The following is a 72089-nucleotide window of genomic DNA, read 5'->3' as shown; positions in this document are numbered from 1 at the left end:
CAGATGGTTAAAGCTATGCAAGACTCCAGAAAACGATTATAGGAACTGAGAAATATGAGAGACCATAGAACTTATGCGTAATTTTTGTAAATTGGATATAGCATTATGGTTACTAAATTATAATAGTTACTAGAAATATAAAATTAAAGTGCGATTTATTTTAAGGAGAACAATATTAAAAAATACAGAAATAAAATACTTCCAACAAAATATTTTCTAGGTGTGGTTTTACGTTGTTTGAAAATCGTATTAAAAGTCAATTATGAGAGTTCAACAAAATGGAATACAATATAAACTAGTGAAATTTTACTTGAAAGTTTCTTCACATATTAATATTTCAAACGATATGTAACCACTAATATATTTTCTATAACTATTAATTGAAAATCTCTGTATTATACGTGATTAGTTTGATTACAAATGGGAAATCATATTAAAAGCAGAAATACAATTCCTTGTTATTAAAAGAAAAATGTTAAAGGGGTATAACACACCCTCGGAAGTCGAAAAAGTGATTATTTTTCTTTTTTGTTGAATGGACTTTCTTCAATAGTACTGCGAAAAAAGTAAATATCAGTAACACTTTTTGAATTATGACTTGAAACGCGAGACTATGCCAATTAATTTAACCATTTAAATATGGAAATAACTTCTCATATTCGTTAAGTTTGTCGTTCATTTTCCGTAACTTAAATTTTCCAAATTCGTTTCATATTAACGTTCATACATTTTAAGATAAATGTATGACATTTGCATGAGAGTGTATTTCACACTTGAAACAAACCTTGCATTTAGCACTCTTTTATCATTTTAAGTTATTTGTTATTTAATCACTTTTATGTAAAAAATTAAATGTTACTATTCATGGAAAACATTCACAATAAGTACAGCGGTATTTGTTAAACACTCATTTTGAATAAAACAGAGGAAAAGGCATTTCAAATATTAAAAATATGAGAGAAATCATTTTACTTATACAAATTACACCCTCTCCCATTTTAAAAATATAATTACCCTCAATAAGAAAAATATTTTTGTTCTAAAAATGGTTTATTAATCTAGATAGTCTCATGACAATACTAAATTCAAACAGAAAATTAATTCAGGATATGCAGGAATTAAATTTATAATATTACTAAATTTATTCCAGCCAAAAGTGTACATGCCTCCTAAAGAGATCGTGTTACTAGCCCTGCAACTTTATACGTTTGCAGCACATGGTTATCAAGAAGTCATGTTAATGGAAATTTGTTATGAACTATTATAAATATTTTACAAAATAGATATGTAAATTTTAATTAAAAATGATATATCTACTGTAAAGTAAAATGCAATTGTTCTGTAACAAAGCAGAGACTGATATCTTTACATTTTCAATGTTCTTTATTACAAAATATTGAACTGTTTATTACAGAACTCTATAGTCTTTAGCTCTTTAGTCTTTTTTGTGTCGTATACGGATTGAAAACACATTCAAATCAATGAGTTTGAAAATAAGCTTTAACCTGGTATGGATGTTAAACCGTATAACGGTTGTAAGGAAATATATAGCATAAGAAAATATTTAAAATTATTGCTCTTGAATTATTAATGCTTAGAAAACAAATTGATTTTTTTATATCTCCACTATAATCACTTTTTAAATTTTCACTAAATATCTCTTCAATGAAACACTATTTTTGTGAACTGATAATATATTTCGACTTAGATGTTTTTGGAAGAAATGCTATTAGTGGCGATACAAATTTTTCTACAACTATAAATGCAAAAGCGACGAATTCTTCATGGTCTCTTATATAAATAACATTTGCATTTTTACACAAATTCTTTGGATGGTTACGTATAATCGGTTAAAGTCTTAGTAATTACGTGAAAAAATATAAATACTACATGACTTCCTGAAAAATTACAATGGTGATATTATTGAAGAAGCTTTTACAGATTAAATGTTTACGATGTACTCATACATCGCGCGTATACAAAATTGTAATATAAAATGTTTAATTTTATTTGCGGAATAGATATTGGTATTTGATTAATATAACACAAGCTGTAACGTCAAAATAAATAATAAAGCTCTTTTTTAACTTCATGACTTAAAATTAGACATTTGTCTGTAATTATATTATTGCAATATAAATAAATTATTTGTGTACCACTTCTACAATGAGTCATGACTTGTATTAGAGGTATAATATCTTACTTCAGTAATTTAGAAGATCAATGAAAATGAATAATAGTAAAACGTTCCAAACCTTGCACATATTTTATGCATCTTTCGCATTAAGACTTTACCGAGAATAATATTTACTTATGTTTTAGAACTACGATAGGAAGGAAATGGATGCGTTTTAAGATGCGTGTGATTTCAGTTTTCTAGGACAGTTCTTAAAATTATTTTGAAAGCGAACATAAAACTAGATTATAAATGGAATTCTTAATTGAGTTAAAATAGGCAAGTAGTAGATAATTTAAATATTATGTTCATGCCTGAACTACAGCGTTCGTTTCGGCAAACATAAATGAAAGAAATCGTCAGACAATTTGAAGATCTTGCTAGACTTCCCTTTCTCTTTGTATTATATGTGGCCAGGTATAAATCAGGCATATGAATATAAATATCTAAAAGCTCTATGAAAACTGTCTACTATAGTAAATCTTCATATTTTTGTTAGTTTGTTTATTTAACCTTTCGCCGCTTTAGCAAGTACGCATATAACGTATTATTTTAGATTTAAGTGTGTTCATTACATATTTAAAATTACATTAGGTTCTTTTGTTAATTTTCAATTAACTATATTGACATTTTGTTTGGATTCATAAGCAGAAATCAGTAAAATATGAACTAGCGTTCCCTGCGGCAAGAGTAGGAAACAACATAGGGAGTGTTGTCAATGGTTTCCGAAACAAATGTTCTGGTTTTGTTAATATATATAGGTCTATGTGTTGAGTATAAAAACAGATTTTACGTTGTCATAACAACAAACTGTCAATAACGGACATTCGTAAAAAAAAGATACGAGTCAATTTTTGCTAAAATGTGATTCGTTTGTCGCTTGCAGAATAATTTTACTGCCCATTATGTTAACGCATCAATTATTGAATTTTGCAAAACAGTTAATATTAGGCTATCGAAAAATTGTTTGCATGCACGCACACTTCTATAGGTCATTCTACAACGTGCTGTAGCATTTTCACTGGTCATTCGGTTGTATTGATATCTACACATCAATTTTACACCATGAAAGTTGCTATCTGAACATCCCGCACCAATCCATTCTACTACACATTTTCTGATAATGGATATTTCATTAAAACGATCCATCAATCACTCACACACTCAGCTTTTATATAATCTTTCATTTGGCCCGTAGCGTCCGAAGTGGCAATAATGACATAGAACTCTTTTTCTATCCATTTATCACTTTGAAGAATATACTACACACTTTCTAAACGTTTATATTTCGTGGTGATTTTTTTTACATATGAAGGCAAAAATCAATATTTACATAGTAAAAATTTTACAGTCATACTTAATAGGAATTTGTCTTATAATTATTCATTTTGTTGAATTTCAGATATTCATATTCAACTTTAGTCCACTGCCTTAAAACTCGCCTCTGGGTCAATCACAATTTACAAAAATCCATTCAAATGCAGCCACTTGCTACGCAACTCAGTCATCGTAAACAACTTTGGTATGTTATCGTTCCCCTTTAAGAGATAGCGTGACATGTTATAACATTATACTCTCACAAATTTGTGGTTCTATGCAATCCATGACGTCATAGGGGAAGAAATGTAATCACACTATTACTCAGAGCAAAAACGTTTGAAGTGCAGGAACTTCAACTTATATTTAAAGCACAGTACCTTAAAAACAAACTGATAATGTAAATTCACTTTATAAATTCTAGTAAATACTTTAAAGCCGAAACTACAAGCTGAAATAAGAATGTTCTAAACGTAGATATGGTCACTGCCTTCCAGTGAAAAGAAAAATTATTCTTAGAACAATTAGCAGGAGCAGCGTAGAGAACGTTTGCAAATATTCTGTACATATTTCTTTCAGATATTTTATTTTTCGCTCAATAAAAGACATGCAGTTCAGGATTCAGAAATAGATATGTACCAAATCATCAAGGTTTATAATAATTGTTTACGCCCTAATTAGTAAATGATTGCAAGAAAAGATATAATAAGCTATTCATATACATATTTTCCCTGGTTTATAGTAGGTCTTATTTGAATTCAGAATCTCAATTGGATAAGTGTAAGGCACCACTGACCAGAAAGCAACGCCTAGTGCAGATTTTAACAGCTTATTTGGAATCACAAGATTAATTTTACTTAACAGTTCCTATCTCTTGTGACAAGATAATTACTCAAAAATGTATTATTATTATTATTATTATTATTATTATTATTATTATTATTATTAATATAGGTGCTTTGGTCTACTACATTACTAGGCAAATTTTAGTCTACAATTAGAAATAATATAATTTTGCTTTTTTAATCGTATGCACTCAGTCTTGTAAAATTTTAGGTATCTTGTGGCCTACATTTTAGACATCTCGTATATTAGATCTCTTGTGAATTTTTTAGTCCTCTTGTAATTTTTTGCTGTCTTGTAAGTTTTTCTGCTGTTTTTTTTCCTATAACGTAAATTAATTTGACCATCTTGTGTTTACTTTTGACTATCTTAAAATGCATGTCGCTATCTTGTGGAAATATAAAATTGTTTTTAAAATATTGTACGTTAATTATAAGTTGACGTTTCTACATTTTGTTTTGTATTTTCTGAGTCAGTTTTCTTGGATATCTTGTAAATTTTCAGCTATTTTATATATTTTTACATATGTTGCAAAGTATTGATTGTATTGCATATATATTATCTATCAGTAAAAATTTAGAAATAACGTGGCATTTCAGAAGAGTAAGTTGCAAATTTTCAGTGCCGTAAAAATAGGTCGTAAACAATCAATTATTTAGGATAATGCATGAATATTTGCAAATGCATATTTTACAAGTCTGTGGAGTGAATAATAATAATAATAATAATAATAATAATAATAATAATAATAACAATGATGCAACATTAACATAATTATCTCTAACGATAGTAATTACTGATTGTGAATATAATTTCAGGTGAAGTTAGTTTTTTTCCAAAAAATAATGCAGCTTATGACCACTTAAATGTATTCACGTAATAAATTAGCCTATAAGACTTCTATTTGAGTTGCATCCTACGAGAAAATTATAAGAAAAGCAAATGACTGTATTTGTTACATAATCACAGGAAGGTTGAAGTTACGAGTATATATATGAAATTCAACAAATGAATATCAACATTATAATGATTGCATATCACAATTATCAGGCTGTCACGCTTACATTGCATATCAATCTTGCACATTCCACTCACAGTTTCGGGAAGTATTTTGCAGTTTATCAGTCGGCGCGTAGCCATTCACACGGCGGGGAATGAGATTGCAGAAATGTGAGGAAGTAAGCGTAATGTTAGCAGATACTATAGTTTCAATGTATTATAGGCATCCAACAAGGAAAACCCTGTGCGCAGAAACCAGCGGGCGTTGACTGTCTCGCGCAGATGACGTATGCTCCCGTTTCCAGCATGCTCTCAAGCCTACTGCAGGAGAGTAAGAGGAGTATAGCATGCGCGCCGCGAAGAGTCTGAGCTGAGTTTTGCTTGTAGGATACCTATAGTAAAGAATATGTTTTGGGAAGTTCTACAATTCACACTTGACACAATAATTCAATGTGTGCTAAGGAATTCAAGGAAAGAATAAACAGCCCAATAAAAATAACAATTCTGAGCAAAGTTAAATAGCAACGTACAGAAAAAAATCCGTACAATTATTACTATCATCATCATCATTATTCACCATGTCAAGAATCAGAATCAATAGCCTGTTACAAGATGACAATAAAGTGTAAGGGGTGTGCAAGGGATTTCCCTCTCACTTTGAAAATAATTATATCTGGGTCTATGAAATACATATCTAACAAGCAAATATTGTGATGGGGCAGATAAAAAACTTATTTTTTCTTTCATTATGTTAATAATGTCAAAAGAAGTGCTACTAATCCACAATTTTGGATATCTGGTCGACATCTACGGCTGACCACTAGGATCCAGAATACAAAGCAGAGGTTAAATTAAAAATAAAATACAATATGATTTGCGGAGAGAATACAGAACAATGATACATTTAAAAATAAAGTACAATTTGATTTCGGAGAAACATGAGATGAAAGTACAATGAAGAATAATGAAATGAAGTAAAAAATAATATTACGTAGTATTATACAAGTAACTGTGTAAAATGGATAATGAATCTCTCAATACCATTACACAAATTTTGTTAATGTCCTCATTAGAAAATTTAAGAGAAAGGTTTTGGTTAACTTAAATGAAGTTCCCCTAGTGCCAAAAATAAGTCTTTTCACTTCCCATGTATTAATATTCGTTTTGTATCTCTCATTGAAATGAGGAATACATGGATTGTAAGTAGACTTCTTTTCATCGTTAACGTTACTGGCTTGTTGATCATCCTTCTCAAAACGGACAATGGCGTCAAATACAAATTTTTTCCATTCAACCGCAATTACGACGGCCATAAAATAATGAGTTCGCCAGGAGCCGTTAACAGAAAGAAAACACAATTTCATTGGAAGAATTTATTGCAACAGACACAGCAATTGTTGAGCTATTTTTCAACATATTCCCCACCGGAATTGAAGCATATTTACCATATCATGGGATCGACAGAGGGTTGCAGACGGATGTTAAACACTGGTTCCGATCCCAGTCGGCTGACTTCTATGACATAAGAATACAAAAACTGATCCCATGTTATGACAAATGTCTCAATTCCAGTGGGGATTATGTTAACAAATAGCGTAACAATTGCTGTGTCTGTTTCAATAAATCTTTCCATGCAATTGTGCTGTTTTTCCATGAACGGCCCCAGGGAAAATCCTTTCTGGGCGGACTCGTAATTAGGTCTAGTGGCCAAAATTTGACATTATTAACACGGTGGAAGAAAAAAAATTAACATTTTTATTTGACCCCATCAGAATGTTTGCTTGTTACCACATGACGTCATTGTTCAACACTTACTGACTGATAACGACAGGCGTGACAGAAATATGCCACTTTATATTGACCTGAAATACGCTAACTTAGTAGGAATACAACAATGCTATATTACACTATCTAGAGTAAAAGCCTACCATACTTCAGAGGATCAGAGCTTTACTTTTCAAGAGTTTCGTGACAAAACTCCACTCTAGTATGACCGGAAGGAGCACTTGGTGTCTGCGCACTTTGAAATGTTTTTTGCCAGGCTGTAAGGACACTTGCCTTCAAATTTCTTCCAAACATATTACTGACAGCTCAGTGTACTACGGTCCGTCCCGGGAATCTGTGGAGTAACTTCATGCATATGGGAGTGGAATAGGCTATAGTACTGTGTCGAAGTGTATTGCGGGCAGCATCAGCTCGAGGCCGCTAAGGGATAAAATGCTCGTGGTAGAAGGTAGGGTAGAGTTCAGATAGAAATTATCCAATCCCTGCAAGCGATTGCTCGCTTCGTTCAACCATTACCTCCCCCCCAGAGCGATCACTGGCACTAGCCCTACCACATACCACTTGCGCAAAGGTCTTGTTTCGTTTTTCTGCTCTACAGGTATCTGGGATGGACCATATAGCCTATGCTTTCCTTTGTGTAGGCTTATTAGTTTTTAATAATTATTACTTGTACAACTTACAGTAGTGTCAGCTATAAATTATAATGAACATTTTTAATCCTGACTTAGAGAAGGGATAGATCATTTTGATGAGACAATTATTGCAAGCTTTAAGACCTAGACTAGTGTGAACAGGTGATTCCATTATTCGCTTATATACAAGAGCGATTTTTCTGGCTGGAGTTCCTGCCATATGAGAGTCTGAATCTGTATAAAATGAGAGGGAAGATGTTGATAATTCTCACGTGATCTTAGTATATGAATGAATGAATGAAATAATGAATGAATAAAGTGCATTTATTTCCACACAATAAATAAAAATACATGTACACAAGGTCCTCGCACGAGCTTGTAACCCCATTCGTGCTATAACTATGCACAGTTCGAATCTTGAAAGAAAGAAAGAAAGAAAGAAAGAAAGAAAGAAAGAAAGAAAGAAAGAAAGAAAGAAAGAGAGAGAGAGAAAGAAAGAAAGAAAGAGAAAATACTAGTAATAAAACAATAATAATTATTGTTATTTTCATCTCAGTTTATGATGTAATATGTATCGGACCCAATCAGCACTGTTCCATTTTCGATCAGGGGCCCAACAAGTGCTGTTTTCTTTTCGGCTCGCGACCTAACTAACAAATAATTCTGACCGTGAGACCTGTGCTGGGATTGTAGTACTATAACCCTATCAACCATGGCTATAGGAAGAAGAATGAAGAAGGTAAACGTACGAATTCGAAATGAGGCAGTAGAGAAAGTGGACAGCTTTAGATGTATGGGGTGTACTGTAAGTTAACATGAGCTGTTGCCAGGAAGTCAAAATGAGAATAGCAATGGCCATAGAAGTTTTAATAGAAAAAGGAGCATCTTCTGCGGACTTCTGGAAAAATAACTAAGAAAGAGATTAGTGAAGTGTGACATTGTATGGAGCGTAAACATGAACATTACGACGAAGTGAAGAGAAGCGAATAGAAGCATTTGAAATGTGGATATAGTGAAGAATGGAACGTGTGCAGTGGACATACAGAATAAGAAATGAAGTTATTTTGGAAAGAGTGGGTGAGGAAAGAATAATGCTGAAACTGATCAGGAAGAGGAAAAGGAAATTGGTTGTGTCACTGGCTCAGAAGAAAGTGCCTACTGAAGGATGCACTGAAAGAAATGGTGAACGGGAGTAAAGTTCAGTGCAGAAGAAGATATCATATGATAGGCGACATTAAGATGGAGTATAATATACGGAGACAAAGAGGAAGGCGGAAAATAGGAAAGAGTGGAGAAAGCCGGGTATGCAGTGAAAGACCTGCCTTGGGCAGAACACTATGAATGAATCCCATCATGGTTGGATCCAATTAGTAAACATCAATAATACGCGATACGCACCCTCTAGGCATGATATTAAACTATGATATGAGAGGTTTGTGGAAACTGGTAGGGTAGGAAAGGCGACAAATCCAGTGCAAATTATACAGATAATAAAAATAGGGGACAATGAAAAAAGAAACGAATTTTGCAGTAGTATTGAAGAGAATAGTCCAAGAGAACAATTACTTGCAAGGAGTGCTGTTTTCTGATGAAGCGAAATTTCATTTGTCAGAGCACGTTAATGGTCAGAAAGTTCTATTAACGGATTTTATTCCGACTGATTTTTAATATAGAGTTTTGTAAAGGACAAGATCTATAGAACGCCATTAAGGAATCAGGTCCTAAGTGAAAGAATTAGAGATACCATGTCAACAATGACACAAAGGTGTGTTTAAAAGAATTTTTTAACGATTAGACATTATCAGAGCAACAAAAGGCGCACATGTGGAAATTGTATAACTAACTCCCAACAAACGTTAATTTTTTAAAGCAAACAGAACAAAAATAAATATATTAATTGGTTTCAAAGTTATTGCTATGTATTTCTGTTACATTTTTAATGTACAATTGGTGTATATCCTGAAACCAAAATTCAATTGCTACCATATTATAAGCCACGGAAAAGAATGACTACAATTGAGATGTAAAGAGTAGTTAGTATCAGTATTATAGAAAACTGTGGAAAGTTAATTCGTGTGATAAGAATTGGATTTTAACGCAGCTGTATCTTAGAAGTCACTCTGTAGATAGCCATAAAAATTAGTGTCACGATATGACACATAGAATAAGTATATAAAGGTTAGACGTTCTATGCTTTTTGCAACAGTTGATTTTCGAATAATGTTGGAAATAATATTAGTTTATTACCATTAATTAATTAATTACTTATTTCCACCGAGCCAGTACACTTTCGGATTCGCATTCGTGAGACTTGACTTGAAGTCCCGAGGCCAGCCAATCTGAGTGCAAGTTATTTTCGGGGATTTTCCTACTTGCAAAGGCGAATGACGGACTGCAAATTCGCTTTCCATGCAGCCCGAACGTTCAGTCTGCTGAATAATTTCAAGGGACAAATTGTGCCGGGGTCGGGTATCGATCCCGGGACCCTTCGCTTAGCGCATGAATGCTCTACCGACTGAGCTATCCAGGAACTACACCCGACACCGTCCCAATTTTTCTCTTTATAATCCACACACCTCAAGTGGGCTGACAAGGCGCCAGAAATCCAACTTTGAGTGCAAACCAACTCTGTGTGACTTGAATTGTGATTTTCTGTCAACGTACCTACAGTGACGTATATACTATGCAAATCTGGCTTTGAGGTAAAGCTCCCTGTGAAGCAGACGTGAATAATTTCAAGGGAAATTGTGTGCACTCAAAGTTGGGTTTCTGGCGCCTTGTCAGCCCACGTGAGGTGTGTGGATATGAAGGGAAAAATTGGGACGGTGTCGGGTTTAGTTCCTGGGTAGCTCAGTCGGTAGAGCATTCGTGCGCTAAGGGAAGGGTCCCGAGATCGATACCCGTCCCCGGAACAATATATCCCTTAAAATTATTCAAATCTGCTTCACAGAGAGCTATACCTGAAAGCCAGATTTGCAGTTCAGTCTGTTGTCTATACACGTGTTTTCGTGTTGTCTTCAGGAAGTGATTTCTGAGTAGAGTTGATCCCTCACCTGGGAAGTCCCTCCATTGTCCATATCTTATGTGTGATTCCAACTGGCACTGGCTTGTAAGACCAGAAAGGAGGTTAAACAGAGATAAAAAAAATACTAATTTGTTTTTATTTTTATCATTGAAGCACATTTTTCATTTTTTGTAAGTATAAATATCATTCCCGCAACAACCCAAACGCGACATTAGCTAAAAAGACAGTTTGCAACTCAGATTTTGAAAAAGACTACCAGGATACAGTAATTCGATAAAATGAACATATACAAAGTGAACTGTAAGTAATATCATTAATATCAGGGGGTCATTCTTTGGAATATTTGAAACAAAAAAGTATAATATAGTTTTGCTCTTTTTTGCTTCCTTTTCGAGCTAAAATTGTTTTATGTGAAATATTTTGTTGCGTGTTTTGCAAAAGCCATTACATTGATTCCGAATATGCTCAGTCACTTTAAGAAAGCAGTGTGTTATGACGATATGTGATTGAAAGAGTTTTAGTTTTGTCTTTTAAATATGCATAAATTTTATCCGAACAAATGTAACTTTATAAAATTATTTTCTCAGACCGAATAGTTTACTTTCGTTCGGATCATATTTCTGCACATTTAAAGGACTAGACTAAATTCTTTTCACTCATTTATTATCATAATTCTCTGCTCTCTCAAATTGATTGAGGATACTGGGTATTCAATCAATGACTTTCCCAAAACACTCTATGAAATGTTTAATGTAAAACAATTTTTATCTGGAAAAGGAAGCAAAAACGAGCAAAATTGTATTGAACTTTCTTTTTTTTTTTTTTGAAGTCGGCCTCGTTGGCGCAGTTGGTATAGCGCTGGCCTTCTATGGCCGAGGTTGCGGGTTCGATCCCGGGTCAGGTCGATGATATTTAAGTGTGGTTAAATGCGACAGGCTCATGTCAGTAGATTTATTGGCATGTAAAAGAACTCCTGCGGGACAAAATTCCGGCACACCGGCGACGCTGATATAACCTCGGCAGTTGCGAGAGTCGTTAAATAAAACATAACATTTAACATTCAAAGAAAAACCCCCTGAAATTAACGACATTACGATTCACCCTGTATATCAGCCATATTTGAAGATAAATTCAAAATTTATATGACATTTTACTCCTAAGAGCACGTTTTTCAAACTGTCTGGATACATACAGTATTCATCAAATGGAACGAATTAACAAATTTTTATTACAGACAAAAGTTTCCTAATAGCTTAAAGGATTTATTTCAAATATCACGCATGTAACATTAATAGCCTACTCGTATTTCCGCAGGTAGGCTATACACTTTTTGTACGAGAATAAAGCGAACAATTAAATGTACAGGAAATTGCAATCTAGTTTACTATCATTTAAAAATCAGAGCTTTAAAAATGACGTCACGGCGTCATATCCAGTAACTGCAGTGTTTAGGATCAAACTAGAGTTAGAATCTCTTTGTAAGTACCTTTTCGACCCGAAGTACGCCATAAAGTGTTCGCTGTTCACATTATGAACATATTGCGGAGTTTAATTTTAAAAGCGTTAAGAGCAACCCTGCATTTAATCATTATTCCTAGTAAAGCCGGTGCTTGGAGGGACGAAACAGTAACTTGAGAGGGTGAAATGATCGACTAAGTTAGAAACAGCGGAAATTCAAGTTGCCCCATTTGGCTTGTTGGTTATTTAACGGTGCTGTATCAACTACTAAGTTATTTATTGTCGATGGAATTGGTGGTAGGGAGATGAGTTAGAGTAGCGGTGAGCGAAACTCAAACTGCAGTGATTACATGCGACAGACAGCCTATGAAGTAAGGAGACGGAGGAAAGGTACTTGGCATGAAAACTACAACCAGTGATGGTTCCTGTACTAACATCTTGATGAATCCCGCGAATAAAAAACTTAAGTTTTTCTGTATTAGTAATGTCACTGCTGTCATCAAGAGCCAGTGTATAATATACGATTTTTCTTGCTTTTTTAACCTTCCTCTCGAATATAATCAGGAATTTTCTAAATTCTACTGTGTATATTTGGTCGAGAAATTCGTAGTTTTTCAAAATTAATAACTTCGTATGGACAAGTTATTTAAGCTATTTTAATCATTACACTTTTGAGAAATTGTGTTCTATTAAAAGGCTTTAGAGCACGAGATATTTCAAACCCCATTAGATAGGTGACTTCCTTACGTTTATTTATGTCATCTTTCTCTTCCTGGCTATGATTTAAGACATGACAATTCCTGGCGTTTAACAGTTCGTTGGCAATAATATTGAATCAGTTTTTCCATAAAAATTATTATTAAATGAATAACTAATAAATAGTTACCCTCATCTAAAGATTAAGAAGATTAAAATTGAGATAAAACCTAATAATTCTATCCTTCTAGGGAGAAGATCTAAAAGTATCAATATTCATGCACGTACAGAAGAATTATAGAAACACATACTTAGTGGTCAATAATAATAATAATAATAATAATAATAATAATAATAATAATAATAATAATAATAATAATAATAATAATAATAATAATACATTATTCAGCGTGGCAATTAATGTTTCTATAGCCCTAATTGAACCGTTGAGCAAAGTAAACATATTACATTTTGTCCGACAGAACTATAAAGAAGTTCTCCTTCTTATTCTTTACGAAACACTCTTACTGCTTGTAGAGACAGAGTTTGTAGAGTGACATGATACCGCCACTGCCTGCTTTCAGTACGTGAATGAAAAACACAGCACTGTACAGGAAACTCCTCGTATCCGTTTGAATATTTGCGATTACACAATGTAATCACGACACCCGCTTTGGTCACCGCTGAGTAAGAGATTACTTGAATTTTGACTTACAGTTGGAAAAAACCTGGGAAGAAACAAACTTGGTAATAGACTCAGGCAGGAATTGAACCTAATCACGAACGCAGCTCCAGATCGGCAAGGAAACGCATTACCGCTAGAGCTACACCGATGGGTAAATATTATTATTAATTCTCCAATGTGAATAACCCTATTTCACCACACTTGGTAATCTATGTTAGGGTTTTGGTTATTATACACAGAAACACTTTAATTGTAATTATAAAGTTTTAGATATTTTCGCTATGAAATTGTTGAACGACGAACTGCAACACTGTCTTTTGAATATCATCGCAATTGGTTTGGAGAAGTTGTCAACACAAGATTCTACATTACTAACAAACTTACATCTCTTCCTGCTAAGAAGAGGATAATCACATAAGAAGTGAAAAATTGTTTGTACACAGGTGGGTAATTAACTTCTATAGGCCTACTATTTGTACTTCTATTGATGTGATACATGACGCCCTCATAATAGCGTAGTTCATGGCATTAGTATCCCCATGTATACCATTATGTGTGCGTATTTATATTTATTTCATAATTATAGAGTTCATATTTCACGACAAATGGCAATTGAATAGAAGTTAAGCGTTAGCTAAAAATTTAGAAACTATTTTACCAAGAGAATAAAATTTAACTTTATTATTTTTTTTTTTGGGTTATTTTACGACGCTGTATCAACATCTAGGTTACATTTATTACTATTTTAGTGGTATATTATTGGGCATTATTTACGGACAGTAGTTCAAGGTCATGATGTAAATTCAGTCATAAAGGATGTTATGAATTTATTGTATATTTAAAGTTGGAAACGAAGTAGTTCTCAAACAGATGACAAGTAAATTTTCTTACTAAAATAAGACAATGAGAGTTATTCACTGCACACACTTCATCAAAATTAATTTAATTTTTTTTAATTTAATAAATTTTTTCAGTTGATTGTATTTTAATTTATTTTAGTTAAGTATAATTTATTTTAATTGAAATATAGGGTGATTCACGCGGATTTACCGTCCTTTACGGAGCTTATTTCCGAAGACATTCTGAGCAAAAAATGTCATGTAAACAAGAGTCCTATTCTCAATATTTACAGAGTTACGTTTCGTTATTGGAACGCATTGCTGTGAACGCGTGATCTTGGTCAGCGTGCAGTCAACAGCCAGCGCGAGCGCTACGGAAATCAAAGATAGCCGTATGCAGTTACGTAGCGCGACGAGTGCCGTTCACAAGCGTGCGGCCAAGTGTACTCAAGCGGACGGCGACATTTTTTTAAATCTATCGTAAACTCTCCAAGACTGTAAATTAGGATGCAAAATTGAACTGCAAATAATTAAGTCGTTGGAAGTGGTGTGATTTGTAATAATTGTTGTGATAAGTGCGTAAGAATAATATAATTTTCTAGTTAAAAATAGAAAAAGATGTCTGTACGAAGCAACTAAGGAGTTCACAGCACATTTATAGCTTCATAATACTTGCCAATTAAGGAAATGACACTTCTGAGCGGTTCATTCTCTATTTGTATAATTCTTTTACCTTCAAACTAAAAGAAAAACGTATTTTACAAACAACCTTAAATTAGTACAACTCTGAAAATATTGAGAATAGGAACTATGTTTATACGACATTTTGCTCAAAATGACTTCAGAAATAAGTTGCGTAAAGGACGGTAAATCCTCGTGAATCATCCTGTATGTGTAACATAGTACCTACATTAAAACTCAGGCAGAAAAAATAAGTAAAGAAATATGAGAAGAGGGTTCCTTTTTATAATGAAATAACGAATAAGACATAACTGTAAATAATAAAAACACGAAATAACACTGTACAATACTAAACATCTGCCTCCAAAACTCATAGTTCTACTTTAAAAGCAAGGCCATTCTATTTGTTATGAGCGAACATATCGATTACTTTCTAGATGAAACTAGAAATGTTAATGATAAAGTATTTTCGACTGGAATCATTACTAATTCCGAAAGCTTCTCTTCTATTTCTCATAAATATTTTTATCCTCTTCAATGTAGACCAAGCTTGTAAAAGTGGGCGCTAATTGTGGCGTACGTCATAAGTCCTTCCATCCCCGTGTCACTGACTTGGTAGGGAGAGGATTTGTATTCAGTGTCTGTGTTATGTGATTGCGTACGAGTCACAGAGACGTCATTCAACGCCGGTGGAATGTGGATGGGGAACCAACTCTTTCCCCCCCTCTCTCGCCAGTTCTGCATCCCTGATGTAGACAAACAACGCTCAATCGCAAATGTTGCATGCTGGGTACTACCACCATTCGCTATACACAGCTTAACGGCTGCGTTTGTGAAAAAAGCTGCGTTATATGCGCGCGCACGAGAAACGAATAAGAATTCCGAACGACAGCTGCATGGCAGGGCAATTGCCACACATAGCTGGACTGAATGGATAATGTTTTTTCGCTGTTAAACGAATCGCTGTCAAGAAAGAACTGACTGAATTTTTTTGGAAGAAATAAGAATTAAATCTTGATTCAGTTTAAAGAATATAATTGCGCAAACCTTCAACCAAGCCAAAAATCTTCACTGACTAATATTATAATTGAACACACTGTATAGCATCCCCACAAGAACTCTGAAATGACGCTGCTTGAAGCATAGATACTAATGGAACCCACAGTGCATATTTAATATAAGGATCAGCAGATATTAATTCTCTTTGCATTAAAATGTCCATATTGGAAGCAAATGTCGACCCTATTTGTTAAAAAAAAAGGAGAGAAAGAGACAGAGAGAGGGGGGTATTATGTTGTACATGATCCAATAAAGTTAAAAGCTCCAAACTGCAATCGGATTTGGGTCGTGCAAATCTGCTACTCCTACTGGCTTGCTTCCAATAAACCGAGAGAGGTGATTTTTCTAACCGAGCTTGTTGTAACCCTGCAATGTTTAGTGCTCACTTCAAATTGGCTTTTTCCACCACCCTCTCTTTCCTACGAACTACAACCTAGAGTTGGAGACAGCTGCGATTTTTCTAACAAGAGATTTCGTTCAATAAATCACCGATTGTGATAGTCATTACTAGACCACGGAACTTAATGCACAAAAAATCTGAAAATATACATGCAACTATGTAGTAAAATCTGTTGAAATATGAGCTAAAAATTGAAATACATTTTAGAGGTTTATTTGGTTTAGTAATATTGAATGAACGAACGTATAATTTATAGTAATAATTTCCATCAAGCCATCATCATATTTTTTACATCTATTGTTTCTATAAATGTATTATTTAATTCATTTTACACAATATTTGAATTCATACATTTTTAACTTTCTGACTTCCCACTTTTTTACTTTCTTTGACATTCTCGTGATTATTACAGCAATAACCAACCAACAATTTCTCCAACAAAAATTAGTTTCAATGTCCGGAACGATCTCTTGACGTCATACGATGTGTCTAGTGATGAGGAGAAAATCACTGACCTGTGATTTTATCACGGTGATCGAAAAATCACGATCACACCTGTGATAAACAGCTCTTTAAACAGTGATCACAGTTCGGGGCTAAACTGCTCACCAGCTGAGACAGTTCATGTTCTTTACTCACTGCTTGCGCTGCGCTGCTTATGCTATCTAGTGACTAAACTGGGAAAAACTACGCCCTCGAACTGTGAGCAGTGAGCTCTATAGGCTATTGAGCTCCAGCTCTTTAAACAGTTATCACAGTTCGAAGACTAAACTGCTCACCACCTGAGACAGTTCAGGTTCTTTGCTCACTGCGTGCGCTGCGCTGCTGTGTTTATGCTATCTAGTGACAAAAGTAGGAACAACTACGCCCGCGAAGTGTGAGCAGTGAGCTCTATACTGAGCTCACTGCCTGTGAGCGCCCGATTCAATGTAGCCATCTCAATAGATTTCAAATTCTTACAGCCAGAAAATAAACTATTGTCAGCCGACAGCTGAAAATATGGCAGGATTTTACATGGCTTAATTGACTCCATTGTTTTAAGCAGTGAAGTGTCTACACTATTCAACTATTAAAGCTACAGTAATAACAAAATTTTATCAAACACGACAATGATTTAAAAATAACTATGTTTCATTCATCTTCTGAGTGAAGTGTAAATTATATCAAAATTACTTATTTTCCATTTACCTATATAATATTTCACTCAGGTATACTGCACATGATCAATGGACAATCATATTCGGTACCCAGACGACAAATGTTCAGTTTGTCTATAACATTAAATTAAATGAATGAATGAATGAATGAATGAATGAATGAATGAATGAATGAATGAATGAATGAATGAATGAATGAATGCAGTGAATGAATACACAAATAAATAAATAAATAAATAAATAAATAAATAAATAAATAAATAAATAAATAAATAAATAAATACTGACTTTCAAACCTTCAATCTGTTTTTAAATGATGAAACGCCTATATTTACAACTCAGTATTGTGTTTACACTTGACTTCTATGAAGTACAAACAGATAACCTCAACATTTCTCGCCTTCTCCTACCATGTGCGAAATATCAAGAGCATTGAAACATCGCAGTGAGAAGCTCTGATGAGTGGGGAAGAACGGACTGTTCAGTGTTCACCTCAAACAAGTTCGCAGTTCAATCACTGTTTATTACTGTTTTACTGTCTAAGATCACCGTGATCATAAATGAGCAATCAGAGGTCGAACAGTTATCACAAAAGAGCAGTTTATCTCATCACTAGATGTGTCTGGTGCATACTTGTAAGCTTGGTTGCGCAGTAAAACTCTCTGAAATGAAAATTAACACACCACGTGACTTCATTGTCGCATGTGTTTAAAGACATTGTTTTGTTTCGATGAAATCAGAGCGCACTAGCAGCATTGTCGTCGCAGCAATTTCATGACCTCAACAGTAAGTGGTTTTATTGTCGCAGAAGCCTAAGCCTCATGTTGAAGTGGAAAACTACCTAACTTATACACCAAGCAGAAGTACCCATTGTCATCGCAGCAATTTCAGTAGTTAACTAATTATTGCTTTTATTTCTCACATATTTTATTAGATTATTTAACCACCGGCGTGCTCAGTCGGTTAAGGCGTTTGCCTGCCGGTCTGAAGTTGCGTTCGGGTTCGGGTTCGATCCCCGCTTGGGTTGATTACCTGGTTGGGTTTTTTCCGAGGTTTTCCCCAACCGTAAAGTGAATGCAAGGTAATCTATGGCGAATCCTCGGCCTCATCTCGCTATCACCAATCTCATCGACGCTAAATAACCTAGTAGTTGATACAGCGCCGTTAAATAAACAACTAAAATAAAAATTTCAATTATTAAAATTAATTATAATTTTTGTCACATAGAAATTCTGTAATTGGATAATAAATCGGAGAAAATAAGGAAAGATGATAAAATATGCATGCATGCTTCCATGCAATATATAAAGTTGTTTTAATTTGAACGTAAAAACCATAATCGGTAAAGATCCAGATCAATAAAAACATGTTCAGCTGTCTGGTCATCAATATGAACAACAGGCCTATTTGAAAATCATTACTATAGAGAAACTCGTGTAAGGTTATTTATCAAGTTTGCAGATCAAATCACTTGAAACAAAATAGGTTGAGTAGATTTATTTTTGGTCCAAACGGGGGAAACTATCCAGAAAACTGTATTAATCTTAAAAGTTTTGTCAACATAATTATCATTTACAAGTAAAATTTTAATTCAATAAAAATAAACTTCCGGGCACAGAAACATGGATATTTATTCTCCGGGAACAATAATAGAAAACGACGGACCGCCACCGGAAATAGGAGACATTAAATTGTTGTCTGCTCTGCATCCAAAACTGGCGAACAAAATAATGATCAAGATGAAAACTGTATAAAATGAATGTGTAACTTAAGAATATACACTACGATTTTGAAAAATACATACAATCTAAATTGTCGCAAGTCGGAAACTGTTTTTATACTCTCACCATAAACTTATTATATCATAAATTTAAACGAAACAATGAATATCTTGTTTGTATTTCTTAAAAAACTCCCCAAGTCCCTAATGCATTTTATACAGACATAAAATACTAAAATGTTAGTTTCTGAATAATCAAGTATTTGAGTTATGACACTTCAGAACAGCGGTGACAAAAACTCGAACTGCAGTGATTACATGCGACAAACAGCCCATGAAATAAGAAAACTGAAAAAAGTTACTTGGCATGAAAACTAAAACCAGTAGTGGTTCCTGTACTAACATCTTGATCAATCCCGCGGATAAAAATCTCAAGCTTTGCTGTATCAGTAATGTCACTGCTGTCTTCAAGAGCCAGTGAATAATATACGATTTTTCTTGCTTCTTTTTTAACTTCCTCTTGAATATAATTAGGAATATTCTAAATTCTTCTCTGGCTATTTGGTTGAGAAAGTCGTAGTTTTTCAAAATTAAGAACTTCTTATGGACAAGTTATATAAGCTATTTTAATCATTACTCTATTCGATGTGTACGCGCAATATTTTTCATCAGGTTCATTTTAGAGAAAAATTGTTCGCAGACATACGTGGATTCAAAGATTGCCAGCATCCTAACTGCGAAATTACGTAAGTTAGGAGACTTGTCATTAGGTAATGATTCATAAAATAATTTTTTGTTGCTTTACCTGACATTTGAAAAACGTTGTTGTACTCTATGATTCGCGTATGTGTTTGAAATGCGATGAATATTCATCGGACTGCATTTTCAACTAGTAGTAATATTGTGGGTTTTGGACTTTCTAATTAACAGATTATTCTTGTAGGTTCTTGAAAACTTTCCCACTATTTCAACCTCTACAGCAAATGACATTAAAATAACGCATTGTTTTATCCCATGTAACAACTATTTTACAAATGTGGATAAGGACTATAAGAATTATATCAAATGCAGCTTTTAATGAACACTGTAAACCATTATTTGTGAAAAAGAAAATCATGTCTGTAATAAATTTATATATTTTAGAGTTAGTTTTGTATGTTAAAGATAATCTTCCGAATTTAATATTAAGAAATGATATTCATTCTTATGACACAAGACAAGGAAATTATTTTAATATCATAATTAACATGTAGACTTGCTAAATTCGAAAAAGAATTTTGTCAAATGTCATTGAAAGTTGCAAATAAATTTCCATCTCATATTTTTTTATTTAAGCAAAGCTGCTCTCAAATTTTACACCTTTAGTTGCTTAATTTTAAATCCGTTTTATAATCTTGACGAATTTTTATTGTACAATCTCTTTGTAATTGTTACATTTTAACTGACCTTGTCTATACTTTTTGTTTTTAGACATGTCATTTAAACTATTACACTACATGCGTAATATAGGGGTGGTGATGATGATGATGATGATGATGATGATGATGATGATGATGATGATGATGCTGATGATGATGTCACACAGCCAAGAAAGAGATTTTATACCGCTCACCTTCTGACTGTTGAAGAGATTTCGTTAAGAAGCACAGAAACGCTAGTGAAACGTGATTCATTCCAAGGCTGCGTGAAGCAGTTCGTACGGATGCAGACTGAATGGAACTTCAACTCTTAACGTCTTTCTCTGTTGTATATGGATACGAAATGTCCGTGACAGCGCGCAGCAGCTTAAAGACAACAGCAGGAGACATGAAGTCAAATAGGTCAGCCTATGTCAGAGTATAGGCCTAAAGAGTAGCCCGGCATTTCTATTGAGTTTCTCAAAGTCTCAGTATGACAGTCTAAATACGAAGACAATATTCCCTTAGATTCAAACGTACAGGTTTCTCCCCAGCAATTAGTTTCTTTTACTAGAAATGAAAGAGACTGTAATATTCATTATTATTCTTTATTGTGATGTTATTTCGAGTAGAGTATGCTACTCAGAGAAGATGGCATAACCGTTAATATTTCAATTATTTTGCTCAATGTGCTATTTATTACTTTCATAGATGTGGGGCTTCAACATTTCTCTACTGTATATATTCATTACTCTCTCAATCTTTCTCTTTCTTTGCCTCTCTCACTTTCCAATCCCAACTTTCTCTTTGCTTAACTATCTATTATATAAAAAAAAAACTTCATTACAATTTCTTTTACAATAGTATTAATAACAACTGAATGTGCACTTTCGAAAACGGTGTATCTCTGAAAAGTAAAACTGTTCGGGAATAAAAAAAACTGATTTAATTTTAAACAGTTTTACCTAGAACAACAAAACTTTACAGTTCAAATTTTAGGATCAAAACACAATATAGCCTAATATGAAAGAAAAAAATATATTTAAGATATTATCATACGATTTTTTTTTTTTTTGGCTTTTTCGTTTTGGAGATGTATTCAGGATTGCCAGATTTTTAGATCTACCAAGGAGGGGCATCCTTTTTCCATCATATACAGTACTTTCGTTTTGTCTTAAAGAAAGAGAGATATGAATGTGGGCAGAGTTGACATTTCCATGACTGTAAAAAAAATCCATTTATATGTAGCTGAAACTAATAATATGAATTTCAAAATTGTAATTTTAATAAATAACATATTGTAGGTATATGTTTCCAAATACAAAACAAGCGTCTTTCTGAAGGAATTGTGGCAATAATATGTTATACGAAATTATTAACTTACTGACTTAGTAGTTCTGTCTTATAGATTTCCCCAATTTTTATTGTTAATTGCAAATCGTTCATTCCAAAAGATAGCATCACATTATGACAAAATATTTAAATTTCAATGTTTATTAATTGATTACAATGACATAAAATTTATTGATACCTAAATTCATGTTTATTTTGTGACAACATATTACCTCGCTAAACCCATCATTTAACATACAGAATACATTTTCAGAGTTTATATACTGTACATATTATATCACTGCACTTCAGCATTTTCAACAAGCTTTTTTCCATTCTCTGTGCCATGTATTTCTGATGAACGTTTCTTTTTAAATGTTAAGAAATATATTCACCGCTGAATTCACTGTCACAAACCTTCACTAGCCAAAATATTACTTTTTTTTCAATGTGCAAACCTACATTGTTAAGAAAATTAATTTAAATTTAATGTAATTATTTATGCCTAGAAGAAAATAGCTACTAGATAACGATAAAATTATACAACTGGTGTTAATTTTCTAATCACAGAACTTTTGCGTCCCGTCTCGAATCGAAGAGCGGGACTGGGGATTTTTATATGAAAATCGGGACATGTCCCGCCAGATCGGGACATCTGACAACCCTGGATGTGTTCTTTTCGATATTCATGGATAATGTTTTTATAAGTAAGCAAGAATTTAAAAACAAAAGTGGTTAAAACAATAACACTAGGTATTATATACAAAAACACATAACACAATTTGCAAATATTAAATGACAATGAAAATTTTAAAGAAAAATAACATGCAAAAATCAATCAGAAGTCATCTTTTGGCACGTCATCGGCCGTCGTAGATGGCCACTGCAATATTTCCTGGTAAAACTCTTTGAATTATGAAGGTACAGTAAAGTGGGGTGACTTTGAACGCTGAGGTGACTTTGAACAGTAATTTAGCGCCTTTCTAAATTAAATGCTGTACCCAATTGCGAAAAAACTGTTTAAGTGGTCAATTAGTTCAGTTTTTTTCGCAATTGGGTACAGCATTTAATTTAGAAAGGCGCTACATTACTGTTCAAAGTCACCTCGGCGTTCAAAGTCACCCCACTTTACGGTATATATTTTTCGACTTTTGCAATATCTGCTACGAGTATTTTTAGTTGGTTGATCGGTGCTATGCCAATGTAAGATGGATAGTCTGTGTTGTTAGGTAGTGGAGCGCAACAACCTTTTACTTTTGAAAGACTGAAAAGTTCTGCTGTAATATCATTATCTACGCCATATTTTGCGATCACTTCACCTGGTTTTTCTAGGGTAAATACAAATTCATAGAATTAGGATAACTAAAGGTTACATTCTCATCCTTTTGGTACTTGTTCTTCGTAGCTTCTCACAAAAAGTAGTTTTACTTTAAAGTTGAGGTGAGACCATTTTTTAAGTCGTTTGTCTCTTCTGTATTCACTTGTATTGTGTAAAATATACTTGTGGCACTTGAACTTTTGATGAGTTGGATATAGTCGGCCTATTGGGGAAACATACTAAGTCAGTTTTTTTCAGCAATTTCAGGTTTTGGATGTTCCTTATGTAACATTTCGTGATATTTCATCTAGTAAAGTCCATTATGTCGTATCTATAATACTTTATGAGATACTCAATAATTTCAGTTTCCACGAAATGAACGAAAATAAACAAGTGTAATACACTAAGTACCTTACATTTAATACTTGACTTAATATTTTTCAAATGACTATTATTGGTTACCCTGAAGAGATTTGGGCTGTGAAAGTGAAAATTCGAGCCAGATGTCTTTTTGTGGGTTATTTTACGACGCTGTATCAACATCTCAGGTTATTTAGCGTCTGAATGATATGGAGGTGATAACGCCTGTAAAATGAGTCCAGGGTTCAGCACCGATAGTTACCTAGCATTTGCTCATATTGGATTGAGGAAAAACTCCGGGAAAAACCTCAACCATTTAAGTTGCCCCGACCGGGATTCGAACCTGGGCCACCTGGTTTCGTGGTCAGACGCGCTAACCGTTACTCCACAGGTATGGACCAGATGTATTATAATTATGTCCATTGTCATTTGCGAGTTGCGTGTGAAAGTATATTATTTTACTGTTTATTGAATAATAACTTGATTATTACTCGACCAACGCCAGTGAAGTCCTGCAGCCCGGAGCCGTGGCGCTACTGCTCCTACGTTCGTAATACCGAATCGCAATAGTTCACATTACGCCCGCGGCTCCACTCGCCTTGGTCGAGTAATAGCAATGGTTCACATTACGACGTAAGGATTTTTACAAATAAGTACATAACTAATGAGTAATCATATTTAGATCTATGTTCATAATACATTTTTATTGCATTTATTCATAAAATGCGGATCATACACAATGAATAACCCAGCATAACCTCGCACTTTTCTCGCAGTATCTAGTACGTTAAGCACATTTAGATGTTTGTAACGATCCCAACCAGTAAAATATCCTCCTCACCCCATTTGTATTCATATGAAAACGAAAGGAGAACCATTCGTCGAAATGTCGCGTCGTAAATTTCTTTATTCATTACTAGCTATGTAAAAAGTCCAATTTCCAATTCTTCTACGTATATAAAACGTATGTTTTATTGCAACTGGGGAAATATCGCTACCTATTGTCTATAGACAGCAATTTCCAATTTATATTTATGAATTTTACCTACTTCAGCGTCCTATCGTACGAATATTTTATCGCACACTAGTACAATGTATTCTACTATAGCGAAATACACATATCTGCTATTCATTTAAAGTCTTTATAGCTATGAAATCTCTTGAATGCGTGTTACAGCGGGCAACTGCTGGTAGATTAGAACTGAAATTCTCTCTCGTTCTCTCTTAGTTTCTATCTCATTCGCTCTGTCGCTATCTGCCTGACTGACTGCATAAAAGACGGCCACGTACATTTGATCAGATGAGCTTGGTTCCGGAGGTTTATTACTTCCGGATGAATAAACTTTCCGGTTATTCATACCACGGCCATCAGCGACCTGGAATTGCCCATGGAGTGATTACAGCGTATGCGAGAAATATGGATTTTCTATTCAGTGGTGAAATAAAGTACCGTTTTACAGATGTAGAAGTCTTCCTGTATAAATAGTAGACCAGCTCACAGTATACTTTGACCTTCAGACACAGATCATCGTGAGTGTTGCACGAAAGTAATCAAATATTTGTGGTCAGTGTACATATTGACTATCAGTGTTTAAAAAAACATACTGTATTTAAATGTTTTATGAAATCGAAGCACCATTTATTCCCTTTAAGTCGAGGCGCTACAGAAATTTCTAAAATCCACAATTTTTTCTCTAGAGAGTTGAAATTTTTACAGAATATGTATATCAATATCATAATGACACATTGTAAATTTAAATATTTTCTCATAAACACTTTAAAAAAATTAAACTTATTTTTTTCTTGTTAGTGAAAATCCTATTTCTAAAACAATTATTATTTTTTAAATATTTTTCTCCTTAAAGGTAATAATGCATACTGTGTAATGGAGCATTAGTAACGGACTATTCTAATTTGTTCATTTGTAAAAAAATTCTTCAATGTTCAAACATTAATATAAATGATACTCCATTACTTATAATTTTCTAGCAATGAAACTATGCTGAATACAGCCCATCAAATGCTCCGTTTCACAACAGAAATATTAATGAATAAGTTTGCCACGTTTCATCACTCTAGCTTTAACCGCTGAGAAATAAAGTGAATACTTGTCATTGAAAACGTAGAAAATTTCTATTTTGAGATAATAAAATTTAAAGTTTTGATTACGCATAACTCGTACATTAACAACTTCTACCAATTATATAAACGTATACCACGTTTAATCACTCTTGTTTTAACTGCTGGGAAATAAAATATTGAAACCAGTTGTAAGTTTGTGTCTGGCCTGAAGCATCGTTGCCAAGGGTGCTGATACAAGCGCCTTCCTTGCCCATTCTTGATATTGTTGAATCAATTTTGGTAAATTTTCTGATTATAGTGTACTAGTACAACATAATATTGATGGTAAGGAGATAAGGATTGCAGATTCTGGCCTTTTAAATAATTTTACACAAGATATTTTAGCAATTACATCTGGATCCTCATACCCTGATTAACATCATGCCCTTTAAGCCATGTAAGTGATGGGAAATTCAGACTCAGATAGTGAAAACGAATTTTTACGTAGTCAAAGATAGGTAAGATCAATGTGTGTTTTCCAAAATAGTTAGTTAAAAAGATAATTTTACTCTTCAATTTCTTGAGGAAAGCGCTTATCTCAGTACTTTGCAGAAGTTTCCGTCAAATGTAAATGGAAATAGGACTGAAATAATGAAACGTTCAATATGTGCCTAAAATTCATCACTTGAAAGCCTTGGAATAGGTGCTTCCTCCTACTCAGAGCCAAAACATTCCATCCTTCAATAAATTAATGCAGAATGCTTCACTGCTTGTAAGCGCCGCAAGTTTAAAACTATCCACCTTCCAGTTACGTGAAGTCAACAGAAAAGCGTGTCTGATATCTCTTATTTGCATGAGATGAGAACTACCCTTCATGCAGGATTAACAAAGGAAGTAGGCATTTTAACCATCGACTTTCTAAATCAAATCACTTATCTTAATGACAATGTACAATGTCTAGGATTTGTGCAGACTATTCACTTACACCCTGTATATATTCGTAATCTATCTCATATTTTTATTAACTTATTACATTTAATAAATTATAAGAAATCATATTTATTTTATTTTATTTCACTGCGAAGTTTCAGACAAGAAAATTGGTAATATCACTTTCTGATTCGAATTTTCCGCTTCACCGAACCATAAAGTCACTTCGCATGTCACAGAGTTTCCATTTTGTATACAGTGATGTCATGTTTACTCTAGGCATGTTAATAATTTGCAAACTAACTCATAATAAGCATGAAATCATGGGAAGCCGGATTAGCACATTACGACCGTATAAATCGTGCACATTGCGTGATGTAGATAATCTACTCAGAACAGAGGCGGTTCAGTACAATGAATATTTCAAGGGACACGACGAGAATGCATTAAAATACAAATAGTGCATTAGTCAGTCTGACTTGGAGTTTAATTTTACAAGTTGGGGATAATTTATATGTGAAATACAGCATTAGGAAATTTTGTACCTGTAGTAGCCAATTTTCAAGAGATTACATTGATATGAAATGAAATAAATATTAAAATGCAAGAAGAAGTTGCGTTATTAGATGAAATGAGTATACAGTTGTTGGATAAGAATGACATGGTGGGTAGAATGCCAAGAACGGTAGAGAAAATAAATAGAGAGGTATAACGAAACAAATAGAAAGTAAAGTTGCACAAACATAAATATAAAGTGAATAGAAATTAGAAAGGAAAAATAAAAGAAAACGAAAATGATGAATAATGACGAAAAATTAAGGAAAATTGTGAAAAAAGAAACTAAAGGAGGGGGGGTTTTGACACATATAGCTCTCTGGAAGTATTTTTTTATTTAATTAGAGGATCCAATTTTTATTGACAAAGAAATATAGAAATAAAAAGAAAAAAATTAAAAAGTAGGAAATGAAAAAAGAGAGAAAGTGAAATGAAGAAAAAAGAGGCAAAAATATGGGAAGGAGAAAGAAAAACATAAAAGAACGAAAAAAGGAAAGGTAAGAAAAATGGAAAATTGTTGAATAAGTTACAGGAAGAAAAAAGAAGGAAAATTAAGAAAGAAGAAAGAAAGAATATAGAAGACAGAAAGGAGAGCAAGGAGAAACGAAAGATGCCAAAACGAAAGGAAGGAGAAAAATGAAACAAAGAATGCATAAATGGAGGGAAAAGTGAGAGAAACGGAGAAAAAATAAAAAATGCAATGAAATATAGTAAATAAAGCAATAATGAATAATTTAAAATGAATAAAATGAAAAGAAAGGAAAAGAAACGGAGGAAAAAACTAAACGAAATAAACAACTATAAACTGAGGGATACAAGCAAAAATTTAAGATATGAAAAGAATGAATAATGAAAGAAAGAAGTAGAGAAGCAGAAAGGAACAGAAGAAGATTCCGAAGCATAACTCTGCTATGTTGCAAACTTGCAAAAGTAGAAATAGCCTATTATGTGCTACTAAGAGTAGTGAAATAGATTGTATTCTCCAATTAATTACTCTATTTAGGCTATAACAACAAACCAAAACAATAATTGCTAAAATCTGAAGCACAGAAATATGACTTTATATCAAACCCTCTTATATTTAGAATAGCTCTGTATCCACCAGACACTATTTCCACTCTCGCACGCGGCCTTCAACCGGACCCTGTAATCTCATTTTCGTTCAGCTTTAGACATTTGTACAATGGTCTTTCCTGAATCTTTGTATCCTCGACAAACCCTCTTAGTGAATTTCGCTGATCACGAATATAAGAGGTGCTACCCAAAAGTTCCCGAAATATAGTACCATAAAATACAGTCACACCATAACTGTATCCTATTAATCATAGTCGTCCACACCTGTGGAGTAACGATCAGCGCGTCTGGCCGCGAAACTAGGTGGCACAGGTTCGAATTCCGGTCGGGGAAAGTTACCTGGTTGAGGTTTTTTCCGGGGTTTTCCATCATCCCAATACGAGCAAATGCTGGGTAACTTTCGGTGCTGGACCCCGGACTCATTTCACCGACATTATCACCCTCATTTCATTCAGACGCTAAATAACCTAGATGTTGATACAGCGTCGTAAAATAACCCAATAAAATAAAAATAAAAATAACCATAGTCACATTTAAAGTAATCTCCTTGGGACTGCAGACACCTGTTCCAGAGATTCAGCCACAAACGGAATTTATCCTGGAAGTCTTTTTTGGTGAATGTGTTTAGCACTGCCTGCGATTCGATTTGAATCTCCTCTATGATATCAAATCTTGGCCCCTTCAACTTGATTTACATCTTTGGAAAGAGAAAAAAGTGCCAAGTTGGGTGAGTAGGGCGGATGGAGAAGAGCTGTAATTTTTTTGCAAAAAAAAAAAACTCCTGCTCGATGGAAGCTCATGTTGTTGTGGTGGACGACGCAGTTTTTCATGCGTTGCTTCCATGGACGTTCTCTCCTTGTATCATCCCTTAGCTGCCTCAGAACATCACTATAGAATGGTGCATTAATCGTCTGACCAGGAAGTACGAACTCCTTGTGGATAATCCCATCAATATTGATGAAACAGATCAATAAAGATTTTATGTTGCTCTTGACGACTTGGTGTTTTTTTTTTTTTTTGGCAGGTGAACATGGGCTCATACCCATAACCCAACTTTCGTCACCTGTGATGACCTTCGAAGTGAAATCTGGATCAGTTTGAAGCACTTGTTTCAGTTCCTTGCAGACTTCGATGAGATGCTCTTTCTGTTCAACAGACAACAGTCGAGACACGGATTTTGCGAGAATCCTTCTCAGGCTCAGTTCTTCTGACAAAATCCGCTCACATGTGCCATATGATAATTCAAAGATAGTAGCCTATAGATGTCTTGTATGATTTGGATACGATCTTACACTATCGTATTCTGAACAGCAGTGACTTTCCTGAAGTAATGCCAGTTGGTGGTCGTCCTGAACGTTCATCATCATCATCATCATCATCATCATCATCATCATCATCATCATCATCATCATCATCATCATCATCATCATCATCAACCGATATTCGGCCATTTTTTAAATGTTTAAACCAATCTGCCTGAAGCATCGTTGCCAAATACTTGTGCATTTCTGGAGCAGTTTTCCCAAGTTTAAACCAGAACTTGACACAGACAAACTTTTCTCTCTCATTGGTTACTGTTAAATCGCAATCTCAAACACACACAAAAATGGAAAAATGCTCGCCAACGGCAAATGAAGGGTACAGAGAAAAAAACGAACAAAGTCACAATTCTCATAAAGGTAATGACATCATCTAAATCAGTATATTACTGCAAAATTTATGTTTTTTGTTATAAAAACTGGTAAAGGAGAATTATCACCACGGATACAGTCAACCTTTCCCACTTTTGCATTAAAAACTGCAATAAATTACGCAGTAATATACTGAATTAAATGATGACATAACCCTTAAGAGGACTATGACTTTTATCGTACCCTTCAAATGCGTTCACTCTGATCGAAGACGCTTGACGCACTAACTCACAGAGAATGTAAGAAACTCCATCTAGTACCTCGTATTTTCCTCTCAATTTCTTGGGCGTGCTTGAAATTTTCAATACTACTCTCACAAATTGGGTCTCATAACTCTCGTAACTTAACTTCACTGATAGCGTTGTTTTTAAACTACAGAACGAGGTACTGCTTGCTTCCTTAGCCCAAGTCACACTGAAGCAATTGGCCATGACTTATATCGCAGTGGAGCGCTGAGGTCGTTAAACACGGCCATTTTCGTCGCGCCACCTCACGTCCCTTACGAATCTCGTCAATATATTGTTAAAAAGCGATATCCTTCCTCTATTTAACCCTTAACTGACATGAAGCGGTCTCAAAGACCGCCGTCATCCTTTCATCCCCTTCACTTTACGAACTTTATGGTCTAGAACTTTCCTCTTCTATCTATCTTCCAATTGGAATGTAGTGATCTAGCAATACTGATTTATATTTATTATAATATAACCAATGGGGTCTGACAGAAAACACGAAGTCAGTTACGAGAGAAATAATAGACATGTTAGTTAAGGGTTAAGTGTAAATAAACTATTAACGTAGCTGTTATATTTTCAGTGCAGTAAGCATTCAAAATTTTAACATTCTGGAACATACAAAACTCTATAGTAATTACCCCAAAACATGGGTAGAACATAATTCTATGTCAAAAAGCGAAACGAAGGATGCTTGGACGAAGGAAAGGAAAAGAAGAAAGAGAGCAGACATAGGAAAAAGGGAGGCAAGATAAAGAAAGCAAAAAGGAAAAATTAAAATTGAAGATAGGGGAGAGTCGGGTAGTATCGGACATCGGGTAGTATCGGACAGTGCGTTTCTTTCATCTACCACCATATGGTAGTACCTGAATGACATGGTTACGTTTCTCTACGCGATATCACAGAAACGTAACCATGTCAATCAGGTGCTATCATCGTGTGTTAGATGAAAGAAACTCACTGTCCGATATTACCCGATGTCCGATACTACCCGACTCTCCCCTAATATAAAGTAAGGGATAGGAAACATAGAAAAGGAAAAGTAAACAATGAAATAAATACAGACTGAAGGATAGAACGTGGAATGGAAGATGTGAAGGGCAAAGGAAAAACAAAGAAGGAGAAATTATGTTAAATTAAGGAATGGAGAAGAAAAAACGAAACGAAGGATGCATGAACGAAGGGAAGGAGGAAGAAGGGAAAAATATAATGAAAACGGGAACTAGATGAGAAGAAATTAAGGAAAATAGAAAGATTGAAGAACATATGGATATATGACGTGAAGAATGTAAAAGTAAAAAAAAGTGACAGGGCATTCATGGAGTCTCTTTGACTGTGTGTAATGTTTATGCTGTTCGTGATTGTTATTGTGAACATGGTTGGGACTGCGAGATTGCTTTATATTTCAAATACAAAAAATTGTGACATTTCTTTTAATTTCTATCTTCATACTTCTTGTATTCAAATTTAACAAGGCGGAACCTTCTCTTTAATTATTACCACAGTCTAGTATATACAGTCACGAAACTTGAGTTGTTGAGGGTATTAGTAACAGTAGACTGTGCCGGTACTTTTTCGCATTGTCTGTGATGAGGCGATAGTAGCGGTAGTGGTTAGCAACTATTTATGGATGCATTTTCCCTACGTATTTAGCTTCGTGACTATATATACTACCCTGTGTTATTACTACATAATCGCTTCATCATTCCATGAGGCCTAGTCTCAAGACAACAATCCGATTGATAGTCGAAATGATTCACAGGACAATATGACGCCAATGATATATATATATATATATATATATATATATATATATATATATATATTCCCCCCATGTTATGAAATAACAATATAAAAAGAGAACCACCAGAGCCTCCACTGTCGAAAAGGCATTTTTTGGTAACGACCGCCAGATGGAAGTATAATTTCAAGCTATTACTCCATGCAATTCCATAAGGATTATAACGTGACTTCTTTTGCAGTCGCTAGATAGCAGCATAGAGAAATAGACAAACATTCTCTTGAAAGTCTATTAGTCTGATCAATTTGTTATATGTGCTCAGAGGTTTGAAATTGTAATGAATTAAATTAATTAAATTAAATTATGGTTCATTTAACGACGATCGCAACTGCAGAGGTTATATCAGCGTCGTCAGTGTGCCGGAATTTTGTCCCGCAGGATTTCTTTTACAAGCCAGTAAATCTACTGACACGAGTCTGTCGCATTTAAACACACGAAATTGTAATCAATAATTGTATCATTGGAGAGAATTGAATTCATTTGGTGGTAAAATAAAGGAGGAAAATGGAAGTAGACGAACTATGATAAGAACCGTCTGCAGCGTTTGTTTTGAGCACCAAAATTGCATCACTACCAGGCCGGCATAGAACCCGGACCTCCGGAGTGAAAAGGCCAATGCGCTAGCGCTTAGCCACAGACGAGGCCTTCAGCAGATTTTAACCAATAACATGTTAGAGGAGAGTGCTAGGACAGAAGGAGAATTGGAAGATATTTCGCTGTTAAATGTATTGCCATGTATTCGGATGTTACGATCTGAGGTTGCCATTGACGCTAATTAAATTGAAGGCCCCAAATGTTAGGGCGAGAGAATGGATTTCGCCGGAAACCTCAAACTGAATAAAGCAACTTAGATTAGTTGCCTGTAATCCCTCTAGTGCTGAAATTGAGAAAGTTCGCGTTAAAAATCGACTTCATCGACCTTTCACATCATCTGTTACTGCCAACGAAACGAAATAGGAGGAATTTAGGCAATACCGTGGGGTTTCTAATGTCTAGAAAACAGCATTGCTAGAATATTTTGATTGAAATTGACGACGACTCCCCTACGAACGGTATGGCGGATTTTTATTTGGGAAAATCATCTTCTTCTCCCAAACATATAGTATTAAATAAAGTAATGTTACAGTCCCACATAAGTTTATCTATTCTACGGGCGATCAATAGATCCTATTCCAGTGAGATACAGAAATCCCGTTATCATTATGGCTTTTCTTTGTGAGCTGCTGATCTCAGTTACATTATTGACTTGTAAACTGACCCACTTTAAAATGTGTGCGACATTGCCACGTATAGTTTTCTCCGTAGTGTCTATAGCTAGAAATATTCTCATTGTTGCTATTATCGCCGCGGCCTCATGCTTAACATACAATAACGTGCGGTGTGCTTTCAAAACATAATTTTGCCGACCGATTGTTGCTCTGTAGGTTTCACTCTAAGCGTCACGTTGTCACATCTACTTCCTCGATAAGAATACGCACTAGTTTGTTATATTGTTTAATGGCTATTATTATTATTATTATTATTATTATTATTATTATTATTATTATTGTTGTTGTTGTTGTTGTTTCATATACGAGTACGTTGACATTTGTAACTCTTAATAATAATTTTAATTACATATCTTAATGTTCGTCCTCAGCACAAGACATAGCAACCTCGGCTTTAGTCCAAGAGGATTAGACAAGTAGGTGTCATTTTATAATTGAAGCAGCTTATTGGTTGCAATATTGAAATTGAGGCGAGTGATTGGAGCGGGGACATAAGAAATTGAAAACAATAATACAATTAAATTAAAAAAAAAAAAAAACCTGCCGAATGTTACTCACGAGGCCGCTCAAAGACCTGCCGAATGTTAAGCATGAGATGGCGGCGATAATACCATTTAGTTAAATATCTTTAGTTAAAGTCCCGTCGCTCTTATTTCCGGCAGCCAATCACGTTGGAGGTCGGCTACATTTGAACGTGTAAGTCTTGTGATTCGGTGATGATGACGTTATGTACTTTCTAAGCCTCGATAAATACTTAATATAATCGCCCGCCATTTTGGCTCTTTCGTTGGCGTTCGCAGAAAGCACACGAGGATGTTATTTACAGCTCAATTATCTGCTCAATTAGAGTTTGATTTATTATCATAGGAGCTACGACATGATAATGTTTAACGGTGTGGCAAATAGATTCCTCGTCTGGTAGCTCGGCAACGAAAGAACAAAAATTGAGAACGATACTACCTATCTAGACTTTATAGAGCCTTCACTTCCTAAGACGTAAGCAAAAAAGGAGGAGTCCGGGAATAACAGCGTCGCGACTATAGATCTGGCAATAACGAGGCACTCCAAATGAGGTGATGAAGAGGTAAATGGCAGTTATACACCGCGTCATATTTCCTATTTGAAATTTCAAAGACTTTAACAAGAAGAGTGACGCGAAAAGAAAATCTTCTATTTGCCGTGAATTCTCAGTGTGTCTTAGCAGTGTTGCCAACCATAGGGATTTATCTCTAGTTCTAGGGAATTTAAGTGTCATCTGGGGATATAGGCCTAGGGATAATTCATCCTAAATGCATTGTTTCTAGGGATTTCTTGATTTTCCCTTAAAACTTTTTCTCCATTTAATCTTCTATTTTAGCTGCCATATATTGAAAATCTGAGTTAATTATTTTCTTCGAACTATATTTCCTAACAAGAATAAAAATGAGACTTTCCATTTCTATCATATTCCTCATTGCTATTAGAGAAGGAAAAGTGTGACCGGAGATTATGTGACTAGTCTTCCCCGGTTTCTTTACGCGCAGCTTTTTCTCGCAGGAAGGCGATTGGTTAAGGCAGTTGTAGGAGTGTACTTGTAAGTGGAGATTTCCCCTATTCTGTACTGAACTTCCTTGCGGGGAAACTGTATTGGTTGAGTTCAGTTCATAATACTCAGTCATTCTGGCGAAGCGGGTGGAGATTATGGTGATTTGTGACTTACGCAAATAATATATTTAAGATTAAGTAAGAAAAGGGTTGATTTGTATGCATGAATAGGCTTACTGGGAATCTGCTGACAATTAAAATTAATCTTCCGTTTAGAACTAAAGCAAACAAACCTTCATATAAAAAGTTTTCTTTGCATGAGAAGATATTAAATTTAATAATTCCATAAACTTGTAGTGAAAGAAGGGAGATAGGGATAGTCATGAAATAAAACTTACAAGTTTCCGTTGGTTAGCAGTATCTACGAGGGCTCATGAGTGCAAAATATTCTATTAAATGCTTATGTGTTTAATTGTGTTATATTTGTTATTATAAGTTCTGTTCAGTCTTAACCTTAAATTATATTTTGAAATTAGGGATTTTTTTATTGGGTCCTAGGGAAAAATGGGAGTTATTTTAGTGATTTTTAGGCTAAACAGGTTGGCAACATTATCTTAGAATTGCTATTATGTTTAATAGTGTATGGATTTTCCTAAATGTTACATGAATTCTACTATTTGTAAAATTCGCTTAATTAGCAAAAAATATGTTTACAACCTATCCTAAAGACCAACCATAAAGTCTTTGGACATTATGTTTTCCGTGAGTTCTGTTACATTAATCTTCAAAGTATTTAATTATCTAATAGTTTTCTTAGAACAATGATCAGAATGTATATAATTTTATAATCTTAATCTATTTAACAATTCTAAAATTAATCTAGTAGCCAGTGGCGTAGCTTAGGCGACTAAGGCGCTTGCCTGCTGATCCGGAGTTGCGCTCGGGCGTGGGTTCGAATCCCGCTTGGGCTGATTACTTGGTTGGGTTTTTTCCGAGGTTTTCCCCAACTATAAGGCAAATGTCAGGTAAATCTATGGCGAATCCTCGGCCTCATCTCGCCAAATATTATCTCACTATCATCAACTGCATCGATGCTAAATAACCTCGTCGTTGATACAGCGTCGTTAAGTAGCCAAGTAAAATAAAAAGATATATTCTACTAGGAAAAGTATTATATTGACATAATTTTACCCTGTTGCATATATTAAATTCAATTTTCTATAGCCGAAAAAATTTATTTGACGCTACATCTTCCAAGGTGAGGAATATTGAATTAGTCATCTGAAGTAAAACATCCTCCGAGTCAAAATGATTCGCAAGAAACGATGAATGTAAAGCTAACTATGAGGCGACAATGATGTTAATGATTCTAGTGATGAAGTATTCAGAACAGAATTTATGATATAATTGCATTTAGATAACTCATTATTGTATCCTATGAAAAATAAGATGTATTTAGGTGATGTGTTAGAAAATATCCCAATAGAGAGACGTTAAATACTTTTTTATGTATTAGGTTATCCGTGAATTCCAGAGACATCTGACTTATACAAAATCATTATGACTTCGGACACGGATTATAATCCCGGTGACGGTGTAGTCGTATTTGTGATGGACAAAAAGAAGTTTCCTAAGGATATTATCGGGGTTCTCCCGCTTCTTTTCATAGATCACCATCACTTTCCATTCCAGTGTCAGCGTGTGTAGTATCGTAACTGGTCTAGGGATGGCATCGGTCTCAGAAGACGTCTTAAGCCTTGGTTTTTCTGAACCGACGCATGCGAGGTGCAAGGCCCGCCTCGCACAAATCCGGACTACACGAGAGATAGAGAGTGCTTTCTATAACTGCGATATGCGAGGTCTGCAACTATAGAAACCACTCACTATCTCTCGTATAGTCCGGATTTGTGCGAGGCGGGCCTCGCATCTGCGCGTCGCATGCGTCGGCTCAGAAAAACCAAGGCTTAACACTTTCGGGAGGTAAAAGGGCAATGTAGTGGGACTTCACCGGAACCACAAGCCTACAAGGCCGATTCTACAGACTATCATTCACATAGCTGAGTCACGATGTCTACAAAGAAAGCGGCCGATTGGACTTAAACATTCCTAAATAAAAGAATGGCAATGCACAATAAACCCATTATAGGCTGAGGTGTTAGCCACGGAGTTCATCCTCTGTATAAAGGAAGCTCTATCAACGTTCTAGAATATAATTAAACAGAATGTATATTTATTACTTATTAATTGGGGAAAAATTCGTTCCGGCACCGGAACCGTTCCGATCCACAGTCGATCGAACTCTCTTTCTTTGTATCGTCATGTACGTGAATGACTGCATAAAGTCATTGATTACACAATATTCAATAGAGGACAGCGTGGTCCTCATATAAGAATATATGTAATGTATATTATTACGGATTCATGCTCTATTTAGAAGATCTACAAGCTTTCTCCTAAGGAAAAAAGTGTTCAACTTATTTAATAATACTAGTCCCTGTTTCACGTGTCTAAAATTTATTTTGAAACGAATAAAATGACGCATGGATAACAACAAATTGGTGAAGGAGCGGAGAGGATAGTTAAACATAGTGAAAAAATCAGTATATTTTTATAAATTGTTTCACTTTTAATTTAAAATCGTTTAAATATTTGAAAAGTGCATTACATAAAATTTAAGGCGCATTTATGGCATTGTCAGCTGCTGTAAAGTCATTCCTAAAGCTCTGGTGCACAGGATTAATAAATTATTAAACTTAACGTTGGTTACAATAACCCGTAACTTTAATTTTTAAAAAATCTTTAAAATACTCCCTGATATGTGACAAATACATTACTTCATAAAGTTGAATGCGCATTTATGGTCTTTTCAGCTGTTGTGGCGCCATTTTAAGGCCCTGGTGCACAGGGTATTTAAATAACATTAAACTTTGATTGCAATTTCACGTAACTATAATTTTTTTATTTTTTCTATGCAAATAGATATTTATCTTCGGAGCTATTACTGCTACATGCGTGATATTTACTACACTTATTCTTTAGGCTATCAGGAAACTTTCTGGAATAGAAATTTTCTATTTTGTTGTATTTGAAAAATATGCTTCCATATTTCCAGAGAAGTACTTATAAAATTCATTCTTAAAATGTAATTACTTTTCTTAAAATTTGAAAGTCAATATCAAAATTGTGTTACAGATATACTTGCATAAAAACGAGAAAAAATTGTGATAATGATTAAAATGTTATATGATGTTTGAATTTATCTCCAAAAATGGCTGAAATACACATATTTTAGTGAATTACTGTATAATGGAATTTTATGAAATTTGATTTTTTAATTGTTTTAATTAATCTGGAATTTAAGTTTTTGCAACAATGATATTTCTACATACAGAAAATGAAAATAGGGGATAAATTTAAAAAGATTCAAATTTTATCATCCGTGAAGTATAAGAGAACCACAAATAACAAAAATATCATAAATGATGTGAAATTCGAAAGAATAATGTTGATCGGTCATATTAATTTTATAGAAAGACAGTTGAAAATATAGTTAATAAAATTTATAATTGGAATGCACTGTTAAGACATTCAGATGAGAGATAATAGGATTGAAAACTTTATAGAGGTAAAGGTTAAAAATCCAGGGTAGGGAAGTATGAAGAAAACTTGTTGAGAAGAGCAAAACTTTGATATAAGACGTTATAGCTCCTGGTGTAGAAGAAGATAAATATCGCATTAGTCTCTAGAAACCAACTTGGTGACGACAATAGTGATAAATTAAGAATTGAAACCAAACTTTGTGACATAGTTAAATTCTCTTGTCCTGATACAGAAAGTACAACTATAGGCATTTAAGCTTCTTTTTCAAAATATCAGACCAGAGTATCCTTTGAACATTTTCAACTGATTATTTTTCTACGAAATCTGAGGTACCTTACGACTATTAAAACTTAATTGCCTGTCAGTTTTCTTAAACTAATTAGCCTAATCAGATTTTATATTATGGCGTACCTAATATTGTTTTATTTATAAAATCTAACATTTTTCTAGCATAAATGTTCAACTGAACCAATTTTGCCCTTTTTTCGCTTACTGAAATCAATTTCAATTGCCCACAAAAATTAGCTGCTAATGTACTCTTCCCTCATACATGAATAATACGTCAATCTACGGTGGGAAAACGACTCTGTGTGAAATCCGTTCGCAAGAAACCAACTTGAAGCTAATTACGTCGGTGAAAACTTTGTTTACGATAGAAGTGATGATGATGAATTGAAAACTAAATTTATGACAGCGTTATATTGCTAAAACCTCTGAAGCTCACGCGGTGGCTTTTGATATTTAAGCACAATGTTATTAGCGGGGATTCACTTTAGCACTTAACGAGTAACAGAGTTGAAATTCAACACAAAGTTTACATATAATTTGATTTCTGCAATCTCTTACCCCTAACTCTCACACAGCCATACAAACACACACGCTAGTTTCATCGTACTGTCATTACCATTTGAGCATATAAACGGAACATGGAATTACGGATTATAATCTCAGTTCTTTGGAACGTAATTAGCTACTGGAGATACCTGACTCCAAAATGCCTGTTCCTTCTCCTTAAGCTGCGCCTGCCACAAAGAATCCTCTTGAAGGCATGACGAAACTCTGGGCTGAATATCGTGTAAATTATAGGATTTAGCGTGGAATTGAAATACCCGAGCCACAGGAAGAAGGCTATCATGTACTCATTGAACTCGTACGTGCTGTAAGCGGATAATAAGATCGCCATGATGAAAAATGGCAGCCAGCAGATTACGAAGGCTCCTGTGATGATTGCCAGCGTCTTGGCAGCTTTCCTCTCCCTCTTGGAGTCGGCAGAGTCCTTTGATTTTCGCTTGGTGGGGTAATGGTGGTGGGATTGTTGCTGGTAACTCGGGCTCACGTTGCAGTCCGTGACTGTCGGGGCGTCGGGCTCGAGCCCGTTCGCGAAGGAGCCCTTCTCGGGGCTCGTGTTGGTGGAGGAGACGGTGGTGAAGGCTGTGGTCGTCTCCGAGATCGTTGGGAGTGGTCGGCCGATCACCGTGACGACGGCTGCTGCGATTCCTCCGGTAGTACCTGCAACAAAGGAAAAAAATTGTCATGAACACTATACTGTTTCTCATTTTATGATGCTATGAGTTAACGAATATTTTCTCATTGTAGACTGTAATTCAAAAATATGATGTGAAAAGAAACGCCCATAAGGATGGTTGTAAAACTGTAAAGGACCAGTCAATAAAAGAGAAAGGATTTAACATCTTGCTTGTAGGCCTATTATATATTTAATTTAGTAGTCTGACCCCATATTTTGGGTTTGCCCTGCGACACAGAATAGCTCACAATAAAATTTAAAATGAAAAATTATATAAAGAGCTTTCAGACAAAAGTGAATAAGACATAAGAAAAAAAAAATAGAACCAAGTGTAATTTAAATTGAATGTACACCATAAAGATGCTGACGAAATATCGCTACAGAAAATTTTATTATGGTGGTGAAGATGGCATCTTGAAGATCTCTCGTCAGCTTGTATTTTTCCCTCCACTTTACAAAGGCTTACGGGATGGTGCCTCTCGCTCCGAAGAAGAGACCGGTAACTGTGATTTTTTCTATGTTGTATTTCGCCGATAGGTACTGAATCGTGGGCTCGTAGATTTTCTTTTTCTCTTCGTTCATTTCAGATGGTTGAGTGGCTGAGATTTCAAATCTGATGGTAGGATCAATTATTTCGGCTATCTGTTTATTCCTATTTGTAGCTATGATATCGATAATATTTTTCTAGTGACGCTGAAGCCTTGTTTACACTTTTCAAGTAACTTGAATTCAAGTCACTTCAAAAGACGTACTTGAAAAGTGTGAACTATGTTTCAAGTTGACTTGAAATCAATTAACGGCTTGAATTCAAGTTTCATGTGAAGTTGGATCCCTTTCTACTTTTTACTTGACTTGAAAGGACACTTGAAAAGTGTGAACGTCACTTGATAACTTGAATTCAAGGAGAAAAGCGCGGGAATTTAAATTAACAGCTGTTTTAAGAGCGTTAAATTAACAGCTGATTGTTTTTCTGTTCTACTGGGAATGTAAAATAATAGGAAACAGTAGTAAGTGAAATAATGAACAAATATTTGAGTTTCTGAAGTTGTATAAAATTCACGAAGGCCTGCGGATTATAAAAACTGCAAAGTTTCGTAACAGAAATGCAAAGGAAGCTGCCAAGGAAGGAAGAGTTCATTGAAGAACTGAATAGCAGACATTTTAACGTGGGCACAGATGAGCCTATGAAAGACCATAAAATACAATTAAACTGTAGATAGAGAAGAAGTGAGGAAGATAAAATGGATTAAGAAGAGAAGAGTGTTGCTTGAAGGGATGACATTTATCGCCGAAACGGGCATGGTTCAATGTGGTTGATAATTTTTTTTGGGAACTGTAACAGCTTCAAGATAATCATGTTCAATTATGGTAAATCAGACTTCCTTATATTTTATTACATTTGAAGAGTCTACTGCAAGAATTATGGATGTCATTTGGAACACATTTTGCCGGAGACGCAACTGAAAGTTTGAAATGCTTAGCGCTCAAAGCTTAACTGAGAGTTTCCGATCATTACTGGATAATGACTATCAGTGTTAATGCCATGTAACTCTCTATATACATTCTATATGTCTTAAGCTATGCATTGACAGTCTTGGTTCATTTTCGACAAGAAAGTGACATTCATCATTCTTGCAGTGGACTCTTCATTTGCGATAAAAATTATTAAATCTGCTTGAAGATTTCACTTATTCTATTTGTAATGATCAAAGGTCGTGTATTTCTTTTACTAATCTAATTCCTAACCCATACTGAACAACGCGTCTTTCATTTCTTCAATATATTTATCATCTCCCTGGCACGGAGGTTTGCTACTACAGAAATCCCTAATTGCACAACATCCATCGACGCCATTTTATCCTACTTGAAAACAAGTCACGTGACTTGAATTCAAATTACTTGAAAAGTGTGAACGAGACGTAATAACTTTTTATTGATATGTTGAGTGCATTGTTATTGTTGTTCTCTAATGGTTGAATGTGGGAGTATTTAAGAGGAATCTGTACGTGGTTCAACCTCACCGAACGACACAGTTTCCCTCCAGATACCCACCGGCGATTGGTAGCTTTCAATTGCTGTATGCGCTGTCATTTTTAGCGGATAAGGCATGCACAATTGAATGCGTTTCTTTCACTATTGCAAGCATTGAATATATGCGTAAAGTTGAAAGAAAATTTGAACCATGTGGATGCATCTTTAGTCTAAACACATTAAAACAGATAAGAATTTAATTACATTTTGACGTATACGTTTATGTATAGGGTTTTTATATTAAACATTAAATACTACAAAAATAATGTGAAGCAAATAAATTCAAATTCTGTTTTGCCATCATCTAAAATTCTGTCATTATTGCTCAATAACAATAAAATAAATTTATAAGTTCCTTACTCTTTATGTCCTCCATAAAACTGTCGTAAAACTGAGAGGCTGGGGAACTATTAAATCAATCAACGACCATCGGACTTATAAACCTGGGAGAAATCGATATTCAGGATGTGGCCAATAAATTAAAGGGGATCGCCGACCAGCAAGAGAGGTTGTGTGATTCTCTGTGTTTGTATTAAGGTAAGCGTTCACTACATCATATTCGACTCCTAGGACGAATCTCACGTAACGGATATTTTAAGTTGAGTGCGTTCACTGCAACGGCTCTACCTCTTCGTCTCATCGGATTCCCTATCAGCTATATAAAAGATATGACGTACGATATTGACATTGCTGAAAATAGACGAGTTTTGAGGTTAGGTCTATTAATCATGAGTGTTAGCGAATAAGAGTTTGTAATTGTTTCATGCTTCTTAATTGAAGAGGAAGAAACGAAAGAGATATTGGTTACATAATATTTATGTAAGAAACGTCTTGATTACTGTAATGGGAACGCCTCAAATTATATAGTTCTTCGAAGTTTTCTACAAGTGAAATAAGTTTACCGTCTGCCATTTTGGCGCGACATTGAACATGGCACAACATAATAGTAACAGTTGACCAATTAAAATTGATTTATTAAAGAAGGCACACATCGGAAAAATTGCTCATCCGAGAAACGTGGACGGACTTACCGAGAGCCGATGCGTGGGATACGATGTAGTGAACTCGGTTACATAACAATTACAGCAAATATTGTCTTTTTCCGATCCGTGCGATTCGTCGAATGAGTGCGATACGATGTAGTGAACGCTTACCTTTAGCTGAAAACAAAATAATAACGCAGTCCGATAAGGCTCTTTATATATCGGTAATACGCGTATAGGAAAGAAGCAGAGTTGTACAAATTTAATCTAACGACCTTTAACGACAGAATGCTTGAAATAAAATTAGTCCTATACTGAAGTGCAAACTGGCTTTCGAATTGAGTCAAGTTGTGCTTTAAACTAACAACACATTTCTAAGGGAAATTTCAATAACCGATCAGGATTTATATTAAGTCCATATTTAGATCTCATTCTCGAAGTAATACCACAAGGACAATCGTTGAGTTCCTGTGACTTGAGATCAACAGAACACCATCAAAGTCAAGGTGAAGATAATGTTTTTATATATAAAATATAAAGGCTATCCATGTTTTATAGAGGATACGAACAAGCAACAATAAAACTGCTTTTTTTTTTACCTTCATGAATATATTTATTGCTTGAATCTCTTCGTGTTCTACGGTTCGTAAACACAAATAGATTAGATAAGTAATAATAATAATTGTAATAAAATAATAATAATAATAATAATAATAATAATAATAATAATAATAATAATAATAATAATAATAATAAATACATTACACTTTAAATATAAAACTGACAATATGACTTATTAGCACATAATACAATGTCTTTAATAAAAAAGTAAAGGTATGAGAGCTGAATTAAAGATTGAAAATATTGTACAGAAGGGTTATTATACAATTTTGCAGTTTCATGTCTCAGCTCCGTAAAACTGTTTACTGTATTGGCAGAGAAATATCAAACTATTTTCCATAAAGAAGGCCTACAGTCCTTCAGTTTTCCCTAAGTTGTCTTGCAAAATTACTGCAAAATAGGAAGGAAAAAAATTATATATGCAATTTGTAATTCATTAGCATGGATGTCCCTCATATGGCCTGTTGAAGTTCAAATTAAATATTTTCGCAAATGCCATGTTATTTTTCTGAAGTAAACGTATGTTTATTTCAATATAGGTATAATAATTAATATTTGTTATAAAGAGTATTTTTCCATCAATGAAAGAGCAATGAGGAGCTATTAAACTTTGTCCCCTAAGTTCTATGTCATTAGATGGATGAATTTAATTTGACGATAGGAAGGAAAGAACATTTTTTCTTTGGTTCAATAATATCTGTGGTAGCACTGATCCAACCTACAGTGACTGGCAGTGTGTTGTGGATTAAAATTTTGAGACTGATATTTCTAAAAATATTTTTCTGCAGAAACTGAGGTTACTATGCAAATTGATTGTCATTAGCATGGATTATATATAATTCAGTGTAATAATAGTAAAATGATGATAACATAATACATTTACATTTACCTATTGAAATGTTCAATGTCAAGAGCCCAAACTTGGGGGCAGTACAACCTAATTTCTAGAAGAGACAAATCGAAAATGATTACTTTGCCATTGACATCACCATTGTCATTAGCATGGATATAATTTGTCCATTCCAATTATGCTTTGCCATGTTAATGGTACTTCTATTTAGTTTTTACTGACGAATATGTGATATTTATTTTTCGACAAGTTATTAGCCCAAATTTAACAAACTAAATTAGAATTAAATGACTTTTACAGTACATTCGTAGTAACAATTTCTATGTATACAGAACCTAGTTACGGAACATTTCAATATTAAATAAAGGAAGTGATTTCCTTTTACATGGTTAGTTTTTATTAGTTATTAGGTTATTTATACGATCTTAGCATTAGAATTAAGGATTGAGTCATTTTGCATGGAGCATCAACAATTTAATAAGTAAAAAAAAAAAAGGTATTCACGAAAATTCAGCTCTGCCGGCTATATCATCAAAATATGACTCAGTACCGAGAAAATACGTTTTCGTATTTCTTATTCCAACTTAAAAAAATAATTTTTTACGAAGTAGAAGATGTACTCTAATCGTAGAATTACCCAGATCATAAAACAATATCAAAATAATATTGGGAGGATCATACTGATAGAATACCAGCTCCATGTATTGCAAGGACAGTCATGAATTATAATCCAATTAGATAAGATTACTAGGAAGGCAAAAAATAGAAAGAGAGATGAATTTAAAAAGTGACAGAAAAGGTCAAAACATCTAAACGCTGAAGAAGAAGACGATGATGATTAAAATATAGAAGTAAATTTTGTTCTAGGGTTGCAATACTTCCCCTTTAACCTTTTCAAAGAGAATTAATTAAAGTTAAATACATCGTTAAGTCAACATTGTTATTCACATATTTTTTGTGACGCATTTGAACTTTCTACCGTAAAAACCTCTATCCTTGAACTTGTGACTTTTTGTGGTAAAAGTCTTTGAAAGGGCCCTAGGCGAATTCTGAAATAGGACGTGGTCGCCAAGCTACAGTTTTAACTCACACGCGTGAGATCCCAAGAGAAACTGAGAGCAAACAACCTAGGTACAATATTCTTTACTTTTGTTTCAGTATCGGCGTTTTAAGTCCCCTATACCTTTATACAATTTTCAACAAGCCGAAGTCATTCGTTTCTTTGCGATCGAGGTCAAAACGTTGTTGATACAAAGAACATGTATAATTTATAAATTTCCTTGCTCCTTTTCCTGCTACACGAAGCCGCTTTTAAGATGTAGCAAAGAAAGTCGATAACATTGGAGAAAACGCCGTGTCTTCCAGGATGTAGCCTGTATTAGGGGAGAGTTGGGTAGTATCGGACATCGGGGAATATCAGACAGTGCGTTTCTTTCATCCACAACAGATGATAGTACCTGAATGACATAGTTACGTTTCTGTATACGACATCATAGAAACGAAACCATTTCATTCAGGTACTATTATCCGGTGGTAGATGAAAGAAAGTCACTGTCCGATATTACCCGATGTCCGATACTACCCAACTCTCCCCTATTCTTTATCGCTGAAGATGTGGTATTGGTAAAATTAAGAAAAGCGTATAATATATTTACAAAGATCGAAAACTGTATGCGCTAGTTTAACAAATAAGATGAATTTGTTTTAAATAGAAATAAGCAAATAAAATAAGGGATAATAATTAAATGTTTCACTTTAAGACGCCGTGGAGGAGTATGAGGGACATGGAGGTACTATTTTTCCAGCTAAAAGTTAAAGTAGTTGTAAATAAATGCACTGGTATAGTGGTTCCTGATTGAGTGTTAGACGCATAACGCCTCCAAGCTCATATTTGCCAGCTTCTTCCCGATATTAAAAACGTTCCTTCTACAATAATAATATCATTATATAATGTACATTCATAATATGTAATATGGATTACGTTAAACATGTTTATAAGAACACTTTCTTCTGATTTAAACAATATATTTATATTATTAGTCTTAGTTAATGCATCATAAATTGAGGCGCTGGATACAATAACAGCTTAAATTGAAAACCTATGCTTTGAGAAAAACAATGTTACAGTAAATAGAACATTGTAGAAATTTTATCAGTACATATACTCGTACCATTTGTTTTGTATAACATTTTAGACTGTATAAATTATTCAAATCTAATATAAGATATAATTTAAACATAACCCATTTTTAAATATTTGTAAATAAATGATTGAAAAAAGTAGTTACTACATAGAAAGTCTGAGAATTCTTAAAATAGAGAACTTAGGCATTAAAACCAGTAAAAAAGTGTTATTTCACTAAAATCATCTAGCAAATTCTTAAAGATTCCCTGCAAATTATACAATGTTATTTATACCACTCAGAAGGTCTTAATTAAGGATATGCTAAGTTTAAATGAAATCTTTTATTTACAAGTATAATTTTAAGGTCATCTTCTAAGATTTTATTTTATAATTGATAACACTAGCCTGCGAATTTCAACTTTGTGTTTGTTGCCTAAACTAAGTAATGTGATTTTATATAATGTCGATATGCTGAATCCGAATTTTCAATCCGTTTGCTTCTACCACGTCAAGTTTGTTTGCAAACTCACTTTAAATGTATTTTACAATTACGTGAATTTCATCACAAACTTTTTCATTTCACTTTTTTATTTCAAATTCAAAAACAATATTTGAAAGACACAACTTGCTGAAATTATGTGTATGGTTGTTCATACAGGTCACTAGAGTGTTTTTGCTTTGTTTTGTCTTGTTTACTTCACTATTGGATGTATAAATTAGCACAATGTATCACACAAAAAATTACACCACTTGCTTCTTAGTTGAGAAAGTCCTCCTGTTCCTCTTTCTTTTATGTTTCTCTTCAGGTATTTCACGCTTTAACATCCAACAATAATCACCAAGCATACAGTTGCTCCCGCGTCCTTGGTACCTTCTTTCGAACTCCTGCAGATCCTGAAAAATTCGACCATTAAATATATATCTTCTTTCAATTTGCTTCAGATAGTAGTGGAAATTTCTCACATATGTACTTAAAACAGCCTCCTACCTTATTTAAAGCTTTTTCAAGGTGTTTCATTAAGCCAAGCTTGATGTGGAGAGGTTGCAGCACAACTTTAGAAGAACTCACAAAGTTTTGGCGCACAACATTCTTACAACCGACTTCCAAATTTTGTCGAGGTGGCCAGTCTTTCATAGTCCAATGATCAACTCGTGCTCTACTTTCCCACAGGCAAAGAATGCATGGAAATTTGGTAAAACCAGATTGTTGACCCAGCAACATAGTGAGAACTTTGAAATCATCACAAACTTGCCAGTTGTGTTCCTATATTCTAGTCGCAATAACAGCAGTTGCAAATTTGTGATTTTTTTTAGGATCACTGAATAGGCAACGGGCACTGAACCAAAAATGTTTCCGTTATGAAGGAGGAAATCTTTTAAACTTCGCTTGGAAGCATCAGTAAACAGTCTCCATTCACTTAGGTCATAGTTTGGAAGTCCAAGTTTTTAGCATAAATTCTTTCACATTACTGCAATATACAAGATTACCATCTTCGGAGAAAAAGTATTTAAAACCTATTTCATGTTGTCAGTACCAATAGAATGATGTTTGTTTAAGATTTTCTGGTCGCACAGGGATTGGTACATTAGGCACAGGCGAAATGGGTGACCGAACAACTGAATACACGATTTTATTTTTATGTTTAGAATTGTACCCCTTCACATCACACGAACAGAAGTAGCAGTCACTATTATGGTTCCACTGCTCTCTCCAAACCATAGGTACTCCAAAAGATAGCAACGGTCTTCTCCAATCGATCAAATGACGAAGTTCGTCAGTGCATACTCTACATACTTTGTGTGGTGCCCAAGCTTTACTTTGGTCTCCAAGTTTGATTGAAAAATAGGCATGGTATGACTTTTTCACAAAATCTGTAATATTACACTTCTGCTTAGGCAATGTGTATATCCTACATAAGTTATACAACAAAAGTGGTCTGGATTATTTAGACATCCTCGATGCAACATGGTAAATACTTTCTTACTGAACTAAAAACTTTCAACATTCTTCTCCACAATAAAGCTTCAAACTGATTTCGTTTCGTTTCCAGATGAAACGCAGACTAATGAAATGTGAGATAAACTAGATGAGTTGAGTTCAGTCTCTCACCAAGGAGTGGCTGACATTTCTATCTTTCACCAAAAAAAATAATGACAAGGCTGCAGGTTATTTCGCCCTAACTTCCTAATGTGCTTGCACCCCCTATCTGCTAAGAAACATTAAGTGTCCTTGATTTTCAACATAAACACCTTAAAAATATGTTGAATGCATTTGGTTTTCATATCCTAACATAATAAACCTACACATGTTAAAGTATTACATTTTAAATAATTACGCTATAAATTGTCGTAATATATTATAAGAAAATTAAAATAACAAAACAATGGTACGTGATAGGAACTTTTTGGCTTTGAATTTGATTTCAGCATGCTAAAAATATCCTAAAAACATTAAAACTTTGGAAGCAGGAATTTCATCGCTGACTAGTGATAATCAATGGTGTTTAAATTTACATTTTATTTTTATAACAATATTCATAATTAATTATATTTATTTGCTATTAATTTCCGGATCCTCGTGATCATCCTTAATTAAGGCCGGACAATTTATTTCTTTCTCTCTCTTTTTCTCTCACGAATTTGATTGAATGAATAATAGGAAATAATAGTGTACGGCGTCAGCTTATCAAAATAATAGAAAATAAGTTAATCATTTTTAGCCGGTAAGCCATTTTATATTTTTATGGAAATATTCTGTAGAAACAAAATAATATTTATTTCAAATTTCGAACAAGAATAACATAAGATTTGTTAAGGAAATAAGTTCTGAAACTGTACTACAAATGAAACTTCCTCTACTATAGTGTCAAATTCTTATTCATTTTCACTGATTTCACTTTCAGGATGATTTTCATCCAGCATTGGTTCAATATCCAAAACATTTTGAAGACAATTTGACAGGAGAATGAACGATCCCCGAGGTAATGTTGAAAATGTGGCAACGAAGAAATATCGCTATTATCTGGACGTTCCAATCCGTATCAGGGATGTCAAAGCGCCTGCATGAAGTGCTCTCAAAAACCCGCACAACATTTCCTTAAGAGTGATGATTATACTTTACCTTGCTAGAAAGTGAACTTTATTGGATTTATATTGCTTGTAGTATGAGTACGTAATACAGGCGCTTTGACATCCCTGGGCGTAGTGAAGAAGGTAAATGTTTCTCCGTAAGATGGCATGAAAGAGCATGTGGACAAGAAGATAGAACTTTATGCTAAGTGAACCTACCCGGCATCATCAATAAAATAGGTGTGCATTAAAAATTTAAATATTTTAGAAAGAAACACAGAAAGACTGTGAATTAGTGTAAAATAAATAAATAATATAAATAAATAAGTAAATTACTAAATATTACTTTTATAGCTATATAAGGAAATCGACAAACAAACTCAAATTAAATGATAAAAAATACATTAGTAGTTTATAATGAGGTATCGTGGGGATGCCTATCTTCTTAAGGTCTCAGTAGTTCACTCTATCGCAACAGATGTTTTTACTACCCATAATGGTTATCTTCTTAACAATAAGGGGGCGGGAAGCAGACGTTTTTATCTGTTCTATTTGCACTTAATTCACAGGGCAAAGTACAAAACATTCTTTATAGCATAGGGCTGATGTTGAGTTGCGTCTCTAGTTAAAAATACGACGTAAATTGAATCCTGTTTATCTCAGAAGTGGTACGTAAGTTGCGTCCTCTTTATGCAAGAAATGGTATGTAAATTGCGTCCTGTAAGATTAGGAGCCTATGTGAATTGGGTTTTCAGTCACTGGTTGTTATGATTGACAAGGCATTGTTATTCACCCGTCCCTCCAGCACTTCTTTTTTCTTTATTAGGCTTTGATACTGTCAATCACAGACTTGTAAAGCTACAGTAGACTACTACAGACATACGAAATGGCAGTGTAGAATAAGATAGTTGTTGTTGTTTAGTCAACAGTCCGAAGACAGGTCTGAACCTCACAAATGATACCAAAAATGCACCACTTATGAGGCAACTAGGCCAGGAGATAGTGGGATAGGGTGGCCAGTTCCTTTCCTCCTCCATTGTATATATCTCTCACTAGCTACATATTACACTAGTCAGATTTCAGATGCATGCAAACAAATTGTTCTTCCTCTGACACATATTATCAAGTGAGATGTACTGTCTGATAATATATGTACATATCAGCCAGAACCTCGATCAGAGGATAAATAAGATAGTTTCCTAGTAATTTTCGTAGAATAAAATGCAACATTTAACATACCTTGGCTCTGCTAATTGCATAAACAACAGGTGACGTTATCTATCAATGCCGTGACTCCAAGGTAAAATACAGTGCTCAGACAATTTTTAGCATATTATTTGATTGGAAACTTATGGAAAAGTATGCAAAGTTAATTTTGTGTTAAAAAATTGTATATTTCTTCGTAAGTTTACAATGAACTAGATAATATGCAACAATTTCTTTTAATAAACAAATAGGTTATAGCCTATGTCGCATATTTCATATGCTTGAAATAAAGCAATATGCAACAGTTTCTTTGAGGAATGTGTAATGTCATTTCTTGCAGCTTTCCAGGAGCGAGCATTTAAAGTTCGAAAGACTATAACGTGATAATAATCATGTTTCATAACAACAGATTAGAGAGAAAAATAATAGAGACATACAGTACATGTCATTGATCGCTCAAATAAAGATACCATCTGGATACACAATATTTTCGCCAAAAATGACATTTCACCTTCCTCTTTCGATAAACAGAATGCTATGAGAACGACTATATAAAATAATCAGATTCTATAACACGCGGCTTATTGGTTTAGCGGTTAGCATTCGTGACTACACGGCTGCATATCATGAGACTCCGAGTTTGATTCTTGTCCTGAGCATGAAAGAGACTATTTAATACATTCGTTCGTAAAAATCTAGAAGCTAAATATATATATATATATATATATATATATTATATATCTACTTTGCTAATAATTGTAACATAAAATATAATAGGCCTACAGAAAATCTTTAGCTCGCCCCTGAAAGAGTGGAACTCGTGCTCAGGGGTGAGTAAATATAAAATATTTATGTAGGTTGGAGCACCTAAGTGTTCAAGTAAAGATCCTCAGAATGCTTCCTATGTCTGAAGTATGAAAAATTTTACGATACAAAACCATTAACAAGAACGAAGACAAATGCAAATAGCTTATCGAACATAATGCAGTGGCAACTGATCTTGCAAAAAAAAAAAAAAAAAAAAAATTGACGAAAATGTTCTGCATCTGGATGTAAGTGGCACGTGTGTGTATATTGCAGTGTACGCTAAACAGTGACGTTTATGGACCTTGTTCAAATAGTGTTGTTAAGCCTTTCTAACCCAAATTAAATTTACAAGCAATCCATGTTGAAACAAATAGCTGTATTAGGACCAATTCAGTGACCAAGTTACGGGAGTGGCAACATTTGAAACAAAACTATATTGATGAAAATGTATTGAAATAGACGTTATCCAGCAAAATTTACCTTCATATGTAACACACAAGTATATAAATGCTATAAAGTTAATTATTGCCGTATGGTATCTATAGGTAAGAAAGGGTTAAATATATTGTAAAATAGTGGATAGTAATATAATTATTGCAATTATGTAACCAGTTTTTGTAGACTTTGCATTGGAAAAGTCTAAATACCCAAAGAATACAACATGGATTGAATACAATTTAAGTTATCTAACATTTTGTTTTGTTTTCTGTCCTTTTTGGTTGCATTTTAATAAGTTGTATTGGAAGATGGTGCAAAATAGTGTTTCTTCTTGCAGTTGGCTTCAATATAAATTTCATGGAAGATGGGTGAAATAAACATTTAAATGGTTTATTTTAAATGTGGTGGTTTCAGAAAGGGGAGAATATTTATGAACGTAATTATGCTTTCCGTCACTTGGTGCGCTGCTAGATGCGTGAAGTAAAATAATTATCCCGGGGAAAAACAGGTGGCAGCAAGATCAACTTCTACATTAGTGCCTCTAGCGTTTATATCGGGAAAAATCATTAACTTTCGCATCCTATTATATTCATCCATAGCATTAGATGATCAAGGATCGTACTTATGTCTAGGCTGGTAGCTTGATCAACTCACCCGCTGCTCCCGCGATGACGCCACCAGCGGCAGGATTTCTCACGGCGCCTGCGCCAGTTCCAGAAGATCCCGCCGATGCAGTCACGCGTCTCCTGATCCTTTTTCTCGCCGTCTGGAAGATCCTCCAGTACAGGAACAGTATGACGAGCAGGGGCAGGTAGAAGGACGACGCCGTGGCAAATATCTGATAACCCACGTCCTGACTCACTAGGCACTTGCGCTCCTCGGACACGCGCGTCCCCCAATCGGGGTCCTTCCACCCCAAAAGGGGAGCTATGCACACCAGAAAGGCCACCAACCACACCACCAGGATCATAAGTCCTATCCGCCGCGCCGTGCGTTGATGGATGTAGTCGATGTTGGTCACTGCCCAGTACCTGAGGACAAAGACGGAATACTATGTCAAGGTCTTTTCCATAACAAGCATGAGAATAAGCATCACAAGATTCTGATGTTTCATTACTTTCCTGAAATTATCAGGAATATTTCAACAGGGAGGAAATGATACATTGTTAGCATACCACATACAAAAAAATGACAAGCCTGAATTCGACTTCAGTGTGGGGTGAATAAAATTTGATTAAGATTAAATCCAGAGAAATAAAAAAAATTATTTACCTGTACGTTTCATAAATTGTTAAATTGGAATCATTATATAATGTGTAATGGCGAATTAACAACTGGACTGCATATAATTCGCCATGGCGTGGGTACAGAGAGATGAAATAATTAAATAAACAATACATCTTGATTACACAACTTTTAACACTATATCACTTCGGAATAAGTATTATATGATTTTCTTGTCTTAAATTAACTTAATATCAAAGACGGACATCTGACGTCTTCATAGTTTTGATCTAGAAGCAATTTTTTAATTCACAGTGTTCATTGTAATATTTAACACAATTTATTTTATAAGTGTAGTGTTAGAGTTTGCATATGGTTTCACTATAACTGGAAAGAGCATGTAAAATTGTATAAAAAACCACAGCTATCTAAATTTCGATTGAGGTCAAATGTCCGTCTTTGATATTAAGCTACTTCTATCGTACCTGGTTTACATGTTTCGACCTGATATTGGTATTCTTCAGAACTGGTCGTTGCTGGTCTTGGCGCCTTTTGTTTTGTTTCCTGTAGGGGTGTGTTTGTGTAGTCTAATGTGGAGTCAAAGAATGTGTGTTTTCTGAAATTGAGTTGTGTGTTGAGAATTGAATTAGGGTGTGTTTTTGAGTGTCTGTATATTTCATATTGTTCTCGTATGTTTAATTTCTGGCTTTTTGGTTGGATGTGTAGAACTTCCATGTCTGTGTTGATGTTCCTGTAGGTGTGGTTAGCATTTGTGATGTGTTCTGTCAGAGCCTTCTTCAGTTACAAGGCGGAGCCATACGTCGGCAACACTGAAATTAACTGGTAAACGGAGGCCTACTCTCCAGACCATGTGTTGGTGCTAATGCCAATTTTCAATGTAAATTAATGTTACAATATAACAGGCGCCAAGACCAGCAACGATCAGTTCTGAAGAAGACCAATAACAGGTCGAAACATGTAAACCAGGTACAATAGTATTTAACACAAGAAAATCATATAATACATATTCCTAAATAAACAAATAAATACATAAATAAATGAATAAGTAACTAAATAAATAAACAAACGGATGAATAAATAAATAATAAAAGAATAAATAAACAAATAAATAAATACATATATAAATACTAAATAAACAAAAATTAATAAATATAAAGGTAAATACGTGTCTTAAGTTAAGAAATAAATAAATAAATAAATAAATAAATAAATAAATAAATGATTAAATGAATAAATTAATGAACGAATGAAGAAGCGAACAAAGGAATGATAAAATATTTGAAAAATGAATGATTGGACTCTTTAACAATTTATTAATAGATGAATTAATTAATTAACCAGTGAATGAACGACGAATGAATGATTGGACGAAAAACGGTTGAATAAAGGACTGGAATATTGGACGACTGGATGATTGATCGAAGAATGCATGTTCGAGTGAAAAAATATATTAAGGATCGAGTAAAGGAATCGATGTGTGAATGAAGATGGAATTAAAGTATAGATGAATGAATGTAGAGATGAATGATGGATGAATGGACAAACGAGGGAATCGTTTTGTAATGCTACAATATGAATGCAAATGTTTGCCATCCATTTTGTTTATTTACATTCTCACTTGTATGCTAATTTTGGCTGCCATAGCGAGCTGTATTGCAATATGATAACGCTTTGGGATTCACCAACACAGGACCTATCGCGAATGACCCCAGGCTACGCCCTAGGTATGGCCCTAGATTCAGCAACGGTTGTTTTTAACCGAATAAACAACTGTACTGGCGAGACTCAATTACATAGTGCAAGAGTGGTACATATCTATTAAAGTGGATGTCAGGAAATATAAGTGATTTGGTTTACATATTTTCAATTAACCATCTTTTTAAATTCAAGACTACAATCAGAGGTCGGTCTCGGTAGCGAATTTGGTACAGCGCTGGCCTTCTATGCTCGAGGTTGCGGGTTCGATCCCGACCCAGGTGATGGCATTTAAGTGTGCTTAAATACAACAAGCTCATGTCAGTAGATTTACTGGCATGTAAAAGAACTTCTGCGGGACAAAATTCCGGCACACCGGCGACGCTGATATAATCTCTGCTGTTGCGAGCGTCGTTAAATAAACTATAATTTAAAATTTTTTACAATCAGAGTCCGTAACATGTTAGTGAGACTGTGATAGCTCAATATGCGCGAGTAAGAATCGCAGGATACTGTGCAATGAATGGACGAAAGAAACAGAAATTCGTTATTGGGGAGACTTTGTAAGAGTTGTAGTAAATATAATGTGTGTAGGTCTGGTTCTATTCCTCTTCCATCACAATGCCCAACCGTAGTGGACTTTCTCTACTGTACTCCAACCAGGAGAAAGTCTCAGGGGAATGAAACGCAGCGGGGTAATGCTGTGAATGAATGTTGATGTCATAAGGTCACACACGTGGGTACAAGCATCTCCATTGGCTAACTCTCAAAGCACAAACGATAACACTGATACATACTTATAGTACCCTAGTTACAAAATTAGATCACGGTTAATCTCCTGATATTTTAATCCCTCCATACAGGAAATAACATATGCAGGAGAGCGCATGTTCTTTAATCTGACGTTATAACTGTAATATTATCTATCTACTTCGCTCCAATAGATGACGCAATAGTAAGCACATTCCTTTCACGGTTAATCTCCTGGTTGGAGAACAGTACTTGTAGTAGATTTTGAGTCTTGAGGAGAAGTAGCGGATTTAATAGAAAATCTCCTAAAATGTATACCTAGCGAAATTTCTCAAATTTATTTCACAAGCTTAAACTTAGTATTTTTCTCTGAAATATAAAATGTTCCTTTTTTAATACTGAAAGATATTTTGCGTTTCCTAACTTCCATGCTCTACAGGAGATAACATTAATATGTTAAACGACTAGTAGGGATTAGAAGGTAAATCCTTGATCGACAATTCCACACGCAACTATAGAAAAAAAAATAGAATGTTCTATTTTCGCTGGCAGAGTTAAGGCCATAAGGCCTTCTCTTCCACTCAACCAGCCTTAATCAATAAAATAGTGAAATACATATTTGGGTGTATCATTCAATTAGGAAATAACATTTGATCGGGAGGCATTTATGTTAAGTCTGAAAAATGATTTGGAAAATTTAGTATCCACCTCCATGCTCCGTCCAGATCAAAAGCTCAACATTATTGACCAGTATATATGGCCTACCCATTACAAATAACTCCTATCCATCAGTTACCAGGAACATTCTTAGAAGATATTGACAAGTTAATCCGTAGTTCTGTTAAACAAATGCTTATGTTGCCATCTGATACACCTACTAATATGTTATATGCAAGCAAAAACTACAGAAGTTTGGGATTAGTCAGAGCATCATGGGAAGCGTTCTTGCAACACTGCAACATCTGTATTACTTTAATATTAAATGAAAATCTTTATGTAAATAGTATGCGACCTTTGAAGTCAGAACTTAATTCTTTCTGTCAACATCTAAGTCTCCTTTGTCCAGTTGAACTTCGTAAATCTGTGACTAGGAAATTGAGAGAGGAATTAAGAAATGCAGAATTCGAATCATGGAAAATAATGCCTGGAAGAGGCAGAGGTGTAGAATTGTACAGCCAAATACCTAAAGCCAATGCCTGGATTTTTAATAAGTCTGGACTATCTACATCTGAATGGGTAACCTGCCTCAAAATGAATGCCAATCTAGCAGCAGTTAGAGGAGTACCTGGTTGCTCTTTGGACGGATCCCGGTGCAGGCATGGCTGCCCGGAGACTGAAACCCTTGCCCACGTCCAAGGTCAGTGTAACAGAGGTTTACTCCTCCGAAAAGGTCAGTGTAACTCCTCCGAAATGCCATACACCATCATGTTCGATCCTTAATTGCAACTGCTTTAAGAAAAAAGTCTTGGATATAGAAGAGGAAGTTTTTTGCCTTGCTACTAATGGCTCCTCTAGACGTATTGACATCATTAGCGTATTCCCAGATTACCAAGAAAGGATATATAATTGATCCTACCATAAGGATTGAAACGGGGAGTAGCCAGCCGGAGGATGTCAATAAAGAAAAGATCAACATTTATCTGCCAACAGTTGATTACTTCAAAGCAAAATACCAGCTTGAAGACATTGAAGTGATTGGTCTTCTTATTGGAGCTCGTGTTGTGATTCCGAAGTTCTTTGAAAGCTTCAGGAAGACTTTTGAACTACCACAGACACTTACTGCTGACATCATAACTTCAGTTTTGAAACGCTCTTGCCAAGTTCTGAGTCATCATATTCACTCTGTTTAATTTTTTTTATTCACTTTATATTCATATATCTTTATTTTCATTTTCTTTCTACAAAATTTATGTAAACATTTAATATTGTAAAATTCATGTAGGAGAGTATACTGAGTCCTTCTGGGCTATCTCCAATGGGAGGCAGTTATTATCTTATCTCCGTGCTTTCAATACGTAATGCATATCCTAGGAACTAGATACTAAATAAGAAAACACGTTTGTAGAACAGCTTTTTTAGGCATTGTAATATAGTAACGTTATAGAAACAAGAATTCAATTCAAAGTGAAATATATAGAGTTTATTTATTTATTAGAATTTAAATTACATGATACATAACTCAAACATCGTTTGCACCCAAAATGAGCAAATTTAATGCTCGTGCTTGGGGCAGTTACAGTTACATAATACTAGAAGTTAAATATTAGGCCTACACTTGAAATTTTAATAGAAACTGGAAGAAATACTCGTCGAAAAAGGAAAAGAAAAATGTCTACACCAAAAAGTTACATAATGGACAGTTTCAATTTAATGATACCGGTACTAATTTTTCTTACTGAAAATATTATTATTAAGGTTACTTAATTCCGGATTTTTGTTTTAAGAAACTGACTGTAAAAGTTTGATGCATAATGCGAAGAATACATTTTCCCAGATTTTATATTCTATTTTGGTTCAAGTGAAAGATTTCGCCTAGTGTTATGAATATTTCTATGTCATCTTTAAACTTACGACTTTTATGAGAAAAATTAAACAGAGTTAAATTGTACATTTGTTCAATATTATGAACACAAAATTATAAGAGTACTTTTATAGAGTTACGCAATAAGAACATAAAATTTTATTCTTGCTGATAAAAAGTGTCCATATAATAGTTATTTATACAAGTAGTAACTAAAGTGAAATCTTATATGTGGAGTAGTTTATTTATCGACATGGAGCCGCCTTAAGATCCACGAGTGATGTGTAGTTACTTTCGTTTCTGTGCATGATTTTTATACCACCTGCATATAAAGGTGAAATAAATATACACCGTGTTCACACTAAGATTATACGGAAATAATAGCTTATAATTTCACAACCGTATATAATAATTCCTTAAGATAAATTTCAATCAATACAAAAACTCTTCAAGATTTTGTTTCATACCTTTTCCATGGCCATTGTTGTGTGAAATGTTTTTTATTTCTCTAAAAGGAATGAAATGAAGTTCTTTACTTCAGTGTCAAGAAGAAAATCCTGCTTTAGACGGATAATCAATAATGAAATTTATACTATTTGAAGGTGTTATAAAAATACATTTAAAATATGTTACTCCCTATTGTGTTTTCAATAAATCCTCTCATGATGTATTTTAATTAAGAAGTAAGTTGAAAAACAACGTGGAGACGTGCGAGTGATGGATATGTTTTGTTTTAATCCTGCCATGACGTAGACACAAGCTCTCTAATACCTTTCTTCTGTTATGACCGCGCCCTGCTCTGCTCTGGTAGCGTTGCAATACGTACAAAAAAAAATGTCACACATATATGCGTGTCGCACAATTTATTCTCGCTTACAAAACATGGGCAGACAATACGCTGAGACTAAAATGTCTGTTTTATTTTTGAAAAGTGTAACTAAATTCCACCGAGAAACTTTAAGTGGGTGTTACGGTGAAGACTCTGAAAGATTTCAGATGAGATGACAGCTGGAGTCATGGTTTGCAGTTCTATGGGGTCATTTACCGAATAGGATACTCCTTAAGGTATACAATCATGTATTACAACTGTGTTATGATTGTCACATATCTCATCTCTAAACGTAAGTTTCGAAAGTAGTGGGTCTATTAAATGGCAAGGAAGTTCACCTGACTTAACCCCACTGGACTTTTTTGTGGCGGCATATCCAAAGCTTGGTCTAACAGGTGCCTTTTGAAACTGAGTTAAACCTGGTTATTCCTATTATTGCAATCTGTGTGGGAAAGTGATTGGTAGATAGAGTAGGTACGTCCAAGGTTCAGCAACGCTGTATAGCCTACCTTGTCGCGATGTTCGTGCCGACATTTTCAAAACCTACTGAAAGTCATATATCTTATTATTAATAAATACACCATGTCATATTGGTCTTTGATGTGACTCATAACGTTTTCATTTATATGATGGGTTTTCCATCTCAAAACATAATGAACCAAATACTCCTCAAAGTTTGTCAGTAGAGATATGTGACAGACTGTGTTGATATATTACACTGATAAAGGTAAAGGTATCCCCGTAACATGCCATGAAGGCACTTGGGGGGCATGGAGGTAGAGCCTCATGCTTTCCATGACTTCGGCACTAGAATGAGGTGGTGTGGTCGGCACCACGCTCTGACCGCCTTTTACCCCCGGGAAAGACCCGGTACTCAATTTTATAGGAGGCTGAGTGAACCTCGGGGCCGTTCTGAAAGTTTGGCAACGAGAAAAAATCCTGGCACCACCTGGGATCGAACCCCGGACCTTCCAGTCCGTAGCCAGCTGCTCTACCAACTGAGCTACCCGGCCGCCCATATTACGCAATTTAAAATATGTTTTCTGCTACAAGAGAAAAGAATACTGATTCTAGTTAAATGAAGTGCGCTGAATCCGAATATATGTTCATATTTTCTGTATCACGTCAGGTTTGTTCTGTACTTTAGAAAGAAAAATGAAAAAAAAGGGGGCAAATTGACGAAATTCATGAGTAAGAAAAATTTAATACGATAATCTAACTGATATGAATAATTTTAGGTATTGAAGGTTGTTCAATCTCAGCCTGTATTCAGATTCTCTCTATCGCGTCTGGTATTTCTGTAATTTTTGGAAATAAGAACGAAACACTTAAAACTTTTAACAAGAATTTCAAAAACGTCAAATGTGATATATTATTTTTTTAAATATATTTTAACGCCATGATATAACATTCGAGAGTATAAAATTAATTATTAAACCTTAAATCGTTATTTAAAATAATCAATACATCTCTGCAGTCAATCCCCGGATTCATTACCTGCGTTTGTAATTCTGCTCTTTGGCGGTGCACTTCAACAGGAAGTAATTTTATTGCACCACTTAAGAGACTTTCTTTTCACAAAATAAATACACATGTACTAAACATAGTTTCAAGAAGTGGCATACGAATAAATGTAGCAATGAAGTGAATTTTTTTTTAAGTTTCCTAGCAATATTAAGCAATAAAAATGAAAATTAGGGATACTTTGTTCATAATTTTCAATTTATGTTGTTTTATAACATTCTAGTGAATCCATTATGTCTAAATTATTAGCTTTAACGTAATAAATAATAATAATAATAATAATAATAATAATAATAATAATAATAAAGAAAATAATATAATTTATCTAAGAATATATACTAATTTCATTATTTAGACTATTTCATGTATTAAGAAAATGTTATTTTCAGAAAATTGAACGTGATGAAACGGAATTAGGCTACATAATTATGGGCTAAATAATAAATATAAGTAACAGTTTCTCTGTAGCAAAATGGTTGCATACCAGTTTATCAATTGTAAGCCTTTCGCCCACTATCTTTTGTCCACAATTTGTTTCTTCCATTACCTTTCGTCCACTCACTTTCCTCCAGATTCTCTTGTCCACAACCGATTTGTCCATACAATTAACGTCCATCCATACATTTTGTCCACACTTTTTATGTCAACAACCTGTCTTCCATCTTAGAATACATATTTCCCACTTACAACAGAAAGTATTGTCATCACTCTCGTCTGTTTCTTAGATGTTTTTCATTTTCCTTTGGATATTAAAAAGTATGAATATCTATGTTTTCCATTTTGGATATTAAAAAATATGGCAGAAGTTGTATATACACGTCGGAGACAACCAATGTTACACTATAATGGGTACTATTACCACTTCCACTCAGCAAAGATGGAAGAAGTTATTGGACATGTCAGGATCGACAGAATTGTAACGCAAGATGCATTTGCAAGTTTCTGGAAATCTTGCTGGATGAACAGGAATCAAATGAGCAGGTGATTACTCAATAAAATTGTTGGGAGGAGACACGCGAGTCCGTTAACCATTAAGTCAGACATATGTCAATAATCATGAATGCATTAGGGAAATGGTTACACGGTGTGAAGACTACAAGAACGACGGCAGGCTGGAAACATATGAGAGGAATTTCATATAGATTAAAATTAACCCTGCTGAAGTTCTTCAGGAAGAAGAAAATGATGATTAATCATGTTTTTAATACAAAGAGTACGTACATTCAACAATACATTTAAATTTAAATGAATTACATTTTCATCAAATGAAATATGTTTCATGTCTTCTATTTCTTTTGACGTAGTGGACGAAATAGTCAGTGGACGAAAACATAATGGGCGAAGCATTAAAATGGACTAAATAGTCAGTGGACGAAACTTTATGGACGAATCATGAAATGGACAAATGTGTCAGTGGACAAAAAAAGTGGATGAAACTAGTGGACCAAAGTCCCTATAACGTAAAATATGTTTATTTATTTCGTTATTCTGGATTTATTTTTTATTTTATTGGGTTATTTTACGACGCTGTATCAACATCTAGGTTATTTAGCGTCTGAATGAAATGAAGGCGATAATGCCGGTGAAATGAGTCCGGGGTCCAGCACCGAAAGTTACCCAGCATTTGCTCCTATTGGGTTGAGGGAAAACCCCGGAAAAAACTTCAACCAGATAACTTTCCCCGAACGGGATTCGAACCCGGGCCACCTGGTTTCGCGGCCAGACGAGCTGACCGTTACTCCACAGGTGTTGACGTTATTCTGGATTATAAGAATAAATGTACCAGTATTTTTTGTTCATAATTAACAAAACAAATATTGAGTTAATTATTGGGTGAAGAATTCTCTAAGAACTTCATTTAATTTCTAATTATTACGATGAACAACAGTGCATGATTTTTAACTGAATTTAATGATCTATTATGCATGTAGGCTAACTGAATGGGGCAGACAATCAATACGCCCCTGTAAAAATAAATACTTCCCAGCCAAACCGCATGTGATTGGAAATGCCAATGTAAACGGAGAATGGTACAAAGTGATTCGTTGGTATTTATTTCCACGTGGTTGACATTGTCATCCAGCCAGACATGTTTGGAGCGCTAGACATTTTCTATAAATTCTTACATATTTATGACAAACATTGAAATAATGCTCTATGGATTCTGATGCGAGATGAAGTTTACTGGATATAGGCCTAACACATCACAATAGGCTATGCAAAACAGTTATTTGAACATAATTTAGTACTTCCTAAATATTTAGACCTCCTATGTATATTTAAAGCTCGAGGAGTGCTGTGGGTTGTCGTATCGTAACTTTTTACGTAGAATTCCACCATATGCGAAGCGGCCGAAGTGATGAGATTAAACTTCTCGATGTGTATACAGTATAGTGTAAAAATTGTGATTGAGGAAACTATGCCAGACAATTGAGTAGAAGCATGAAAATAAGACGAGCGTGAAATGGAAAATGAGATCCTCTTATGGCACTATATTGGATTAAAATTTGTTGAACAAAATTTGCTTTTTTAAAAATAAAATTGAGTTATTATATGTAGAGAAGGCTCAAATTTTCAGCAGTCATTTGTTAAAATTATTAATACAATTTAACCCAGCTAGTTTGATATTATATTAGCAGAACTAAAAATTATGCTACTATATACCCTATACGATTTTTTTAAATAAAAAAGTAGCATTTAAACGAAGGTATATAAAACTCATAAACTAAGTAGAGTACGACAAAATTCCCATGTTAAAGTTCATAAGATATTATTGATTAAATGCTGTAACAATTGTATTCTGGTAACATAAACAGCTTCAGAGAAATATAAATTTTGTTTCTGAATGTAACACTGTCAGTATAGAGCAGACCTGCAGAACTGTAGCTCCTCAGAGCGACTGTCTTACCATTCCTCCTACCCCACCCACCTTTTCTACAAGTGCTGTCATGGCGTTCTAGTTACGTTCGGCTGCATCAACATTCATTCTCGCGGCGGCAGATATACAATACGCTATCAAGAATTACAAATGAGCGGATAATAAAATCCTTAGGAACATACCTTTAGAAAGTAAGAGAAAAATGAATGAGGGAAATAAATAAGTCAAAAGACATGTAAAATAAATTTTAAAATGTATGTGTGCATATAATGTAAGAAGGTCTGCCTATGTATATATCGTCCTATTACTGAGCAATTCCACGTGTAACTGACTGACATTTACAGTACACTTTGACAGCAAAATGTCTGCCTAAATTGTATAATGGATTGAAATTAGTCTGTGAATCCGCAGGATTTGATAGAGGAAAGTGTACACTTAAGATACGTATAAAAATAAACGTCTTTAATAGAAAAAGTATACTATTTATTTACGTCCAAAGTGTGTGTAACTGACTGACATAAATGTCAACTCTCTTTTCGGGTGAACATGGTTCTTCATAGATTTCTCTGAATTATCATTCCTGATACAATTTTGCAAAATATAGTTCGGAAAGGAAATTGTAATCTTCAGTTTAAGTTGAAAATGACCTCCAAACCACGATTAGTAATGGAGTTATGGCCGATAAAGTGATGTGTAACTGACTGACCTCACTCTGTAACTGACTGACATGTCTGAATTTTAAAATAAAGTTGCACTTACGGAACCGTAAATAGTACGAAATAATATGAAACTTGATAAGTAGTAAATTAACATAACGATTAATTTAAATGTGTAATATGTTTTCCAGAATATAAAAATTAGTTTGCTTAACCATGCATCTCAAATGACACAAAATAATGCGGTTACGAGTATTACACAGGCCTACTTAATAACATATATGGTTCTTTCTTTGTGATTAAATACTGAATATGCCAGGCATACGCATTGGTGTTTAATTCTAGGACTATAAGAGTGTCACAGCAACCTTGACAGCTCTATATGGCATCAACTCCCCAGCGAAGATAGTATGTTACGTTATTCAAGCGCGTTCCCAACAATCTGGCATTGACCTCCTTATCGATTACGATAAGGTGACGCAGATCACAGTTTATATTTCCCATGCCTATGGCTGTTATATATTATGTTCATAATAATAGATTAGAATGTTGAGTTCTACTTTTAGATTGAATTTGAACCATTGGAATTAAACACGTAGAAGCACTCCACTGCACTCGTTGACTCACTTATTTAGTCTAACAAGCATGTACTGCAGGAACACTGTCAATATGTCACTTGTTATCTGAACAAACTTTAGTTTCTTTTCACACGCGGAACCTGTGGATCTTTCGCACTGATTGTTCACAAGACGGTTGTGCATATTCTATGACACAGGGATCTAAAATTTTCACGTAATGAACTCCATGAGTTGCCGGAATAGGTGCAAGATGTTCAAATCGTTTTTCGAGATACTTCTATCCTTCGTCTACCTCAATCTGTGCTACCTCCTGAACAATAATTTGGAATTTTTTACTGTTCACAATGTTACAAAATTCTGTAGCGCTTTGTATCTTCTTCCTCGATTTCGCAGCCATCCATGCCATCCTTTTTACTTGGCCTCCAATCGCATCCACGGCACCTTTACCATGATATGACTGAAAGAAATTCCATTCTATGTTAAATCCAAATATGCGAGCAAGCTATGTCACATTGCTCAATGTATACTTCTGTTTAAAATGACTCACAGCTTTATATGAAAATATTTTTGTCAACTCAATGTTCGGACGAATCGCCAAAATTTCCGAAAACACTTATCGTGGACAAACATCCACTGCATATTTGTCATGTGCTACATAATCTGACACTGATGCAAAGGATTTCTTCTGAACTTCCCTGTCACCTTCCTGTTTAAACCAGGCAACAGCAGTAAATGTTGAGACCTTCTTATTTCTCCAATGAGCTGCCTGAATCTCATTTTGCTCTTTTCAGGTTTAATTACTGCACACTTAACACCAGTTCATGTGTAACTTCATCTAGGCCTTCCAAGTAACTAAGTACGCTGTGAGAATGAACAGCATAACAGCTGAGAGCGCGACATGTCAGTCACTCACAATGCCGTTGCGGAAATCGAAATCATTTTAGAAGAAAATGTTCTAATACTTTTTTATTGGTGATGTAGTAATTGCGCAGAATATCAAAGGAAATTTTAGTCTGTCAATTATTGTGCTGTGTGGAAGAGTTTTTGTATGTTTTTTGTGATGGACTGACCGTCACTTACAGTACAAATAATTATACTGATTTTAAGTTATTTAGGATCTTAGGATACTTCAACTAATTTCATATTTACTTCAAGGAAAGACCAAAATATAGTATACTAAAAAGACGGCTCGAAATAAAACAAATTTACACGTCCAAATTTTGACACGAAACATAAGTATCTATACGTGTTTTTTTAAGCGTTTGGAATATGACAAGATCTGCAGCAAGTTATAGACTGAAAGAAAGAGTATTTTAAACATTGTCTTACGAAATAGGGCAATTTAAAGTATAAAGAAACATATTTCTTCAACAAAAATAGTCCTACATCAATTTCAAGACATTCACCTCAGTATGACATTTTCGTGGAATTGCTCTACTAGTAAAGCCGATAGTCCACTTTTTGTGTAAAATAAGTTAAGTACAGTCCCCGACTTGTCTTTCCGTGCTCTGCATTCTATTAAAATGGAATAAGTCCGAAATGTTGCATGCAGGCAACAAACGAATTACTTTATTTGAAGAATTTATTATGATTTTTAGTGCATTAATACAATTTTAATTCCTGTTTTTATAAAACTTGCATTATTGGTCTTCACTGGTTTTACTAGTAATAGGACAATAAATAAATTGTATGCTGATAAGTGAGTAACAGCTATATTACCGCATGGCAATACTGTCGTTCAACAGTGTAACGCACTCCAGATAAATAAATAAATAAATAAATAAACAAACAAACAAACAAATAAATAAAATTAAATAAATAAATTAAATAAATAAAAAATAAATTAAATTAATTAAATAAATAAATAAATTAAATAAATTAATTAAATAAATTAAATAAATAAATTAAATAAATTAATTAAAAAATAAATAAAATAAATAAAATAAATAAATTAAATAAATAAATAAATAAATAAATAAATAAATAAATAAATAAATAAATAAATAAATACACAATACGCGTACTGCAGTTTAAAGAGAACTGGAACATGGCAAAATCTAAACCCGTGAAGAAATACTACTTCCAAAGGAAATGGGAATATGATTATTTTGTTGTTGAAGTCGAAAGAATTGCTTGTTTACTGTGTCCCACCCAATTTATTTTTACTCGTCATTTCAATATTAAACCACACTTCAACAAAGCCCATATTAAGAATTATGGAATGCACCAATTTTCGGGTAAATTCATTATTACGAACTGTATGTTGATTATTTATTTATCCACTGTTAAATTAAGGACATCACTCGTTGTGTTCATTTTGTATTGATATTAATAGTGACTTTCAAGGTTCATTACTTGAATGCTATAAATTTACGTTTCCGTAGGTGATGATAGGAGGAAAGTGTTCGAAAATCTAAAGCAGGTTAGGTGCAAAGAAATCTCAAAGAAACTACCGACAGGAAATGTAGCATAATTGTAAACCTTGAAACGAGGTAACGCATTGTAAATACAATTAATTTATTACAATTCTTTTTGCAAATTACAGTGCCGCCACTGATGGACCTTGATTCTACGCAGGAGTCGATCATCCCCAATAGAAGTGGAGTGAGGCAGAAGTCATATTTCCCCTACTTACGAGTTCTGCAGGCCTGGTATAGAGCCTACAGGTTCTTTTAATAACTCATGCTATTTCCTATCTAACGAATACAACTGAGATTTTATGGCAAATACCTATTTTGACCCTCAGGCATTCTTATAAAATGTTTTAAATATGTCCACATTTCATGGAAAATCATGGAATTTGATGCGATTTTCTAGTACCCTACAAATCTTATTTGGGTGATTAACGCCTTTTTCAAGATTTCAATGTCGAAATGGAGTATTTTCGTATACCGGTATTTTAAAATTGGAAACTTTAATAATTTTTACAACAAGAATAACACTACTATTATACTCTACAATGCACATTCTTTCATATCTATAATATCCACTTAGCTAATGCAACCAGCAATCAACTTTTTCATTTAAAAACTACTGTTTCACAATTTCTTAAATTCTGACATCGATACGGTTAGTAATGTTTATTACACGTTTCAGTGGGCTAGAGTTTGAAGAAAATGCCAGGTTTTTCTTTCCTCATGTTTGTGATTCAAGTAGTGTATGGGGAAAGTGGAATAGAATTGGAATGCAATGGAATTTACGGAAGGGGGCACTATGGCCCAGCACTGCACCTATTACGATCTATTTCGAACCCTCAAGCTAGGCGCATTCTCAAACTCACACCGGTTGATTACGCTAAGGTTCGCTGCTTATCCAGGTATCGAGCAGGCAACCCGCTCGTCCCTAGGCCAGCCCCCTCCGTGCGTCGCCAGCCGGCGTTTGGGGAATGCTGTGGAATGATGACGAAATGATGTACTCGTATATGCCTAATATGGAGAAAACGGAGAACTCCGAGAAAACCCCCAACTGCGACCTTTTCCGTTATAAGTGTTACTATGGAAATCTCAGACCTGACAGGGACTCGAACTCGGGCCACCTGCGTGACATGCTGGAGGTCTGACCACTCAGCCGCCGTACGCGTATGGGGAAAGTGAATTTTTTTTCTGAGGGTATTGAAATGAGAAATATAAGTTTAGCCATGTCCACCTAACCTCTCTTTGCATAGGGCGATCTTACTTAGCTTACAAAATGAAAATAACAGAGACGAAAGGCAAAGCTCAGTTATTAATTTGGAAAAGATTATTGTTATGTATAAACTTATAAACAAAGGCTTTTTAATTTTTTTTCCGTAACTTCTGTTCACTGGCTTTCCATACAGTATCTTAGTACCTAGTTTACTGGTAAATTGATAATATTTGTCATTATTTGGTGATTTAATAATTTAATCTTAATACATATTTTAATCCAATGGTTCCTTGTTGTTATTAATTGTCTAAATTCGAGTACAATGTTCCTGAATAATAATTAAAAATATCTGTAGGGCTGTAATATTTGTTTAAGTTGGTTATTTAACGACGCTGTATCAACTACGAGGTTATTTAGCGTCATTGAAACTGGTGATAGCGAGATGGTATTTGGCGAGATAAGGCTGAGAATTCGCCATAGATTACGTGGCATTCACCTTACGGTTGGGGAAAACCTCGGAAAAAACCCAACCAGGTAATCAGCCCAAGCGGGAATCGAACCCGCGCCCGAGCGCAACTTCAGATCGGCAGGCAAGCGCCTTAACCGACTGAGCCACGCCGGTGGCTCATAATATTTTAAGGGGCTATTGTATTACAGTATGAATGTCCTAATCTTAGGGCCGTATTCATAGACAATCGTAGCGCGAGCTTCCGGTCGATGATCAGCGAACTAACGTTTTCGTATTCATAAACCAGTGTTAGCGATATGATATGAATCCCGTACAAGTAACCAGTCGATAGCCAGGGCTAGTTTAGCACGCTCGTAGCGCGGGCTAGCGAAATGTCTATGAATAGCACCCTTAGAGTCTACTTTAGGGCCTAAACATATATTTCAGTGCCTTACTATTAAACAAGAGAGAAGAGAAAACAACGGGAGATGTGGGCGTGGTCGCTGTACGGCAGTGAGACAAATTACAGACCTATCTACGTCACAATATAGTAACCGAGCCAGCAGGAGTTTGCTGTCTTTATGCAACTTGTGAACAACCATTTCTAACATCACGGAAGTGACATTTAGGATTATAGGACCAAAGTTTAATTAAAACTATAAACCTGCAGGTATTCCATGTGGCTCATTTGACTTCTAAATAAAGTTGGGAGTTTGAAGGAAAGTTCAAACATCCTATCCTGATTATTAATTTAGCATATCTTTATCGATCTCTTATGTGTGTAGTAGATTATTCTTGTCAATGAATATGAAGTTCTTGGATTTATTCACAGCCAAAGGAGATGGAATATTAAAGGGAATTTGGTATCTCATAGTCCGAATCTAACGTTTTTTCATGGTCTACTCAGATTGTAACATTCTTATGGTAGTGTCGCTAGAAGTGACATACTCAAAACACCTTTAAATAAATGAATAATGAATAAATTGTGTTAAAACTCTACGCTGTCTGTTCATTTTAGGTATCTTCTTCTTCTTCTTCTTCTTCTTCTTATAATAATAATAATAATAATAATAATAATAATAATAATAATAATAATAGTAGTAATAATAATAGGTCTAATAATTATTTATTTATTTATTGATATTTATGTGCCATTGGCCAATAAAAGTCCAACACAGTGATACAATTAATATATTAAAATGAACAACTATGATACAAATTAAATAGTTGAGCTGACAACAAAATAAAGAACATAGATTTCACAAAAATCGAATTAATTTTATAACTGAGAAACATATATATAACGCCAGAAGAAATGTCCCAACTCTTTTGGCAGCACCTAAATGCCAGACTACAGCTGGATTAAACACAGTAGGAATTATGGACCAAGACTATACAATTCAGTATTGTAAAATAATCAGGCCTAAGCAATTTACACATTCTTAAGTTTAAAAATAAAGTGAAAATGTTTGTATGATATTTGTTAAATTTTAATATTATTTTAAGTGTTACTAGCATTATATGTTACTAATATTTATTGTATTTATCTGATGCATGTAACCTATAAGATAAAACATTGTTATAGATATAAATAGATCATTTTATTAATTAATAACAGTGTATATTTCAAATAAATGATTTCTTAGCATCGCCACAGATACACTTGATTGTACTTGTCACTATCTCTGTCAGTAGAGAGTTCTTGAAATTTATATTTTCCCCACCATTCAAAAATATTTTGATATGATACCTCTTGCACAGAAGGGGAGATCTATAACTTAAACTCAATTAATACATTTCAATATTATTTGTATTTATCCTAGGAATAATGAACAGTTTGACCCGTAGGCATTTTGTTTTTCAGCATTAACTTCCCATGATTTTATGAAAAGATTCGAAGAGAAGGTCAGAATGTAGACCTTCGGCTCCCCCTCCTGCCAATAATGCATAACACAATGTCAATACGGCGGTTGCTGTCGTCTGCGATACAACGAACTTTTTTTGTAGATTTTCGAGTTCGTTATTTTTTTCCTGCTTATTATATGATTGTTTAAGTTGTGTTGACTCTCGCTAAGTGGTTTTATATTTTATTTTATCAGTTTTAGTATTTATTTTATTATTCTTAACATTTTGTTTGATTATTATTGTTATTAATTAATTAATTAATTTGTATTACTATCTTTGTATTATCTCCGTCACGGTTATTATTATTATTATTATTATTATTATTATTATTATTATTATTATTACTATTATTTCTATCATCAACATTATTATTGATATATGTAAAATTTATGTACACTCTACTGGACTGTACCCGAGCACGAGCATATGCTCATTTCGGGTATCTATTCATATGTACCATTTCAATTGCAAATTGTGAATAAATTTGAATTTTGAAGTTTTTAATTTTGAGATTAATTTACAAGAATTAAGAATTAATACTATAAAATATTAGGGAAAGGAGTTGATTCATACTACCAATTTGTGTATAAGGATTATGCAAATAATATTAGCAAAGACATTGCCATATTCTAATACTTCTATATATTGAATGGATCGAAATCGCCTACATGTAAGTTAGCATGTTTAATACATCTGGAGACCGGCGAGGAAGATTTAGAATCTCTAGTATAGAAGAGTTTGTGATGTCTCATGTCCTTTATAGGAATGCGAAGGCTGACACTGTTTAAGAAAGATTGACAATTAATGTCACCTTTAAGGACCTTACATAAGAATAAGTAATCGAGATCATGACGTCTGGCATAGAGGCTTCGACATTTAAAGTGCTCGCATTTTTTATCATAGTTATACCCAGAGTTATTAGGCAGGAATCTGTACGAACATAATGAAAGAAATTTCCTTTGAATATTTTCTAGTTTTGCCGAATCAGAACTAGTAATAGAGTTCCAAACTACAGATGCATATTCGAGTTTCGATCTCACTAATGTATAGTATAATACACTATCTACCAAAAAGTAATTGGGCACCCAGGATTTTACGTGCTAGATGCCATGTTTCGGCGGCTACTATGCAGTGGTATGCAGACAATAATGTTCATCGGTTGGACTGG

General features: G+C 34.4%; 1 protein-coding gene across 1 annotated transcript; it reads right to left on the bottom strand.

The window, feature by feature from the left end:
* Positions 1–38580: 38580 nt before the first annotated feature.
* On the bottom strand, positions 38581–53293 carry LOC138696674 (5-hydroxytryptamine receptor-like). The gene is made up of 2 exons (XM_069821935.1): positions 52923–53293; positions 38581–40122 (listed from the first exon to the last, which is right to left on the bottom strand). The coding sequence occupies exons 1-2, from the start codon at positions 53236–53238 to the stop codon at positions 39584–39586; spliced, it is 855 nt and encodes a 284-aa protein (XP_069678036.1). The 5' UTR covers positions 53239–53293; the 3' UTR covers positions 38581–39583.
* Between the last annotated feature and the right edge of the window lie 18796 nt (positions 53294–72089).

Source organism: Periplaneta americana, chromosome 1, assembly GCF_040183065.1.
Source record: "Periplaneta americana isolate PAMFEO1 chromosome 1, P.americana_PAMFEO1_priV1, whole genome shotgun sequence".
In the NCBI taxonomy this organism is placed as follows: domain Eukaryota; kingdom Metazoa; phylum Arthropoda; class Insecta; order Blattodea; family Blattidae; genus Periplaneta; species Periplaneta americana.
The sequence above is the reverse complement of the archived record's forward strand: the minus strand, read 5'-3'. Positions and strand labels throughout refer to the sequence as shown.

Coding starts and splice junctions, on each gene's coding strand:
- LOC138696674 (XM_069821935.1), bottom strand. CDS start 53,238: ATGATCCTGGTGGTGTGGTTGGTGGCCTTTCTGGTGTGCATAGCTCCC. Junction 40,123..52,922: donor CGTCATCGCGGGAGCAGCGG/GTGAGTTGATCA, acceptor CCTTTGTTGCAG/GTACTACCGGAGGAATCGCA.